The sequence below is a fragment of the Schistocerca cancellata genome, chromosome 4 (genome assembly GCF_023864275.1).
Source record: "Schistocerca cancellata isolate TAMUIC-IGC-003103 chromosome 4, iqSchCanc2.1, whole genome shotgun sequence".
NCBI lineage: Eukaryota > Metazoa > Arthropoda > Insecta > Orthoptera > Acrididae > Schistocerca > Schistocerca cancellata.
In genome coordinates this window covers 259679851-259751939 of record NC_064629.1, presented here as the reverse complement: position 1 = coordinate 259751939, position 72089 = coordinate 259679851, and positions in this window count along the sequence as shown.

Sequence of the window (72089 nt, the reverse complement as noted above, 5' to 3'; positions counted from 1 at the left end):
AACTAACGCGCGACAACGAGAACCAAAACGCTAAATCAGAGCGGAATAATTTTCTGTTATTTCATACTCGATTTCTTTGCTTTCTTTTGCGGAAGGTTGACTTTCATTTATCCCAGACAATATTAAACTGTGGTGGTGTTAGAATGGTGAAGGGCTTAGTAATATTCTTAAGAATGTTCTAATTCAGTTTAATCATAAGATGAGGATGTTACTTGATGAGTCAAGTGTTGAAAACAGATTTCTTATCATTATTAGGTTAAATGCTTTCTGTCATTTTTTTCTGGTCTTTCAATAGGACCTGGTTTAAAAAATAAAAAGTATATTTAACTGAATAAAATTAATGGAATATAAACGGTAATAAAGAGGGAAAGTCATATGGGAAGTGATATTCGACGAATTTGGATTTAATGGTTCTCCACCAGAAGTAGGCGTTTATTTACTGTTTTGTGGTTTTAGAGACCATTACTTACCTCATTCACCTGATGTTCAAGGTCTACCACGGGGGCATACTGAGAAGTGATGCCTCCAAATTTTTTATGTGGAAACTCTTAATGCTTTTTAAAGTAAACAAACGTTATTAACACCCTACATCTTTATTCTTCATCTTTGAAGCTTTCTGTGGTTACAGGGATCCTAATTATAGCGTGCAATATGGCAGTGTGTAACGTAAATATATCGATTGATGAGAAACAGCGGGCTGTAATCCATTTCGAATTCAAAGCGTTCGTCCACACATGAAGCAGACTCCCCTTCAACATGACAACGCCACACCACAAACAAGCGCTGAGACATAAACGACACTCCGAAGCAATGGGTTCACTGTCATCGATTACCCTCCGTACAGCCTCGACTTAGCCTCAACCGATTTTCATCAATTCTAAAACTTAAAGAGTACCTTTGAGGGCTTCCGTTTCATAGTGACGAAGCGGTGCAAGTAGCGGTGAGTTTGAGGCTCTGTCTACAAAATGAAACATTCTGAAGTGTCAGTATCAAGAAACTGGTCTCTTTTTGGGAGACATGTGTTCGTCGCCAGGGTTACAACGCTGAGAAATAAATATGTTGACAAGAACAATAAAGATTGAGAAAATTTTTGTTTCATTTAAAGAGCTTTACGAGTTTTCACGTACAAATTCGAAGGCATATTACTATTCAGCACGCCATTATAAATTTTTAGTTAGTGTCGACTGACACTCTAATATTATATTTTAACTAACTCCTTTAGTTATCTTAGATTATAATTTAATGAACGAATTTGCTGAAGCTCATCCAGTTACAGTTGGTATATATCTGTGATTTGGTCCACAAATTTCTGAACATTGACCAAAAAATAATCGTGCTCGATTTATTGTAAATGTCCCTTGAGTTAACAGTCCAGGTGCAGCATCATTTTTAACTCCTAGTGCACGTACTGTTCATGAGTGCAGAACATCTCATGCTTTAGTTAGTACTTGAACTCCTATATTTATCTGTAAAATAGTTTGATTATCTACATATAATAGTTGAAATTCATCAACATCTAGATCAATTTCTGGTGTTACGTATCGAATTCAGTACCTCTAAAATCTTAATATTCATTGCTTCAGTACTATTGCTGTTGAATTGCTCTAATTGTAATTATTTCAGCTACTGAAATATCAAGATGATAAAGTAGTCGTAGTGATATTAATTTAACAAAAATTTTAAGACGCTTTAATAACTTGGTGTTTCGGTAGATGCAATAAGTACAGCTACAACAATTGGACAAGAATTGCATTTAACTCATGAATATATTTAGCAAACTTTCCGATGGAAACTGACTGCAGTAATTCGCTTCCAATTCAGTTTAATGTTTACCGATTAATTGAAAACTTTTTGAATGCAACCAAATTTTAAAGTTAACTACAATTCTTAAGTGTGCTCATTCAAGAGTACCTTGTTTTCGGTCAAGATATAGTCATCCTAAAAGGACTAAAATCAAGCATATTATAGATACTGTTCAGATTATAATATCTGAAGCTTTTATAATTCGTCGCCAGAGTAATCAATCAAATAACTACACGTTGTAAAATTAATGCCATTTCCTCGTTAAATTTATAGGATAACGGCAACTAATAAATTAAAACGTATCAGTCGTTAAATCTTCCTCTCCTTATTTTCTTTTATTTTGTTATTGATACAGTGGTTGCACGTAGCATAACAGTTATTGGAACAAAAAATGTAATAAAAATTTTTGTAGTCAAGACTATTGTTGTTTTTCTTGATACATTTTGATCTTATGTCACTATACTATTTACATTAGAAAACATTACTCTACCTAATCAATACACTGAAATACACTAGAACAATCATACCACTTCTACATAATGTCAGTATCATGTAGCAGCTTCAAATACAAAGTGCTGATTTCATGAGAACTCATTTATTGAGTGCCGAAGTAAGCATTTACATAGGAAAATTTTTCCCATAGTATCGTGAAGTCGATGGAATCTCTGTGGCAACGAAGAACGTGTATTCATAAACTGCGTCAGAATGTCACATATCACTCCAACGGCACATGCCCCACACCATTACAGAGCCTCCACCAGCTTGAACAGTTCCCTGCTCCCATGCGGCGTCCATGGATTCATGAGGTTGTCTCCATACCCGTACACGTCCATCCTCTCGATACAATTTGAAACGAGGGTCGTCCGACCAGGCAACATATTTCTAGTCAACAACAGATCAATGTCGGTATTGTCGGGCCCATGCGAGGCGTGAAGCTTTGTGTTCTGCCGTCATCAAGGGTGCACGAGTGGGCCTTAGGCTCCGAAAGCGCATATCGATGATGTTTTGTTGAATAATTCGCAATCTGACACTTGTTGATGGCTCAAAATTGAAATTTGCAACAACCTGCGGAAGGGTTGCATTTCTGTCACGTTGAATGATTCTCTTCAGTCGTCGTTGGTCCCGTTCTTGCAGGATCTTTTTCTTGCCGCAGCGTTATCGGAGATTTTATGTTTTACCGGGTTCCTGATATTCACGGTAAATTCGTGAAATGGTCGTACGGTAAAATCCCCACTTAATCGCTACTTCGGACCTCGGAGATGTAGCGCCCCATTGCTTTTGCGCCGACTGTAACACCACGCTCAAACTCACTTAAATCTTGATTACCTGCCATTGTACCAGTAGCAAACGATCTAACAACTGCACCAGATACTTGTTGTCTTATACAAATGTGTTTACATATCTCTCTATTTGAATACTAATGTCTATAGCAGTTTCTTCGGCGCTTCGGTGTACTTGTAGAATTGTGAAGTTAGTCATAGTAGTACTGTAAATGCTTCAATATGACTAGATTCCACATGTCTATGAGATACTTGTTTGTGTTCCTGTTACTTCTGATTCAACGACAATAGTTGTACTGAGAAATAGAATTTGTGCAGGGTTGAAAGGTCGATTTTCTATTGGTGGTCACAGCATTCCTAATTCAGTAGTCGGTGTTTATTTTCTACTAAAGAAGACTCAGAAAAATGGTACACAGAACAATATTGCGAATGCTATAAATAGAATTATTTCTCGTCGTAATCCAATTGAAACAAATCCTGTACGTAATCCTTGGTATGTCCTTTCTCGATCTACTTATCGACATCATTGAATTGTTTTATGTCATTCCAAATCCATGTGTATAAAGGTTACTAACTCTGGACACAGCTTTTCCGACGTTTTAAAATAGAATCCATAATGGCGCCGTCTTCAGAAAATGGTTTCAAATCGGTAGCTATTTAGTAAAGAATTTATCAGCTGAAACAGCATAAATTCTTCCTAGATGAACTGCACAATGCAGACAGTGAGTGCCTTTTATCAAAACGTATCCGTTACGGAAGTTCACCGAAATAAAATTGGAATTGCGACTGAGGCGGAAATAAAATTATTTCATGCTGTTGTCGTCAGATCAGAGAAATCAGATATTTTTAAATTATGTCGTAGCTTGGTTCGCTCGACAGGCTGTGATTTAGGTCAGGCAGTAATGCCTTCCCTTCTCATCGATATATCAGTGTATCTGTCACATACTCTTGTGTGATTTAGTGCTCTATGGTACTGTAAATTTTATGTACTGGTATAGTTTAGTGTTTTACGGCAAACAATGTATTTCTCGAAATCATCACAATCGGCAACATTTAACATTAGAAACACTTGACGATGAAAGCCTTCTACAAGAGCCGTTCGCCATTTCGCGGTGCACTTAACAGCTCGGGTGGGCGGGCGAGGTTCATCTCGTCTGTCGCTCTGTGCATGTCGGACGGTCCCATCTCCCGATCAGCGTCGCTGAAAGGTCCCGGTCACCATGTTGCTTTGGAACACCGACTCCACAACAGTCCACCGTCAGTAAGGAATTACTGTTCTCCGGAAAATATTTGTTTACCTAACTGGAAGTAACAACGCGAGAGTCGCGAACGTCATACTGGTAAATGATTGGCTCACCTCCGTTCAATACGACTACAAGAAATAAATTCGGGGACAGATTTAGAACACTTTTTATACCCGTGTGATTGTGACATATAGTTAGGTGAAATGAGGAAATGAAAACTGAAAATTAAATTTTTATTTTCTACCGACGTTAAGGTGAGTGCAGAGCTATAAAATGGGATAAGAAAAGGATGAGGACAGTAATCGGCAATATAGTTTTCGAAGGAACTGTCTTTGAAATATCATTTGTAGGTTTAGGGAAACTGCGTAAAGTCTGAATCTTAGTGATTGCACCGGAATTCGAACGTCGTGCTTCCCGAATGCAAACCCATTGCCTAGAGCACTGGGTCATATCGTTCAGCTATAATCACGTACTGCAACCACGTAGAGGCCTTGTAATATTATCAGGCCTCGGTTTAAATACTTAATCACTACGTAGTTAACGAGTACGCATTGACGTTCTGCATACAGCCAGAAAGAAAGAAAACACTCCAGTTGTGAAGGAACTAAGGCAGGGCTTCACAACATACGTGCTCGCTGAGCAAGCTGTGAGCAGCAAGGCGCGAGCACGGAGCAGCGCGAGCACGCTACCCCCACTACCGGATCAGAGCTGAGAGTGGGGAGAGTCACGTGGAGCACACAACAGCTGCCGCCAGTCAATGTGAATCCCCGGCCACCTGCAGGGATATCACTCACGAATTATTACTGCGATAATTGAAACAAATAAAGGAGATTGTACACGTGCCACATAATTTTATTAGCTTAGTGTATGCCTCTACATTCGTATTAATTTGTGAACTATTACACAATAAAAGGTGTCACTGAAGTGTGAGATTCTCGGTTATCTTGTACTTTTTGCCCTTTACAATTGCGTCTATGTTCGGAGTAATTGTTCTTGTGCATCGTAGGCGCAGCGTGCAGTTCATATTTTGATCAGACAATGCGTTTCTCAGGCGCGTCTTGTTACATTTCATTGGAGAGAACAGTTGTTCACAAACATACGTGGAACCGAACATTGATATTATTGTAGCCGCCAGTTCGTGCAAACGAGGAAATCTATCCTAAGGAAAGTGTCTGTAGAATTCCAAAATGTTTTTCTTGTTCTGAAATTTGTCTCTGTATTCTCTGTCACACTGCAGGTCAATAATTTCTAGTTGCAGCTCAGGACGAATCTCTTCAATATTCGCTGAATATGGAGAAGAGAACAGATCAAAATCACTGTCTAGTGCTGTCAGATCTTGAAAGCGTTGATCAAATTCTTCCTTAAGGGCAACTAAACTATGGGAATAACGTTCACAGTCTTTGTGAACATCTTACATGGATGATAATTTAGGAAAATAAGCTAGATTTCCTGTTTACAGCTGACTCACCCAAAGTGTCAATTTCATTTTAAAAGCTCATATTCGATCTATGAAATGAGTAATTAGCAGATCTTTACCTTGTAGTGGAATGTTCAAAGCATTTAGATGGCTAGTTAAATCTGCTAAGAATGCGAGATCACATTTCCATGAAGGCTCTTTCAGTTCAGGAACACACATGTTATTTATTTCCATGAACATATTTATCTCATCTAATAGGCAAAAAAATCGATTTAATAATGCGCCACGACTAAGCCAGCGGACCTCGCTGTAATAAGGCAGGCTGCCACACTGGCTTTCTACATCCTCAAGAAAGCTTTTAAACTGCCTGTGTTGTAGCCCATGCTTCCTTATATAATTGGTTGTACGAACAACAACACTCATTACATTTTTAGAGTGATACTCTTTGCACATAAGTTTTCCTGGTGGATCACACAGTAAACGCCCAATATATCATTCGGCACGGTCAGTTTTTGCATTTTCTCCTTCAACAGCGCAACGAAACCTGATTATTTCCCTGTCATCGCTGGTGCACCGTCTGTAGACACTGAAACTAAAGAATTCCACGACAATCCTATATTTTCAACACTTTCTTCGATACTACTTAAAATATCACCTCCGGTTGTAATGTTCTTCATGGCTACTACATCGAGGAGCTCCTCCCTCACCTGAAAATCTCTTTTAACACCTCTAATAAATATGGCAAGCTGCGCTGTTCCAGTGATATCAACACTTTCGTCCAGAGCTATAGAATAAGCCATAAAATCTTTACAGATATTTGCAAGCTTGCTCTGGACGTCGTCTGCCATGTTCTGTATGCGACGCATAATGGTCATGTTAGATAATGGCACAATCCGAAACTGTTCAACTTGAGATGGACACAAATGTTCCGCTGCAACTACCAAACATTCTTTTATTAAATCGCCATCAGTGAAGGGGGGCAGGGATTTTGCTAAAAGCAAAGCAATTTTGTAACTCACTCTGAGAGCTGCCTCAGTTTATTTTTCTTCGTCGTCCAGATCTTCTTCGGATAGCTTTCTTTTAAGTTTAATAACTTCCTGTGCACGATCTGGTCCATCACATTTACCACTTCCGTAGTCTTTCGCGTGGTACGACATATAATGTCGCTGCAAATTAAATTTCCTAAAAGATTTCAGCGTTTTGTGACATACTAAACATTTTGCAACACCATCTTTTTCTGTAAACAGATACAATTCCTCCCAACTGCGAAAGCATGGTTGGGGTTTCACAACGGCGACTTGACATGATTCTTAACCAGCGAAGTGACTGTTAGAGCTGATCGTAGTACTTAAAACGTTACACAGTCGTCGCGATTTCAATAGGCAAGCTGCGGCCCTATTCAAACGTGCGCGCGCATTTCCCCTCCCTCCCCGCCCTCCCTACTCCGCGACCTTGCACCTGCTCGCGAGCACGTGCCTGAGCAGACGCGAGTACTCGCGCTCAAAACCGGCCAGTTGTTAAGGCCTGAACTAAGGTAACGGGACTGATTTTTGAAGGTTTATTTCAGATATTTTTTCCTCCTAAAATTCTACTCATACATTGTTAGTTGTTGTTGCCTACACTTCGAAGACTGGTTAGATGCAGTCCTTCATGATAATCGATCCTCTGCAAGTCTCTGCAGCCTTGCATAATTACTGCAACCTACACCTCCCTGAATCTGCCTTCTATTGCAACCCTTAGCCTCTCACTGCTCTTCTGTTTCTTGAAACCTCGGGGTATGCCTTATAAGTCTATCCCTACTTTTAGTCAGGTTGTGCCATAAATATATTTTCACAACGAGACGACTTAGTACTGGTACAATTCAATAGTTATCCGATCTACCCACATATTTTTAGAATTCTTCTGCTTCTCATATTTCGTCTGCTATGAAAGGTCACAGAGGTTCTTGAAAGGTTTAATTCCTTTCAAGAAGAGATTTTCCCCATTTTTCCTATTTAACAGTTCACTAGCAGCATTTGTCTGCCTGTGAGACCCTAGTACACGTGAAAGGAAAATTTTTATTCTGAATATGGTGGCAGAAGTAGATAAATTCTTCTCGGTATGACAAACAATTTAGTTAGTACTCACAGGCATGTCTCTTATCTACTGCCATCACTGGAAGCATTCCGTGTATGATACAACGCAGTTCTTTACGAGGAAATTTGCATACAATGTGGACTATAATGTTAGGAGCGTTTCTGCAACGTTACAGAGTGAAGGCGGCAGGTCTAGCGTAAGGTCACGTGGAGCGCCGTTATTACAGCATCCTTTGGCGTGATTACTGGCGAGCCATCACCTGACGTGCGCCGCTCGCCTTTCCTGTCAAGAAACTACAGCTTGCCCTAACCTTAACCTTATGGGAAAAAGAGGAAGACAGTACCGTCATCTGTTAATGAATTTTGTAAGAGCGAAATGGTGTTCATTCTTCAAAGTCACAGGTCATTCAAGACAGAACAAGTGAAGTAGATGTGCGCAAGCTTCAGAAGCGCTGTAAGTCTCAAAAAGGAGTGCACCAGTAAGACAGCAATATGGCACTCTCAACACATATTTATTTGCATTAATTGTAAATGGAAAACACTTGGCTGCCCGTAAGATCTTACTGTACGACGATGGAGCTCTGTGTCGGTTTAGTGAACACACTGATGTATCTTCTGCGTACCTGATTGAAAGAAAAGCAACTACTCCATAACACGACATGTCACCCATTCTCAATTCTACTGCTGCAACATTCAAAATCTCTTAGTTCATAAAACCTTACTAGGTGATACAAGGGATGGACAAAAATCTGGAAACACAGCGATAAACGTATTGTTGACATAAATACAGATGCTAGCCAAACCTGCACAATGCGATAATGTATCTGACCACGAACGGCACGAATGTGCCTCACACGATGCAAGTTTCAGTAGTTGTCAGAACTGTGTTCTGTGCAGTCGTGGATGCTTTATGTCAGAGCTAAGAGAGCCGGCCGATGTGGCCGAGCGGTTCTGGGCGCTTAAGTCTGGAACCGCGCGACCGCTACGGTCGCAGGTTCGAATCCTGCCTCGGGCATGGATGTGTGTGATGGCCTTAGGTTAGTTAGGTTTAAGTAGTTCTAAGTTCTAGGGGCTGATGACCTCAGATGTTAAGTTCCATAGTGCTCAAAGCCATTTTTTGAGCTAAGTGAATTCGAACGTGTGCACGTTGTTTGTGCTCGTATTAAGTCGGTAAGCTCGGGAGCCGAAGAGTTTGCTGATTCAAGAGGATCCGAACCGAAGATTTATTCCGCACACAAGGAAAAACAGAAAAGCATCACCCACTAAGTCACAAATCGGACGAAAGTATTCGTTGACTCATCTTGACGGTCGGTTTTCGGAGAAGATTATGACGAAAGAAAGAGGATGACAGCTGCAAAAGTAGTTGCAGAATTGCGCGAACCCTGTAAGCATCAAAACAACAAATGGTTCAAATGGCTCTGAGCACTATGCGACTTAACTTCTGAGGTCATCAGTTGCCTAGAACTTAGAACTAATTAAACCTAACTAACATAAGGGCATCACACACATCCATGCCCGAGGCAGGATTCGAATCTGCGACCGTAGCGGTCGCTCGGTTCCAGACTGTAGCGCCTAGAACGCATGGCCACTTCTGGCCGGCATCAAAACAACACAAACGGAGCGCGATAGGCAGGGAATTCAGGGAATTTCGGGGCAAGCTGAAACTGTAGAACCTTTCATGAGTGTTGCAAATACCTGTGCATGGGAAATGTGGCGCCGAAACAATATAACCTGGATTATGGAGGGTTGGAAGAAAGTTGCCTGGCTCGATGTGTCTCGTTTCAAGCTGCTTCCTACTTCTCGCCGAGTTTACGTCCCAAACGTGAAGCATGGCAGGACTTCGGTACTGATTTAGTCAGCCACATCGAAGAAGTCCGTGAACCCCATGGTTACTTAGTATTCCACCCGAAGATAATATGACCATTAAGGCTGATCAGCTCAATCCCATGGTACATGTTTCTTCTCCCAATAGTGATGCTGTGTTTCAACGTGACAGGGCCCCAGTTCACACAGCTCGCATCGCCTTGGACTGGTTCTGTGAGCACGAGGATGTATTTTGGCATGATCTCTGCCCACCACAGTCACCGGATCTCAATATTACTGAACTCTTGTTGTCTACTTTATATATAAGTGTGCGTCATCGCTTTTCACCTCCATCATCATAATCTGGACATGCCACTATTGTGTGGTAGGAACGGTAATAATTTCCATTGAAAACCGTACATAACTTGTATTTATTCATTATGATTCGAGTGGAAGCTGTTTGGAACGCCCACGGCATTCCTACACTTTATTAGACATGGTACTGTATTGTGCTTTTGGTGTTTCCATATTTCTGTGCAGTCCTTGTAGTCCAGTTGTCAGCTGCTTGTTATGAGAAACGAAATGCATTACCAGTACTTCAGAGCAGGGCATATTGACAGTTGTGCGATACAGAAATAAGCAGCCCAAGAACTGGGTAGAAATTAAGGCTACTGAAAGTGACGAAAGTATCAGTCCCTGACGGAATTCTTATAGGATAATGCACTGGATGTGCTGAGGATTTAGCCTCTATCCATATTTATCGAGAATTTATCCATTTGTACCGCAAGACAGGAAAAAAAAATCAGATCTCTCTGGTTTATAAAAAGGACAAAAAGAATGGATGAATAGGTATATAGAACAATACTACTAACGTTCCTCTGTTGCAGTATCATACGGTCCACTCGACTCTCGAACATTATAAACTTCGTGGAGGGAAGTCAGCACTGATACAAAAAAGCCAATTCGTGTGAAATTGGCCTGCTTAACCCACAAACGATATATTTCAGGTATCGGTGCTAGTGAATGGGTAGATTTCTTCTTTGTATATTTCCGAAAAGCGTTAGACATTGTGTCACCTCGTTGTGTAATAGCGAAGTAACGATCATAAGGAGTATCTTCATAAATATGTAGTTGGCTCCAACAAATAAAGTAAATGTTCTACATAAACGTAAGTAACATCGGATGTAGGAAGTATGCCTATTCCTTCTCCTGGATGACAGCTTTCTTTAATTGTGGATAAATGCTAGATAGCGCCAATAAAAAGAGATTGCTCGATATTATGGCACCATAAGGTTCGTGGTAAACCTCAGGAGCCCTTCGCATTAATTAGATATTTAGAGGTAATACTACGACACGATATGAAATGGAATGGATTTACGAAATCAGTAGTAGGGAAGGTATATGGACAACTTATATTTGCTATTAGAATGTATCTAAACATTCAAACGCTATTGTGACCAGTTGAAGAATTGTTGTTGTTGTGGTCTTCAGTCCTGAGACTGGTTTGATGCAACTCTCCATGCTACTCTATCCTGTGCAAGCTTCTTCATCTCCCAGTACCTACTGCAACCTACATCCTTCTGAATCTGCTTAGTGTATTCTTCTCTTGGTCTCCCCCTACGATTTTTACCCTCCACGCTGCCCTCCAATACTAAATTGGTGATCCCTTGATGCCTCAGAACATGTCCTACCAACCGATCCCTTCTTCTGGTCAAGTTGTGCCACAAACTTCTCTTCTCCCCAATCCTATTCAATACTTTCTCACCGAGCGGGGTGGCGCAGTGGTTAGACACTGGACTCGCATTCGGGAGGACGACGGTTCAATCCCGCGTTCGGCCATCCTGATTTGGGTTTTCCGTGATTTCCCTAAATCACTCCAGGCAAATGCCGGGATGGTTCCTCTGAAAGGGCACGGCCGACTTCCTTCCCAATCCTTCCCTAATCCGATGAGACCGATGACCACGCTGTCTGGTCTCCTTCCCCAAACCAACCAACCAACCAATACTTTCTCATTAGTTATGTGATCTACCCATCTAATCTTCAGCATTCTTCTGTAGCACCACATTTCGAAAACTTCTATTCTCTTCTTGTCCAAACTATTTGTCGTCCATGTTTCACTTCCATACATGGCTACACTCCATACAAATACTTTCAGAAATGACTTCCTGACACTTAAATCTATACTCGATGTTAACAAATTTCTCTTCTTCAGAAACGCTTTCCTTGCCATTGCCAGTCTACATTTTATATCCTCTCTACTTCGACCATCATCAGTTATTTTGCTCCCCAAATAGCAAAACTCCTTTACTACTTTAAGTGTCTCATTTCCTAATCTAATACCCTCAACATCACCCGACTTAATTCGACTACATTCCATTATTCTCGTTTTGTTTTTGTTGATGTTCATCTTATATCCTCCCTTCAAGACACCATCCATTCCGTTCAACTGCTCTTCCAAGTCCTTTGCTGTCTCTGAAAGAATTACAATGTCATCGGCGAACCTCAAAATTTTTATTTCTTCTTTGAAGAATACTGTTCCAAAAATTGAAGCAATTGTTGAGTAGGCATACAGCAGGCGACAAGCGAATCATCGTTAGACCATTAATAGTTCAGAACAGCCCATTTGAAAGTGTAACAGAGACAGTCTTGCACGTTGATTTAAATTGTAAACATGTCAGCATATAAACTTTGAGGTGGTGCAACTGGTAAAGGTGATGTGACAATCTCAGAACTTCAAATTTTATCTGTTGATTATCACGGTCACGTAACTGAGCAATTAGGTGAATGTCGTCAGCAAACGTCTTTGGCACGTGCTGGAAAACTCATACAAATGATGTAGCTGAAGATAACGTATTCCTGACATTGTCAGAAAGCGGACGATTTGCAATGTATGATGACTGAAGAAAACTTGACAACACAAGAGCGTTAAAAGACATTCATTTTATTGAACGACCGGTTTCACCAGAATGCTGTCATCATTGGATCGTATGCTTTAAAATACTACAAAATATTGTGCACCTGTGTTGCAAGTCATTTCACATTGCATATACACTTTCCACTGTCGTGAAGGTCGCTGCAGATTGGCATGTCAAATGTAAAATTACTATGTACGACCATAAACACAAATGTACTGGCCGATTACAAATTTTCATGTTCACTGCCAACCTCGTGGGAAGAATGGTTGTTTGTAACCGTTTGTATTAGCTTTAATTTATCACTTTTTTCGTCATGGTCATTTAGCGAAATGTTACGTGCGAGGAAGTAATATATTGCCTTAGTCTTATTCCAATATACACTCTTAAAATTTCTATAGTAAACCTCTCCGTGATGCACAACTCTCTTGTAGCGATTGTCATTACATTTAGTTGAGCAACTCTGAAACGGTTTCATGCTTACTGAAAGCTCTTTGTTGAATTTTCGAGATCTCCTCTACTATATAAGCTGCCAAGGGTCCTAGACAGATGTGTAATTCTCAAGAATCGTCCAAACAAGTATATCGTAAGCGACTTCTTTCGTTGACTGTATTACATTTCATAAAGATTCTTCCAATATCTGTCTTCCCTACAGTTAGTTTTATAGCGTCATTCTGCTTCAGGTTGACCCTGACGGCTGTTACTACCAGGTGTTTTACGGCTGGTGCTGTTTCCGATGACTTACCACCAACAGTGTAATCGATGACTAATGCATCTTTTCATCTATTTATATGCAGTAGATTACGTCATTTGATATCCAAGGGTTACACCAATCATTATTCGTCCGCACGTCTTCCTGCATTTTGTTGCAGTCTTCTAATGTTACAGCTTCCCAATACACAACAGCAACGTTTTTGAAGGGCCTTATGGAGCTTCTGACATTATTCACAAGATTATTAATAAATATTGTAAACAATGCTGACCCTACAACACACCCTTGGGGATTCCCAAAATTACCTTTGCATCTGTGGATTTCGTCCCGTTAAGCACAACGATTGAGTTCTGTCTGGTAGAAGGTCCTGGATCGAGTTACAAATCTGAAGAGATACTTGGTGACCTCATATTTGGTTCGACAAACGACAGTACCAGAAGTCAGACTAAAAAGCATCGATCTGCGCTCTGGAATTCATGCAAGGACAGAGCGAGATGTGTTTCTCAAGATCTCTGCCTGCGGAATACATGTCAATGTTTACAGACAAAATTTTCGTTTCAGTTTTCTATCGGGGTGATACTGTGTGTCAGACTGGGAATTGAACCATAGATACGGAAGTAACGTTGTGAATGCAGATCGTGAGTCGTGCTGAATAGTTCAGTCTGCTGACCAATATCACTAAGGACAGAGGTTTCGTATTTGAGTCTCGGTCCGGCACACAGTTTTAATCTGCTGGGAAGTTTCAAAGCAGCACATACTCTGCTACAGTGTGTAACGTTCTTTAAAAAAAAATCCTTGTGAATGCCTGAACTGAGAATGCATACATAACTATAGTTATCGTTTAGCGTATTGTAACCACAGGTGGTGTGCTTACTCTGTATTAAGGTTAGCAAAAACTTTATGTGAACTGATTGAGCAATGCAACTCCCAATACCAATAAAGAAATACAGTCACTGCAAAATACATTCAGCCTCTTAGGCACTGAATCCTCTGTCCTTGTTCAAAACTGATAACTTTGGTCACTGTGCACATAACAAATAAATTGTCTTACCTCAAAAGCAGCAACGGTGGAAGACGATATATTCTGGTCTCTCATGAAAGAAAAATAAAATATGCCAGCTACAGGCTCAGCAGTATGCAATGCTGGCCATAACACTTTGAAATATACATAAATTCTTTTGGCTGAAAAACGAAAACATTTCAGAAAAATTCAATGTCTTTGGAAAACATATGACCTGTACAGGGAGACGGTACTGATTTAGGTGAATTACTAACGCTGACATTTTCAGTAGTGAAACTGTATTTGAAGTTAAGTTTGGCTTTCCAAAACATCTGACAATTGAAATTACATTACTCAGAAAAATTACATCCTTTTCATTAATTGATTCACAAACAATAAGATTTATACAGCAAATATTATCTAACTTCCCTAAAAAAAAGTATAAAGACAAATCATCAAATTACATATACCTGTGTTAACAAATCTTAGAAACATTACAAAAGGGGAATTTGTAACAAGCCTTAACATCAAATCTGTATGCAAATTATCCGTCAACTCATCTACACTAACATGCTGGCAAAATGAAAGTCATAAACATTTAACATCTTTACCTTGCCTGAGAGCAGACTTCTGCTTCCACATTCATTCCGGTAACAATGCATGCATTCGTAATTCCTAGATTATAATCTAACACCTGATGGCTTCACAGAGCACACCACAGAAACTGCCTACTCCATCCTCTTTCGCCTACAGGCAGCTACCCACAAGTGTGCACCAAGTGTTCTCTTACTCCAACTCAACAGTCTCAGACTAAAGCAGTATCTTTGGCTCTGCGGTCGTGCACAGTCGGCGATACGCTTTATATATACCATCAGAGAAATACGTCGTTTATAATATAATAGTTTCAGTATTTTAAACATAGCTGCACAACAGCAATGGTTCCACGTAATAAAATTATAAACAGCCGACCAGTTGCAATGGATAAAGGATTCTTTACCTAGGTTTCGACAAATATAAATTTGTCTTCTTGAGCCGGTGGCAATTTTACATTAGTAAGGACTAATGTACCATCGCCGTTTTTGCAAATGTCGGCATAGATACATTTGTCAAAAAATAAAATATAGCCCTAGAATTACGGTTTGTCACGTAAATATAAATTAGTACATGGATGTAAAATTGCCACCTTCTGAAGAAGACAAATTTATATTTTCTCGAAACCTAGGTAAAGAATTCTTTATCCATTGCAACTGGTTGACTGCTTATAATTTTTTATAATAGTTTCATTTTACTTCATATAAGTATTATTATAATATTCGGGTGCCAAATACAAGTGTATCCGAGTAGATCCTTTTACAACCCTATAATGGGGTGTATCAAATTTGGCACTTATTTCGAAGTACCTTGTACAACAAATGTGTCGTAAATTTATCTCATTACTGATAAGTAGAAATCTTGAGTAGTATAGAACCATTACAGTGTAGTAATAGGGACCATTATGAAGTAATATGTCATGATTATACAAAGAAATCTAACTGCATAAAATCATTGAACTTGAAAGGATTGATAGTGCTCAGGTGCACTAATATGAATCATAATCTGGTTATATTATGAGTAAATTGTCTCGTAATCAAGGTTAATGACAAATAAATCATGTATAGCAAAATAAGTACACAATCCTAATCGTCTAGATAATCGTATAGGATTGGGCAAGGGAAAGGGAGAGTCATGGCTGTAGCCTATGAGCTTGTTGAAGTGACTGCCACATAAAGCCCATTTCTTTTTGTTTTGTGCAGGTTCAACAAATGAGTAGTGACCAATGTGGATTGCATTCAGTGTACCAAGACATCTGAACTCCGTATTATTTGGTTCAGTCATGTGCAGAGATACAATAGGTACTTGGAAACAAGTTACCAACAACCATAGTTTGTGATTATCATAATATCAGTAAAGTGATGACCTGCATCATCACTGTTCTTCATACTGGAGATTCTTCTGAGATCCAAAAGACATATACAGTCACTTATGTTGTAGTATGAATACCACTAATAAATATCTCCAGTACAAAGAGCAAAGGTAGGAGACCAGATAATGGAAGGTATGACAAGGTAGCAAAGGTAAGGTAGAGGAACATGACCATTTCTACCTGTGTCAACATCGAGTAATCTATCTGATCAGAAAAGTTCAGTATCCTAACGAAATTACCAACTGTATGTCGCAAGAATACTTTACATCAGAGGAAATAGGCAAAATTGAAAGTGAATTCTGAATAAGATAACATCAATAACTCTGGCATCAGGCTGCCAATTAGACATAGAATAACCTAACACGACAGAGAACATCACTGGTTCATAATATTACCCTGTGGCTCTCAGTGGCCTTGTATATGCAATATTGTTACATAATTACTTAAGAAAACTATCAGTAAAATCAAGAACTGGATGACTCCAGGTGGCCTTGTACTTGAAATACATTCAGATCTTAATATCTAAAACAACTGAATAGAAAATATCAGAGGCTCGAAGTGGCTTTGCTACATACATAAATGCTGAACTGAATAGCTATAAAATTATTAAGGCCCCAAGTGGCCCAGTATATGAAATAAATGCTGACCTTCATCGCTAAAAATGTGACAGAAACCATCTTTGTGGCTGAAAGTGGTCTAGTTTTTCATATCATAAACATCACAGGTTAGAAAGTATCATAAAATATCATTTACCTACAACTTTATGTGGCACTCAGAGGCCTATGCATAGTTCACAATCAGAACATGTAACTCGATATGGCTTTTACAAGAACAATGTGCATAAATAGGAGTATTATATAAAAATATGGCTCCATATGGGCTGTGTGAGTATATATTAGAAAAATAGCATCATAAAATCAAATTATGGCACTGTATGAGTAAAGACACAAAATTTATAGATTGTATAACACCCTCGTGTCTTCATAAATTTCAAACTATTAAATGACCTATACCTCCAACAATGCACATATCTACAGGGAAGGATATGAGAGTGATTGATAAGGGCAGTGCACTATACCCGTAAAGAAAATGATAAACAGTCAATGACCATTAGTCTTGAGTCAAGAACTGATATTGCCAAAATAAGGAAGAAATGTGATTATAGTATATGCAAGCGAAAAGACAGGAGTCCTAAGTCTAATATAGCTTACTGACTAGATAAATGTAACCTATCACAGTAAATCATGAGATAAATATGCAAAGATGAGTGTGAATTGCAGAAATTGTGGAACTTCCAAATGTGATTATTAACCTGGAAAAAAGCAGTCATGAATGCTAACGTAAGAAGGCAGTATCATATGCAATCTCATAAGGAATGGTGTAAATTTTTGTAGGTGCAAAGCTTATGTGACAGTCTCACACAAACACCTCCAGTAATGTAGCACAAGGTAAGAAAGATTTTCTTAGAAAGGACACAACTTACACAAAATGCCCTTTATCATTATACAATGTCATTATAGAAAAATCATCGATATATCAATATAACCCTAATAATTCAATTGCAGCTGAGGGCATGAACACTCATTAAACATCAGCATTCCATCATTATTTTTAAAAAAAAAGGGTGCAGTTTAGAGTATGAACACTCGTTAAATATTGGAACAATACTCTTACACCTAACACAAAATCCAGAGAGAAAATATCCTTAGTCCTAAATCTCTATAGACAATCTGCCTAATTTACCTAGAACACTAACATAACAATGTTTTTAAAGGTGTACTAGGAAACAGTGTGAGAAGTGTCAGTGGTGTTTGGTATTCCATATGAGTAGCTTATGTCATGCTTTCTATGTAATGCATTTCCTGCACACCTTTACAGGTGGCACATTTCACACTATCATGTGCTTCAATTTATGAGCAAAATGGCTCCTCTGGATACAATGAGAGTTCGGTACATTGGTTTTGCAAAACATACAAAATGGATGAGTATGTGCAATGGACATGAGTTACAGGGTACATTGCTTTCTTAAATTTGTATAGGTGAAAGTAAGTAGACTCGTGAAATCATCAAGTACAAGAGATATATAGCAAAATAGAACAATACAAAGAGTGACTAACCTAACGAAGAAGTAATAATAATTCATCAGACAATAGCATAAATTTCAGTAGTAATAGTACCTTGCTTGGGGAGTGCAATAATGGCAAAGTGGAGTAGCATAGCATCATAAAAAATAGCGCATTACATGGTATCAGCAAAGGCAAAAATAGCGTCAGAAAGAAATGAACATAAGATTTACAGAGGCTATGTGCAAAAGGCACAAATTCTTATTATGAAAAAATCTTTGAGTTACACTTTGCAGCGGTCAGACCACCCAAGGCATGTGATCCGCTGGACACATGTCAAAATAAATGGTGTCCATTTCAGCTGTTGTTTTCATGCACATGCGTATGAAAACAGAAAAATGTGCAATGCCTAAACTTACGGTAAGAGAACCAACCTGTAAGATTTTCCTTAGTGGGCACGTCGCCACCAAATAAAATGCTGAATAATCAAGGAAGCGTGAAAACAAGGTAAAAATAGAATTTTTATGAGCATGGGAAATGTGTCAAGTAAATGGTCTGGTGAGTTTTACAGGTATGTAAACCCGCATGTAGGACCAAAATAAGTGTAAGTTGAGATTTACTGGTAATGCAAATAACAGTTTCTGCAAGACAAAAGCCAAGTATCATAGTTGCTGAAAAGTAGCAAAAAAAATTTATAGAAAGCAGAAATGTGTTAAAGAATTTAAAAATAGTATTAGTGTGGTGTATTCAGAATGCAAGACGTCGAACTGAAGAAATAATTTATGTCGTTAAAATTAGTGCATATCAGTAATGTAATGAAGTAGCTAGTTACATAGAAATTTCGTAGAATAAATGCTGTAAAATTTTCTTCTCAAATTCTTGCTGCTGAATTAAGCGTGCGTATAATTTCATTCATAATCGCAGCCGAATTCTTGGCGCTAAAACTTACCTTATTGGCATTTCAGTAATTTCTCATTATTGCTATACGATGGAAATTGAAATGCAGTTCATATCGTTCAGGTATTGCATAGCTGCAAAAGACGTAAAAAAATTGACACATTCAGTGTGTCAGGGTCAAAATCGTATGTAACGTTGCAGTTCGTGAAAGTGAAATCGCATAAAAGGTAATTGATGTGATGGTAGAATCGGCTGTATTTTATTTGCATAGCGCATTATAATTAATCCATCTCTGTTGTTGGCTTGGCAAAATATTTCTGAGATGAATGTAGACGTGATTAGTTTTTGAAATAGATGTTTTCAAATAAATGTGCTTGTCTGTTTGGTGTTGGTGATACTGAATCCTGGTTATTTTATTGTGGACTGATTTGCCGCTGATGACTTGGTGATTAATTTCATAGGATCTGTCGACTGCTGTTTAATCAGATTGGCATCACGAGTCACAGAAAGTAACTTTGACATCAGTGGGTTCGATATATGTGGAGAAGAGTTTTATTTTGGTCGGCGTGGCGCTACATTGCTTTGAAGTAAACTGTGGCGTGGCGTTGTGCGGCCCGAAGGTACTGTTGATAGCGCCGCTGCTAGTTTCAAGGACGGCATGGCACTTACCTGCTGCAGATATCACACTTCGTCTGTCCGTGGCCTCTGACGTGGGAAACTTAGCATTGTTAGCAGATTTGGTAGGCACAGTTGGTTCATCAATGTTTTCCGAGATCATCAAACTGCTTTTCCTGACGGTGGCGTAGGAGGAAAAACTGACAATTTCATGCTGCTTAACAGAGGTCATGATTAATTCCTCAGTAAAAGTTTGCTCTATATTGCCCATGGGTTTTTTAATAGGATGTCAGATTTGCGACGTGGCACCGTCTGTAACGGGCTCTACGGAATCATTTTCAATGGTCTTAATATCTGTATCTGCCTATTTGAAACGGTTATCAGTCGTTTCTGGGCACGATTTAGGCTCGTCACGTAAGCTGGAAAATGGTTCATTGAACTGAGTAGTCTGTTCATTTATCTGAGTGTTGATATCATCTTGTTTTTTTATTATATCAATTTTATTAAAGCGTTCATTGAACTGAGTATTCTGTTTAATCATAATTCTAGAGGGTTTTCAAAAACGGACTAAGGACTTTGCGCTACTGTGTCGACTGACACACTATCGGCATTCTGATTGACTGTGCGAAAAGTAGGTAAATCAATGACCTCATTCGGTAAAAAATCAAGTTTACAATTGTGCACGTCAGCCACGTACAGATCAGCGACGTCCGCAATACCAGAATCTACCGTCTGATTACTAGTCAAAATAGTGGGTGAAGTTATAGGCTCAGCAATTTGTTCAATATTTTGAGAATCGGTATGTACATTGTCTGTGGTGTACTGCAAATTAGGCACCGCAGAACTGTCACTATTTTGTCATTGCTACATTCAATACTGTTATCATTAACCGATAAATCATAATAACACTGCGCCGCATAGTAAATCAAATACCGAGTACAAAGCCAAAGACAAAAAATGTTCAACAATCAAATCAATGGAAAACAAGGCGGAGCATAAGAATGCCGAAGAACTGTGAAAAATTTTTGTACAAGTTAGTAAATTGTGTTGTGGCAAAAAAATCTAACTATCATTATCGCTACAGAGGGTTTGACTGAAAAGAATTTGTATATATGACTATTTTAATATTAAAAATTTCACAAAACGAAGGACTGGCAGAGCTGTAGCCAAGTGTAGCGTTCTTTAAATAATTTGCCTTGACATACTCAAGTGAGTTCCTGTGCATATAACAAATAAAATTATCTTACATATAAAGCACTAACGGTGGAACGCGATGTATTCTGGTCTCTCACGAAAAAAATACCATAAAATAAAATATGCTAGCTACAGGCTCAACGGTGTGCAATACTGACCGTAGTACTTTGAAATGTACATGAAATTCTTTTGGCTGATGAATGAAAACATTTAAGAAAAATTCAGTGTCTTTGGAAAACATATGACCTGGGCAGGGAACCGGTACTGGTTTGGGTCAATTACTAACATTGATCATTTCAGTAGTGAAATTGTATTCGAAGTTAAGTTTGGCTTCCAAAACATCTGACAGCTGAAATTACATCCTTTTTATTTATTGACTCACAAACAATGAGTTTTATACGGCAAGCATTATCTAATCTCACTAAAAAAAAAAAGCACGAAGAGACATATCAAAATACGTATACCTGTGTTAAGCAATCTTAGAATCATTACAAAAGGGAAACATCTAACTAGCCTTTACATCAAATCTGTTTACATACATTCTGGGGATACTGAACTATGGCAAATTATCAGCCAACTCATCTACACTAACGTGCTGGCAAAACGAAAGTAATAAATATTTAACATCTTTATCGTGCCTGCGAGAAGACTTCTTGTTCCTCATTCATTTCTCGAACAATGCATGCACTCATAATTTCTACATTATAATCTAACACTTTATGGCTCCACAGAGCAAACCACAGTAACTGGCTACTCCATCCTCTTTCGCTTACAGACAGCTACTCACTACTGTGCGCTAAGCGCTCTCATACTCCAGCACTACAATCTCAAAACTGAAGCCATATCTTTGGCTCTGCGGTCACGCACAGTTATCTATCCGCTTTATATAGCCCGTCAGAGAAATACGTAGTTTATAATATAATAGTTTCATTTTAGTTCATATTAGTATTATTATCATATTTGGGTGCCAAATACACGTGTACCCCAGTAGACTCCTTTCAAGTTTGACAATCTTTGCTAAAGATTTTGGTTCTTTGAAATTGTTATAACGTGTCAATATAGAACATGTTCCATACAACACACTTTCATCGATATAGGACTGCAATTATGTGCATCTGTCCGATAACCTTTCTTAAAATCGGGAATCATCTGTGCTTTTTGCGCAATAGCTCCAGCATCATAAAATCTCTGCTAGAAGGCGAACATTTTTTCGTGTAATTTATTTGAATTTCACGGGCTTGCTATTGTGCGATTTAAGCTGATTTTTCACACCGTGATTACTTATCTCAATATCTGCCACTTTGACACCCGTGCGGTGACTGAAAGGAGAAACCATATTACCATCCCCTTCTCTAAAATAATTTCAAATATTGAACCCAGCATTTTGTCTTTCCTTCTGTGGCATCCACATGTTTATTTGGAGGGGGATCGGCGGTCTAAGAAAAATTGTCATTGAATACTGAAACGTACAAAACGTTGAAATCAAGTTGCAATCCAGTTTTGGAGATCATTATGGTGGGAAGTGAGGATCACACCAACACAGGGTATAAACGAGAACTGTTTACAACGTATTACAGCGGTGTAGGTCAATTCGAGACGAACAAATTATATTGGACACTTGTGGCCTGTCAAGCTGGGAAACAGCCTCAAATTGGCCTACAAAAGCCACCTAAGCCGCAGAATATGTGCGAAATTTTGGGCGAAAGTCATCATTGAGCATTAAAAATTCCTTGTTCTTGAAATTTCAAAAATAAAACTTGATTTTCGTGTTTTTTTAATATTTTGAATTTTAACAATATGACATTAACAATGAAATTGTGGCCTTCAATCAGTCAAACTGTGCCACAGATTTATTTTCTCACAAATTATAATCACTACCTCTCTATTAGTTATGCGATCTACAATCTTCAGCATTCTTATTCTTCAAAAGCTTCTATTCTCTTCGAGTGTGAACAATTTATCGTCACATTTAACTTCAGAACAAAGCAACAGCACACAAAAACACCTTTACAAAAGGCTTCCTAACATTTAAAGTTATATGCAGTTTTAACAAACTTCTTTTTTTCAGACCCGCTTTTCGTGTCCTGCCAGTCTGGATTTTTCTCTCTACATCGGCCATCATCACATATTTTGTTGTCCAATAGCAAAACACATCTAACTACAGGTTATTCAGTTTAACTACATTCCATTACTCTTGTTTTACTTTTATTGATGTTCATCTTACTATCTTTTTCCAATGCACTATCCAGTCCGTTGTTCTTCCAAGACCAGTACTGTCTCTGATAGAATTACATCTGTAATTTAGCAAATTATTACAAGTTGTCATCTTGCACTGAAAGCGTACCTTACCGCTGAGCCGGGACGAGAGCAGACTGTAGTTCTCACGCTGGAACAGCTGACGCTGACAACCGGGTCGAGCGAGCCGTGTACTCGCATAACTCTGCGAGTCTGCGTGCATTACGTTACACATACTCTCTCTGAATCTGAAGAAGTACTATTAAATATTAATCGATCTTTTACATACTTAGTATACCACATACTATGAATAACGCAACCGCACTGTTTAAATTTCAGATCAGTGACTTCAATATTTTCGGAGATATAAATTATTACCTTAAACACTTAAAAACGGTGCTGGCATTGTGAAACCAAGTTATAAGTGTAACGTATTCATCTGTAGTATGAACTGAAACTGCAACAAAGAGAATAGGTTCATATAATCTGATTTTTTGGTATTTTCTTTAGTTTCATTATCACAAATGAATGAAATATTTCTGACTTACTTAAAAGTACTTTGGAAACTTATTATTTCATCGTGTTTTGGTTATGTGAGTGTTTTGGAGGGACTGAGAGAGTGACTGGAGGACATATGTAAAGTGAGACTGTGATATTTTTTGTCAAAAACAGTGTAAATGTATGGGTGAGAAAGTTGTTGTACAACAGGGGAATTTGCGACTTATGCTCGAGTGAGCTTGACTTCGTAAATGCCACAAAAAGGGGCGTTGAGTATAAAATTTATCAGTAATTTATTTCGTGGAAGGGAATCGTATTTTGGATTCATTAAATTTTATTTAGTTTCGGAATTACGAGGTTTCTAGTCAGAATTACTCGTGGTAATCTGATTGGTTGTCAGAAACACCGCGAGAAAAGAAGTTCTCTAGATGAACCTGATTTGCTACTTAACATACTAGCCAGTAGAGGTCAGCAACTCCCGCGCGTTTGAGCAACGGCTTTGTGCTTCTCATCTATGAGTCGAGAGAGTTGCTGGGGAGCCGTCACCCAAACACCTGTGTTAAAGCGAGCTGATCAAATTTGTACCATAATGAAGAAATCCGCACGTATGGTACATTTTCGTGTCGACGAAAAGCTACAATAGCATCAATAGTATTGAGTATTTTGTGAAAGTTTGAGCTTTGTGAGTGGTTTGTTTTACAAGATATTCGCGTGTGAATATTTCATGTCGTACGTAAACTGCGCGTGGCGTGTTTCGTGCAGATTACGAGACATTATGACGAGCACTTCTTTACAAGAAGCATATTGAACGGCTGAATGTGTTAACTCTCAAGTAGTCGTGGGTCAGTGACTATTTAGGACGTTCAAAATATCGTGTCGGACTAAATATCTTCTCCCTGATTTCTAGTGTGGAATTGTAACAGAGATAGTAACATTACATAACTGATGTCAGGGTATTAAATACGGACTTGGTAACTATTATCTGTGTTTTTAATGGGAATAAACCAACTTACAGGAAATTGTAGACATTTTTTCAAACGAATCATGCAATAATCCCGAACACTCGATAGTTCAAAATATGTGTGTGAAATCTTATGGGACTTAGCTGCTAAGGTCATCAGTCCCTAAGCTAAAACACTACTTAACCTAAATTATTCTTAGGACAGACACATACACACAGACACAGACACCCATGCCCGAGGGAGGACTCGAACCTCTGCCCGGACCATCTCGATAGTTTAACTAACTTACAGCTACTGCCCATGGACTGGATTTATGTGGCCTTTGCGTCAACGCTTCTTTTATCGGCTAAACTAGTAGCTAGCATCGCAGAGTGAAGGGGCAGATAACCTGAAACCTAGTCAGGAAGGTGACCTGATAGTTTAAAGCAGGGCTTCCCAACCTTTTCAGCTGGCGGACCCCTTCTTCAGTCGAAAATCCATGGCGGACCCCTAGTCAGTCAAGAGCACAGTAACTTTAAATTACGGAGCGAAACCCATGGGAACAGAAAGCTTCTTAATGCAAGTGCTATGTTCCCAATAACCCCCCCCCCCCTCCCCGCCCCGAAGTATCAATAGCCTTGGTTTAGAGATGAATGAAAACAACTTGAAATTAACGATCCAATTTGAATTCCCACTGTATCCAGACACTTACTAGTGGATTTACTTCCTTTGTTCAACACACTATAGCCTGATTAAAATTACTTCGTAATTTCAATTTCACACGATGGAGCTGCCTTCCTCCAAGAGCAATCAACGTCACGTCCAAACTGTTCGCTGTTGACAAGCTGCCGCTTATGGTCTGTTCACTTCCACTGTTTGGCTACTGTTGTGTAAGGAGCATGCACATTTCGTAACAGTCGTGTGTGTGTGTGTGTGTGTGTGTGTGTGTGTGTGTGTGGTTGTTTCTTGAAATCCGAAGAAAAATGTTCAAATTTACATGTAAAATCTTCCTTTGGTCGACCTCCCTCCTCATTCATTTCAACTGGAAACTTCCCTTATTGTGATCCTGACTACAGCCACCGATTAATGTTAGAAGTAATAAACTGGTCAAAAATCGACTTATGAAATAGTTAGTGCAGTGACAAAGCAAGTTTAACATTTAATGATGCCTGGGGCCGCATACGTGCCAGCGAGCGCTGTGATTGGTCGACAAAGCTCGCTCCGCGCATGCGTAAAAGGTTTCAGCGCATCTAGCGCCGTGAGCCGGCGCACAAACGACCCCCGTATTGTTGCGAAACAGTCGATCAAAGAAGCCGCATTCTCCGGCACTAAACTGTGTATACGTTTTCACTTAGGAACCGCAAAGGCTGCTTGGGGATACGACCTGAACTAAAGGTACACATGTTTTTCACGCGAAAAAAATAGTGATGAATTTGATTTTCACATTTTTATTCAATAATTTTACTCATTATTTTCCACGATTTGGTGAAAGATGGCCGCGGATCCCCTATAAAGAGCCGGCCGACCCCTAAGGGGTCCGCGGAGCACACGTTGGGAAGCCATGGTTTAAAGGGTAGTGAGAGACCAACCCGCCCACCGCACAGCGTCATCGGCAAATCTTCAAGATTCTATTTCTGTTACATGAATATTGATTCAATTTGCAAATGTCTCCTTGGTTTCCTTTTACAGATTGCTCAATGTACATACCAAATAACATCTGGGATAGACTGAAACCTTGTCTCTCCACTTTCTCAACTGCTGCTTCCCTTTCATGTCCTTCGATTCTTATAATCGCAGTATGATTTCCTTAAATGTTGTAGGTAACCTTTTGATTCCTATTACCTTCAAACTGTCAAGGGGTGGATGGAACGTACTGCATATCTCGTGGAGAAACGTGATGTGACCGGTAGAAGTGTATGGGGATTTGTGTGTCATAATGTTATGCAGTTAATACATGGGAGTCCTACTAGATCTAAAATCTGTCATTTGCACTGCATTTGCACAGGAAATATTGAAACTAGAAAAAAGTGTAACTGAGATGAATCAGGACGTGCCTAGGACTTACACCTTTAACGTCGAGCTAGACACTGTTAGCGGAAGCTGCAAAAAAATACCCAACGCTTTACGATAGAAATAAATGACAGACATGTTCCTCTTGCAAAGATACTGAACAATTGACTACCACTAATACAGAAATTTTGAAGGATATTTTATGGAGAGACGAATGGACAGAGTGTAAACACAGCCCAAAAACCAGAATACTGAGGGCGTGCTGAAAAGTAATGCTTCCGACTATTTTATGTGAAAACTATGAAAGGTTTCCAAATGAAATCAATGTTATTAACATTCTACATTTTTATTCTTCATGTCTATATATTTATTTCTCATCATAGTCACCCTGGCGATGAATACATTTCTCCCATCGAGAGACCAATGTGTTGATACTTTTTGACGTTGTTGACTGAGTCACAGCCTCACTTCTGCTTGCACCGCTTCATCACTATCAGAGTGAAGTACACGAAGACGTTTTCTCAGTTTTGGAAACAGATGAAAATCGGATGGGGCCAAGTCTGGAATGTGTGGAGAATGATCTATGACAGTGAACCCATGGCGTCGGGTTGTCCCAGAAGTAGCAGCGCTTGCGTGTAGTTTCTCGCTGTCATGCTGAAGGAGAGTGTGCTCCATGTGTCGATGTTTTCTGCCGTTAGAAACCGGATTACAGCAAGTTGTCTCTGGTGCACCGACACGCCGGCATGTTACATGCTATCTCTAACGGCAGACGGCTGAAAATATGTAGACATGAAGAGTAAATATGTAAACTGTTAATAACGTTTGTTTTACTAAAAAGCCTTTAGAGTTTTTCAGCACGCCCTCGTATCTACAAGCTTCATAGATTCAATGGAAATGTTACCTAATTTCCTAAGTACGCGATCATATCGTAATTTCGAGTACCTGTATGACGAAATATCTTCAGCAGCCGACGTTTTCTACTTTGCAATGAATAATTCACCAGAGCACAGCAATTAGTAACAACCTACATTTCTGATAACGTCTCAGAGTATTTCGAGATATAATGACAGCTCCAAAACCACAGGTAGGTTGCGCCCTCCTGTGTCTGTAGGTTGACAGGAATTGATTTCGCTTAGCTACTAGTTATTTTTCAGAAGTCTCAGGTATTATTACGACTTCACGTCACTTCAGAAACACAAAGTCAGGAACATTTTGATTTTAACAGATCGTAGAAGCTTTTTTAAAGATGATACCAGCACCTCTCAAGAAAACTAATCCACAGGTATTGGATATTATGAAAACAACGAAGGAAAAGGAAAGTCTTGGAGAGAAGATAACATTTGCGTAGGTCAAAGGACGCGCTAATATTAAGCTTAATCAAGCTTTCGATGACTTCGCGAAGATCGCCACTCAAATCAGCACATTTAGAAACATCTTATTACCGCTATCACACCTGAAAGCTACGTTACATAGAAGAGCAAGACACCAATGGGACGACGAATGTCAATCAACGATGCGCGGTAGTGGGAAATATTATGGAACAGTACAGCCAAAAATTCCCTTGAATCACTGATTCTACTCAATTAACGCAAATGAAGTATTTATAATTTCCATAATTCGCATGCGGTTTAATTATGGACCAGTAGTGGCTCCTGAGTGTGCATTCTGGGTGTTCAGAAATTCTTAGATTCAGATAAATTTGAGAGTGTGAACTCAGTAGCTTCTGCTTAATAACAGTTATTGCTTTATCAACAAGTTTATACAACTATAGCCACTGCCACTAACGAAAGAAAGAACTGTTTTTGTGGAATTCTGCTGTTTCGAACATAATTACGTACAAATGGCTCTGAGCACTATGGGACTTAACTTCTGAGGTCATCAGTCCCCTAGAACTGAGAACTACTTAAACCTATCTAACCTAAGCACATCACATACATCCATGCCCGAGGCAGGATTCTTCGAACCTGCGACCGTAGCGGTCGCGCGGTTCCAGACTGTAGCGCCTAGAACCGCTCGGCCACATCGGCTGGCTAAATAGGTACAATTTAGAGCAATAACGGAATGGAAATGCCGTGTGGCTAGGGCCTCCCGTCGGGTGGACCGTTCGCCTGGTCCAAGTCGCTCGAGTTGACGCCACTTTGGCGACTTGCGTATCGATGGGGATGAAATGCTGATGATAAGGACAATACAATACCCAGTCCCTGAGCGGAGAAAATCTCCGACCCAGCCGGGAATCGAACCCGGGAACAACGAAATTATGCGTAAGCTTTCACAACTCTCCATTTTTCATTTCTGTGTATGTGGAAGTTTTTGTGGTTTTCCATTTTTTTCGGTCAAATGTACAAGATCCATAACATGTATTTGTTCATAATTTACTTCCGGGCGGAAAATCAGATATTATTACGCTGAATTCATCCAACAACTAATGCTAACTGTATACTTCCTTCTTAAATGTTCGCTTGTAGTCGTGCTTATTTTATTTCGTCACTCTCTCAATTAAAGGCTCTGTTCTAGGAGGCCCTAGTTCCTTTGCGGCTAACTTTTCCTGTAATTTACTTGTCTGTTCCAAGAATGAGATGGTCATTCTGCAGCGGAGTGTGTGCCGATATGAAACTTCATCGCAGATTAAAGCTGTGTGTCGGACCGAGACTCGAACACGGGATCATCGTCGTTCCTGGGCAATTGCTCTACAGACTAAGAAACCGAAGAACGACTCAGGATCCGTCCTCACAGCTTTACTTTTCTGTTAGCATTTAAAATAATTCAACATAGTTCGTGTTTGCACTGTACACGAAAGCCGATTCCCGCACAGTAAACAACCAACTCCAAACACTAAGTGCCATTTGTGGAAGTGATCAAACTCAAGTAGTAATGTCTACCAACATGGTCACTTTACTAGAATACAAATGAAGCGCTGAGATCCAGAAGGGCTTAAAGAACACAGCCGTCGATCCCAAATTTTAAGGTGAATATCAGAGAAACCATTGATACAGCTTTTCATAAATTTTCATACACACATTGTGGACCTACAGCACAGATAAACCGAACTCACCATAATATCAACAGATTTCAGAAGCATAAATAAATACTACACTCTCAACAGAGGACGGCGATGTGACTTAGGCCCTTATGATTCTCAGCGCCTCAAATCGATTGCTGTATGATAAAATTTATAACTTAATATACTCAATCAGAAACCCACAAAATGGGTTTACTTTCAATGCAACTTTAACATATACTGAAGTCCGATCTAATTTTATTACAGTATATAGTGAGCGAATTAGCATATCTGAGAAGTGCGGTATCATCTAGCAGGATTTACGCCGAGCGAACGGGGACAAAAGTCTGCCGCAGTGTGCTGCCACCCGCTGGCACTGATGTAAGCTTCCAGTTGAGTGGCAAGGGTGCACATCGTGAACCGTGCAAGTTGTTTATCAAATCCGCATGTATTTGTCCCATAAGAAAATTACGTCACGCGGGTTGCGCCTGTGCCAAAGCTCCTTAAAACGTGCACAACTGTTGGTGTGCTAGCGGCCCATATTCCAAGTTTCACAGAGTCTGGAGGAACAGTAGCGCGGTAGATTTAAGTGCCGTATCTTTCAGATTGCAGTATCTGTGTTACGTTTAACACTATTCAAAGAAAAATAACCAATTATTCAGTAAAGTGTCGAACGTTAGGGCATTCACATGCTCATGTGCTCTTACACAGCAGCCGCCACTGTTATGGACTATTCCATAGCCATCTTCATCGAATACGCGGTCGACATAACTGTTATCGTAAATTTGATGAAGTAACAGCAGAAGATATCAATGACATTTTGTTCGCATATAAGGTATAGGCAAACCAGCAAATTGATTTGTAGAACAGCTAATCACACTTCATCAACGATGACCAACTAATGTAGCAGCTCTAATTCATTATAATAATATTCTCATTTTGAAGCTAAAGCTGAATTTTTAAAATTAATATAGCTTTACCTGAAACATCCTAGAAAATTGTAAAGACACTGAGTGATGCCTATATGGTTTTCAGCTACAACGAAAGAACAAAAAAAGAATTATATTCCGATAAACACTGTTAAAAAATGTTCAAATGGCTCTGAGCACTATGTGACTTAACGTCTGAGGTCATCAGTCCCCTAGAACTTAGAACTACTTAACCCTAACTAACCTACGGACACCACACACATCCATGCCCGAGGCAGGATTCGAACCTGCGATCGTAGCGGTCAACATTGTTAAAAGCCTTCTCTAAACCTATAAACGCTATAAACGTAAGTTTGCGTTTCTACAGGGTCATAAGAAACAATATTGATGGTTAGAGCAGAGAGTTTTTCGAAGCCCCTCCTGCCCTCTGACCCCCCCCTTCCCCCCTACCACCAACCTGCCCCTAATGGCGCCCCTGCTTAAAGGGCGCTGATAACCAGTGCACTTCTCCGAGGGTGTGGCGGTGTGGTCCCCAGTAGTGGGGATGTTCGCGCCTCAGGTGAGAAGAGACCGGCACGTCTCCGCTAAAACCCCGCGGCGGGCTCCAGGCACGTCTTCATTAGCACCAGCCGCCGCTACCAAATGAGCGCGCCATTGTGCCCCACTTCTACACCGCCCCCCCATTGTTCCGAATTTCGACCTCTTGCTTTCTTCTTAATTTGAGATTAATGAAACACAACTGAACTCACTCATACCATACACTAATCTCTGAATACCAGTGTTTGGTCATCTGAAATTACACAAACGCATACATTCAGTCGTGTATGTAATAGTTATATGCTTCTATTCACTGGTAAAGCATTGAAAAAAAAGCTGATTATACAATTCAACAATGAAGAAAGTTTTTTGGAAGTAGACTACTCTCGTGGTTTTTAGCCTGATGAATTCTAATATGATAACAAAGACCCCGTATCACCCACCATTGCATTACAATCAACAATCAACATCAAAGAAAGATGTTTTCACGATTTCAAATATGTTCTATGTGAACTCGAACGAACCTCGCCTGCAAAATTATTCAGGGACATTTTCTGAATATTTTACTATCTTGGACTGGGGATCTCTGGTGGCTCGTACCAAAGTATTCGGATTACATTTGAATTCTCAGCCCTATTCGTCTTTGTATTGCACAGAAAATCTGCGCAACAGTCCAAATGTCGACTTTCTGTGCTGTGTATATTCCTTGGATACAAGGCTGAGCTATTCGCTCATGGTACTTGTTGCTGATAACAGTAATGCTCACTAAACTCTTCGCCCTTTTCAGTATCTCTCCGTTCTCTCTCGTGTTTGTATTTACAGCAATGTTAGTTGTACGTTAACAGTGACACACAGTAGTATGGATAGCATTACGGATGAAGAGCTGACCGATATGTGCTTCGTGTATGAGTTCACCAAATGCAGTCGAAAAGGAGTACAACGACGTTTATGCTGAAATTTTCCCACAGCGATGACATCCACATCACAGTAAATTTGCATCTGAAACTTGTTGCAGTCTCTGCGTTTTGTACGCTTTGATGATTGCATGTTACTGTCATTCTGCATTTGGCTTTTTTTTTCCTTTTCTTTTTGTAAAATTCTATGGGACCAAACTGCTGAGTTAATCACACACATGCCCGAGGGAGGAGTCGAACCTCCAACGGAGGTAACCGCGTGAACCTTGACAGGATGCCCTAGAACACATGGCTACACCGAGCGGCCATTTCACTATTGACTGGGTATATTTACAAAACAAATTTCGCTAGCAAACTGAGTAAATACTAATCGCATTATTAATCTGTAACCAGCCGCAAGTGGCAACAGCTCCCTTAAAACCAAAATGCTAACAAAATATCTCAGAAAAAACTCTGAAATTTCATCGGTGGCGTTCGCATTACCCTTTTTATTTCATGTATACTGATACTCACACACTTTTATGGGAATTGGGTAGCAGGACCAGGCATCAACATTACTCGAAAGTAAACTTTCCGACAAGAAAACCTTAGATGACTGGAGGGTAAAGAGTTTTGCGCAAGTAACTTGCAGTACCGAAAAAAAACTTTAATCACTTCTATGCATTTAATTGGGTGTAATCAAACCATTTGTCGAAAACCTGCTGAAAGGTGGTGAATGTTTCAAATACCACCGCTAGAAATTTTCTCATCTACCACAAGTGAAAGTGAAAGGAGGTATATTTCTCGGAAGTGACACTTATAAAATTATGTTCGGTTTCTTCTTTGAACCAAAGATCACTATGAGTGAGATGTAGCCTTGTTGCTGAGTTTACAGGTAGCAGAATGGATTTACATTACCTTTCTGTTGCAGGCATTATGTTGAAAAGTTCAAGAATTTAGTCTGACGAGCACCAAGGTTCAATTTTTGAACAGTCACCTCCATCTTTTCTTCGAAAATCTGGGTAATATCAGTGAGGAGCAACGTGAGCACCGTCATCAAGAGATCAAAGCGATGGGAACACAGTATCCGTGTAGCTGGAATAGCAGGGCTATGGGAGACCTCGTATTGTTGATCACAGACAACAGACAACCCCTCAGAGAAAAATCTATGTTAAGCGCTTGAAGGAGAGGTGGGTAAGGAAATATACGCCAATGGTTGCATAATTACTACATAATTAATATGTGGTTTCTTATATATACTGCATTAAACACTTTGCTCCTGCTCAAAAATATTAATTATTTTAATTACAGTTACTACACTACGTGATCAAAAGCATCCTGACACCTCCAAAAACATACTATTTTCATATGTGCGCACTTTGCTGCGACATGCTGCCAGGTGCTCCATATCAGCGACCTCAGTTGTCATTAGACATCAAATGATGGGGTGCCACTTGTGTCATACGTCTGTACGTGAAATTTCCACAATCTTAAACATACCAAGGTCCACTGTTTCCGATGTGATAGTGAAATGGAATAGTGAAGGAACACGTATAGCAGAAAAGCGTACAGGCCGACCACGTCTGATGACTGACAGAGACCGCCGACAGTTGAAGAGGGTCATAATGTGTAAAAGGCAGACATCTATCCAGACCATCACATAGGCATTCCAAACAGCATCGCGATTAAAAAAATGACTCTGAGCACTATGGGACTTATGGTCATCAGTCCCCTAGAACTTAGAACTACTTAAACCTAACTAACCTAAGGACATCACACAACACCCAGTCATCACGAGGTAGGGAAAATCCCTGACCCCACAGGGAATCGAATCCGGGAACCCCATCGGGATTCATTGCAAGTACTATGACATATAGGTGGGTGATGAGAAAACTTGGATTTCATGGTCGAGTAGCAGCTCATAAGCCATACATGAAGGGACACGTACAGCACAAAAGCGTATAGGCCGACATCTTATGTTGACTGACAGAGACCGTCAACAGTTGAAGAGGGTCGTAATGTGTAATAGGCAGACATCTAACCAGTTAATCACACAGGAACTCCAGACTGCATCAGGATTCACTGCAAGTACTATAACAATTAGGCGGGAGGTGGGAAAACGGATTTCATGGTCGAGCGGCTGCTCATAAGCCACACATCACGCCAGTAAATGCAAAACGACGCATCGCTTGGTGTAAGGAGCGTAAACATTGGGGGATTGAACAATGTAAAAACGTTGTGTGGACTGACGAATCACGGTGCACAATGTGGCGATCCGATGGCAGGGTGTGGGTATGGGGAATGTCCGGTGTACGTCATCTGCCAGCGTGTGTAGTGCCACCAGTAAAATTCAGAGGCGGTGGTGTTATGGTGTGGTCGTGTTTTTCATAGAGGGGGCTTGCAGCACTTGTTTTGCGTGGCACAATCACGGCACAGGCCTACATTGATTTTCAAGCACCTTCTCGTTTCCCACTGTTGAAGAGCAATTCGGGTATGGCGAATGAATCTTTCAACACGATGGAGCACATATTCCGCCGGCGGCGGAGTGGATACACGACAATAACATCCCCGTAATGGACTGGTCTCCACAGAGTCCTGAGTTGAATCCTATAGAACACCTCTGGGATGTTTTGGAATGCCGACTTCGTGCCAGGCCTCACCGACCGAAATCGATACCCCTCCTCAGTGCAGCACCCCGTGAAGAATGGACTGCTATTCCCCATGAAACCTTCCAGCACTTGACTGAACGTATGCCTGCGAGAATGGAAACTGTCATCAAGGCTAAGGCTAGGCACAAATTGAGACGCTTATAGCACGTGTGACGTGACACGACACTACAGCGTGACACGCACGTGCTGCACGAGTCGCGCGGGTCCGGCGCCATATTGCGACGAGTACTCCATACTTCGCACGCTCCGACTGGCGACGCTGTGCGCTGACAGAACCGAAGCGCGCGCAATCTGGTACCTTTCTCAAACGATTTTACAGAAGCTGTTCACTGAAAATATTTGATTTTTGCCGTACTTGTAGCGTTATATGTCAGCTTCGTGGCGAAGTGCCCATTATCTCGCTAATGCCCATTCTTATTGTGATGTACACATTTTAGTAAGACACTACGCAAAACTCAAAAAATTTGGAACGAAAATTAGGGGTCGCTATGATTTTACGTTTGGTGCGTATTACAACATAAGTTGCTGCGTATGAAATTTGGCTAACATGTTGAATTTTTCTTTAGACTTGCGAGGATGTCTCTATCTGCCTCCGATCTCGTGAAAATGGATCCCATGTAGCGCGCTCACTTCCGATCTCGTGCCCGCGAGAATGAAATACTCACAACATCTCTCACATCTCCTAAACTGCTCGACACATCGAAACGAAAGTTTGGCGATTGATAGCACACAAGGAATAGAGTGTTTTGCCAGTTCTTAAACAGACACAAACTTTCTTATCTATGGCGATATATCAGTACTTATACTTCCCTTTTTATTTATTTCACTCCAGTGATTGTAATTTTTTAAGAGTTATCGACAGCTGGAAAACAACAGCTTCCTAGTATGAAAATAAACATAGAATTTCTTCTCTTATGTTACTGCAAACTGACACTATGAGGTTTTTCGTAAGCTATTGAGCTCCGTGATTGCCAATTACTTGTTTAGAGAGGCCCTGCGTTTCGGAATTCTGTCGCTATAGCTGCTGTGGGATGAGGTTGGCAAATTACACTGTGACAAAGGAAGTACAATTAAACCAGTCACCTAGAGAAATGTACCCGTTACCCTCAAACGGTGACGCTTCATCGAATGAGAAAAGTTTAACAACTCACACAAAAGTAGATAGCCAATTCTGTTGGAATTTTGGTGGAATCCCCGTAACCCTTCGTATTTTTAACACTAAGCGACTAGAACGGAAACTTACAAAAGGATTTTATTCCTTCTCTTGATCTGAGCAATATTAAAATAATGACGAGTATTCCTTCAGGCGGAATGATAGGCACATGCCAGACACTGGTTACTCACCTACGGTTTGCCAAACTGACAATGTGTGACCGCGAATAAAATAGTTGTTATTGAGAAAAATAAACAATTGATTTGTCGCACAACACAATGGTCAGCGTATTGTCAGCAACTGCGGATAATGCGCTTGACAGGAATGCACAAGCTAGCCATGTGTGCCTTGTGAGCGGGAGTTCGGAAATCATTGTATGAAAGTAGATCTGCTTTTGTCAGCAGTACATTTCAACAAATTACATATATCTTATCATGACACCCTTTTAGGATATTCCTACTTTCGTGATAATACCGACCATTTTCTTCATTGTGTAGCCTGTTGTATAATTAGTTTATTAATGCTGATACTGTGCATGGAACAATTGAAATGCTTTTTCTCATCACGGCGAACCAATTAAAACATTGTTATTTGTGACTGCTTTTCGACTGTTTCTAGCTTGCAGTGGAAATGTGATGTTCACATGCAGGCTGGTACAGTGTGTCGTATTACATTACTACAGCCATAACCAAGAAATCGCAGTGAGACATACACTTCACATCTTGGACGTTTTTACCAGTAGTACAAAGGGATCACACCTGTGGAGATTATCCCTTTCTAAATTTTTGTAACAGGTCGAATAGATACGCCAGCATACTAGGAAGCGAGAAGATAATCTTACTTATATGTCAGCTTCGTGGCAAAGTGCCCATCATCTCGCTAATGCCCATTCTTATTGTGATGTACACATTTTAGTAAGATGCTATGCAAAACGCAAAAAGTTTGCAACGAAAATTAGAGGTCGCAATGATTTTGCGTTTGGTGCGTATTACGCCATATGTTGCTGGGTATGAAATTTAGCTAACATGTTGAATTTTTCTTTAGACTTAGGAGGACGTCTCTATCTGCCTCCGATCTCGAGAAAATGGAACCTATGTAGCGCGCTCGCTTCCGAACTCACGCCCGCGGGAATGAAATACTCGCAATATCTCCTAAACCGCACGAGGTATCGAAATGCAAGTTTGGCGAATGATAGCAGACAAGGAGGAGAGTATTTTGCCATTTCGTAAACACAAGGAACTTTCTTATTTATGGCGATATAACAGTACTTATACTTCCTGTTTTATTTTTTTCACTCCAGTGACTGCAATTATTTAAGAATTATCGACTGCTAGCGAAGCAAGAGTTTCCTAGAATTAAAATAAACATGAAATTTCTTCTCTTATGTTACTGCAAACCGACACTATGACGTTTCTCATAAGCTATTGAGCTCTGTGTTTGCTAATTACTTGTTTAAAGAGGCACTCCGTTTCAGAATTCTGTCGCAATGGCTGCTGTGAGATGAGTTTGGTAAATTACAGTGTGACAAAGGAAATACAATTAAACCTGTCACCAAGAGAAATGTGGCCGTTACTCACAAACGGTGATGCTTCTTCGACTGAGAAAAGGTTAACCACTAACACAAAAATAGATTGCCAATTCTGTTGGAATTTTGGTGGAATCCCCGTAACCCACTGTATTTTTAACACTGAGCTACTGGATTAGAAACTTACCAAAGGATTTTATTCCTTCTCCTGATCTGACCAGTATTAAACTAAGGACGAGTGTTCCTTCAGGCGGAATGATAGGCGCATACAAGATACTGGTTACTCACCTACGGCTTGCCAAACTGACAATGTGTGATCGCGAATAAAATAGTTGTTATTAAGAAAAATAAACAATTGATCTGTCACACAACACAATGGTCAGTGTATTGTCTGCAGCGGAGGATAATGTGCGCAACAAGAACGCAGGGGCTAGCCAAATGTGCCTTTTGAGCTGGAGTTCGAAAAACATTGTCATGAAAGTAGATCTGCCTTTGGCAGCAGTACATTTCAACAAATTAAATACATCTAATCATAACACTGTTTTGGAATATTCCTACTTTCGTAATAATACCGACCATTTTCTTCATTTGTGTAGCCTGTTGTATAATTATTTTATTAATGCTGATAACGTGCATGCAACAATTGAAATGCTTCTTCTCCTCATGGTGAACCAATTGAAACATTGTTATTTGTGACTGCTTTTCGACTGTTTCTAGCTTGTAGTGAAAATGTGATATTGACATGCGTGTAGTGCAGTGTGTCGTATTACATTACTACATACATATCCAAGTTGTCACAGTGAGACTTCTATACTCCAGATCTTGGACGCTTTTCACCAGGAGGCTTCTTAATCACATGATTTTATAGCATTCCTTGCTGGCTTATTTACTACCCTCTGTCCCTTCTTGCGACCTGAAAACATTGAGGAGGCATATGTAACAATTCCAGCGGCCAATGGCTCACCAGCTACTGAAGTATGCATTTTTCTTGACAGAAGAAATACAAAAGAAAACAATAGTCTACAGATATAAATAACAGAAAAGTATAATGTACTAACGAAGAAAGCTGGTGTTGTGACTTGGCAAGACAGCCAAGCCACTATGATTGGTAGCCGAAAGGCACGCGTTAAGCTCACGCAGTTTGGCGTGAGGTCTGGAACAGGACAATGTAATTAATATGGCCAATAAGGTACGTTGCTGCTGGAATACTTAACTTTTATCCATAACTGGTGTACATCGGTCTGACGGTACAGGCATCACAAGATAAATAGCAAATGATAATGGCGCCTTGCTAGGTCGTAGCAAATGACGTAGCTGAAGGCTATGCTAACTATCGTCTCGGCAAATGAGAGCGTAATTTGTCAGTGAACCATCTCTAGCAAAGTCGGCTGTGCAACTGGGGCGAGTGCTAGGAAGTGTCTCTAGACCTGCAGTGTGGCGGCGCTCGGTCTGCCATCACTGACAGTGGCGACACGCGGGTCCGACGTCTACTAACGGACCGCGGCCGATTTAAAGGCTACCACCTAGCAAGTGTGGTGTCTGGCGGTGACACCACAGCTGGAGCGTTTAATTGTCGTAAAACGAAACATTACCCAAAGGCAATAAAATTTAGTGTGTAGTTACAAAAATGCGGACTGCGCTGCGTCGCGCTACACTCGCTATACGCGTCTCAATTTGCGCCTAGCCTAAGGGTGGGCCAACACCATATTGAATTCCAGCATTACCGATGGAAGGTGCCACGAACTTGTGAGTAACTCTTAGCCAGGTGCCCGGATAATTTTGGCCTCGTACTGTATGTTTTGTTAAGTCTCTAGTTTATATTGAAACAACGTTATGTCAGAACTGTACATGATAGACGAAAACCAAGATCAGACAAGGATTCAGCACACAAAATACCATGAGATAAAGCTTTTACGGACAAAAGCCATCAAAAATTTTTTTTGAAGAAATAGAGTTTAACGTTACATCAATGACTAGATTTGTAGAGGCAAAACGCGAACTCCTGTTGCCCAAGCATGAGACAGTAAACTGATCATGGCATTTTAAAAACTCCCTTCCCGACATTAGGCTGGGCAATACATATACACTCCTGGAAATGGAAAAAAGAACACATTGACACCGGTGTGTCAGACCCACCATACTTGCTCCGGACACTGCGAGAGGGCTGTACAAGCAATGATCACACGCACGGCACAGCGGACACACCAGGAACCGCGGTGTTGGCCGTCGAATGGCGCTAGCTGCGCAGCATTTGTGCACCGCCGCCGTCAGTGTCAGCCAGTTTGCCGTGGCATACGGAGCTCCATCGCAGTCTTTAACACTGGTAGCATGCCGCGACAGCGTGGACGTGAACCGTATGTGCAGTTGACGGACTTTGAGCGAGGGCGTATAGTGGGCATGCGGGAGGCCGGGTGGACGTACCGCCGAATTGCTCAACACGTGGGGCGTGAGGTCTCCACAGTACATCGATGTTGTCGCCAGTGGTCGGCGGAAGGTGCACGTGCCCGTCGACCTGGGACCGGACCGCAGCGACGCACGGATGCACGCCAAGACCGTAGGATCGTGCAGCCCGCCTCCAGTGGTGTCGCGACAGACGTGAATGGAGGGACGAATGGAGACGTGTCGTCTTCAGCGATGAGAGTCGCTTCTGCCTTGGTGCCAATAATGGTCGTATGTGTGTTTGGCGCGGTGCAGGTGAGCGCCACAATCAGGACTGCATACGACCGAGGCACACAGGGCCAACACCCGGCATCATGATGTGGGGAGCGATCTCCTACACTGGCCGTACACCACTGGTGATCGTCGAGGGGACACTGAATAGTGCACGGTACATCCAAACCGTCATCGAACCCATCGTTGTACCATCCCTAGACCGGCAAGGGAACTTGCTGTTCCAACAGGACAATGCACGTCCGCATGTATCCTGTGCCACCCAACGTGCTCTAGAAGGTGTAAGTCAACTACCCTGGCCAGCAAGATCTCCGGATCTGTCCCCCATTGAGCATGTTTGGGACTGGATGAAGCGTCGTCTCACGCGGTCTGCACGTCCAGCACGAACGCTGGTCCAACTGAGGCGCCAGGTGGAAATGGCATGGCAAGCCGTTCCACAGGACTACATCCAGCATCTCTACGATCGTCTCCATGGGAGAATAGCAGCCTGCATTGCTGCGAAAGGTGGATATGCACTGTACTATTGCCGACATTGTGCATGCTCTGTTGCCTGTGTCTATGTGCCTGTAGTTCTGTCAGTGTGATCATGTGATGTATCTGACCCCAGGAATGTGTCAATAAAGTTTCCCCTTCCTGGGACAATGAATTCACGGTGTTCTTATTTCAATTTCCAGGAGTGTATATGTATATATTGTTCTAGCCTAATGTCGGGCTCCAGCCAAATGTCGGGAAAGGTGTTTTTAAAAGGCCATGGCCAGTTTACTGTCTTATGCTTGGACAACGAGAGTTTGTGCTTTGCCTCTACTAACCTAGTCGTTGATGTAACGTCAAACTATATTTCTTAAAAAAAATTTTATGACTTTTGTCCGTAAAAGCTTTATCTCATGGTATTTTGTGTGCTGAATCCTTACCTGACCTTGGTTTTCGTCTATCATGTACAGTTCTGTCATAATATTTTTTCAATATAGACAAGAGACTTAACAAAACGTACACTACGTTATCAAAAGTATCCGGACACCTGGCTGAAATGACTTACAAGTTCGTGACGCCCTCCATCGGTAATGCTGGAATTCGATACGGTGAGCCGGCCGCGGTGGTCTAGCGGTTCTGGCGCTGCAGTCTGGAACCGCGGAACTGCTACGGTCGCAGGTTCGAATCCTGCCTCGGGCATGGGTGTGTGTGATGTCCTTAGGTTAGTTAGGTTTAAGTAGTTCTAAGTTCTAGGGGACTTATGACCTAAGATGTTGAGTCCCATAGTGCTCAGAGCCATTTGAGCCATTTTTCAATATGGTGTTGGTCCAACCTTAGCCTTGATGACAGCTTCCATCCTCGCAGGCATACGTTCATCAGGCGCTGGAAGGTTTCTTGGGGAATGGCAGTCCATTCTTCAGGAAGTGTTGCACTGAGGATAGGTATCGATGTTGGTCGGTGGAGGCCTGGCACGAAGCCGGCGTTCCAAAGCATCCCACAGGTGTTCTTAGGATTCAGGTCAGAACTCTGTGTAGGCCAGTTCAATTCAGGGAAGTTACTGTCGTGTAACCACTCCGCCACACGCGGTGCATGATGAACAGGTTGTAGATCGTGTGAAAGATGCAGTCGCCATACCCGAATTGCTCTTCAACAGTGGGAAGCGAGAAGGTGCTTAAAAATCAATGTAGGCCTGTGCTGTGATTTTGCCACTCTAAAACAACAAGGGGTACAACCCCCTCCATGAAAAACACGACCATAACACCACCGCCGCCGAATTTTACTGTTGTCACTACACACGCTGGCAGATGACGTTCACTGGACATTAGCCATACCCACACCTCGCCAACGGATCGCCACATTATGTACCGTGATCCGTCACTCCGCACAATGTTTTTCCACTGTTCAATCGTCCAACGTTTACGCTCCTTACGCCAAGCGAGGCGTCGTTTGTTGTTTACCGTCGTGATGTGTAGCTGATGAACAGCATCTCGACCATTAAATCCAAGTTTTCTCACCTCCCACCTAACTGTTGGAGTACTTGCAATGGACCCTGATGCAGTTTGGAATTCCCGTGTGATGGTCTGGATAGATGTCTGCCTTTTACACATTACAGACCTCTTCAAGTATTGGCGGTCTCTGCAGTCAACAGACGAGGTCGGCCTGTACGCTTTTGTGCTATACGTGTCCCTTCACTATTCCATTTCACTATCATATTGGAAACAGTAAACCTAGGGATGTTTAAGATTGTGGAAATCTCACGTACAGAGACGTATGATTCACGGGACACCCCATCAACTGACCACCTGACCACGTTCGAAGTCCGTGAGTTCCGCGGAGCGCCCCATTCTGCTCTCTCGCAATGTCTAATGACTACTGAGGTCGCTGATATGGAGTACGTGGCAGTAGGTGGCAGCACAATGCACTTAATATATATATATATGAATGACGCTGCTCTCAGATACGAATTGAGTGTCACCTCACCTATTTTGGTTTACGGAAGTGTGACACAGAAATGTTGAAAACTCTAAATTGGCAAGGTTTTCCGCAAGTCATTTAGGGATATTCGGCATAATTTATCCATAAGAGCGTCAGTATGATGTTAAATTAGCAGCCGCGCGGATTTAGCCGAGCGGTCAAAGGCGCTGCAGTCATGGACTGTGCGGCTGATCCCGGCGGAGGTTCGAGTCCTCCTTCGGGCATGGATGTATGTGTTTGTCCTTAGGATAATTTAGGTTAAGTAGTGTGTAAGCTTAGGGACTGATGACTTTAGCAGTTAAGTCCCATAAGATTTCACACTAATTTGAACATTTTTAAATTAGCAACTACTCAAGCAAGACGTATAACCAGTTATCCTTCCTATTAGCCACCTGACAAAGATCCAGTAATTGCACTCAACGCTCAAGACATTCCACATAACGTGGAACGTTTAATATTTAATCAGTTGACCAGAATATCAGGAACGAGTTTTTGGCAAGTGACAGAAGCTCTGAAAGTGTCCAGTATGTTTCTCTGTAGTTATTTTCATGTACCGTAATGTTAGAACATATTACTTTTAATACTCGATACGTGTTTTGAAACTGTTATAGGAACGGAATAGTGACACTACGTTCTTCAGTTTTAGGGGTAATTTTTTCATAAAGATAGTCGCGGAATATTCGACATGTTAGGTTAAAGCTATTATCTGACGCATTTTTACTGGCCATAACGGTATGAGTACCCAATGGTTTCATCCTCGTTCCTCAGTAAATGCTGAAATATTCTCTAAAGAAAAGAAGGAGAGTTATTTCATAGTTTCTCTTGTTTTCAGAGCTGTCGTATGCCGTATGAAAGTGGGGGTAGAGATCTTGGAAAAATAGAAAGGACGCTGCTTGCAGTATCAACGAACTGTCTGGTGTGGCATATTGGTCGGCGACTATTCCTCGAGTTTGTGAGTGTACTCACGAAACGCGTTCAGTCAATGGTGCTCATCCGTAAAGTACGTATGACAAATGTGAATCCACACATGTCTGCATTTATTCATTTTCCTGCTCAAAACGTTGCTCTATGTCTCTTTCTCCGAGTCTCCACTGCTGGTTTCAGGTTCCAGGAAAATGCTCGTTGCCGGCCGGAGTGGCCGTGCGGTTCTAGGGGCTACAGTCTGGAGCCGAGCGACCGCTACGGTCGCAGGTTCGAATCCTGCCTCGGGCATGGATGTGTGTGATGTCCTTAGGTTAGTTAGGTTTAATTAGTTCTAAGTTCTAGGCGACTGATGACCTCAGAAGTTAAGTCGCATAGTGCTCAGAGCCATTTGAACCATTTGAAAATGCTCGTTCAATTTCACTGCGGTGTTCAATTTTGATTATGCTTTTCAGAGTGCGCTGACACAGCTGAAGATCTAAAACGATTCTCTTATTTTATGCCACGAAAATATTTCCTTAGTAACGCGAGTAGCGTCGTTCACATGTGGCGAGGTATTGTATGAATCATAAGCAAAAAGTGTCATATTAGTAGTAAATTATTGTGCAAGTTCCTGTCCTATCACCCGCTGGTAGCTGTGTTTGATGATTCAAGAAATATCCATTACATATTTTATGCAGCAGTAATATCTAATGGATTATTTAATTACTGTCGTATCCAGTAAGGTTGTTTCCCGGCTCGCTATAAAAATAAAGAGAGATAAAAGAATACAGTGCTCATCTTGCTATCGTCTGCGTTTGTGAGTAGGCATACTCTATTTATTTGTTACCACGCACAGGAAATTTCAAATACATGGTTGCAAATGCTTACGGGTGGATTGCCCTTACCTATTGAGTGGCTGTAGTAATTTTAATGGATATTTTAATTAATATTTGACGCAAGTAAATCATCACTCAGTAGGTCCATTATTGAGGAATGCATCTGACAACTAAATCAAACTATGATATCAATTAACTCAGTTTATTACAGGTAAGTAAACAAATTTTACAAGAAACAAATTTAAGAATTACTGAGATCAATAAACTAATGCTTTGTCAATCTTGGATAAAGGATCTTCATGAAAACTTCACCTTCCTGCAGAGTTTACAACATGTCCAGTTTGGTGGCCATGTATGGGGGTACCTCCAATGAACGTCTCCATCCGAATATTTCTGTGACTCAGAAATACCCCTCAGTTGGAATACTGTAAAATTAAACGCAACGGAATAAACACGAATGACAAAAGTATTTGGCTCAGAGCAGTGGAACTAAAGTTGACATGATGTATTCTACACCATGATTACTTCTATTATTCCCAACTTAGATTAATAAAATTAATAAAAGCGACTAAATAGATGCTGTCTAATTGAATTCGAGATAACGACATATTTATTTCCTAAAGACATGAATGACGTGGTACATGAATCAACATAGCACGTCGATTACATTCATGCTCCTGTTTAATAAAATGAAGTGTGTACTGATGTACAGTTGACGAAGTTGAAAAGAGGGTGGAGACTTGACTCCAACTGTGACTTTAAGTATGGGTAAAGCGATCTGACTGTAACTAATTCGTTTGACGGTGATTGTCGTCTGCTAATCGGAAAACTACCACAATATGCTTAAATCGGACAGCAACTGATGCCGCTTTAAGAGCACGCTGCAGTTGATGAAATTCAGCTTAAAGATTCCTAATGCCGATGCTGCACAACGCTTACTGTAGACGTGTAGATGTCTCGAATGTGGTTCCCAGTGCGCCTCTGTGTTGGTTTGAACGGTGGACCTCCGTCTCCTTCTCTAGTCCACATCCACCTAAACACTCTGAGTCTGAATCAATCTCTCCTCATTCGTGGTCACAATTTGAATCTACTCTCTTACACTCCTCTCTCCTTCATGACCGCAGTACGAATCTGCCCCTTCACACTCCACTCAAGTCTGCAAAGTACTTCACTTCGAGCATGTACCAAAAGCGTGAAAGTCACCAACTGAAAACACTAGTGTTCTCGTATGCCAGTCCCATATATCACTGCGTACCCTAGTCTCCCTCCAGGAGACAGGCAAAATCCGTTCCTCCAATCCTAATACATCTCATGGCATCGAAGAGCCGTCCATCGGTACGCTTTCTGACCTCACAGCTGGAATTCCAATCAAAGCACTGTTATTTCCCCCACGTAGGAAGCAGCGCGGCTTCGGTGCCTATGTGACCCCGAAAAAACGGAACAGCTACCCAGGTGACGTAGTGTCGGACGTCCTACTGTGCGGCCGGTTTTGGCTGCTGAGGCGAAATTTTTTCACAAGCCTAGCAGATATTGATCTCTGCAGGAAGATACACAGGAAACATCATGAGGACACTTGCAGAATCGGAGACCTGCACTCTTCCGTGGCAGAGAACAGTTGCTCGGGGGCTGATCTCTCACTAGTCAGCGAAAGCAGTTGTAAAATGTTCTGCTGCTGGTCCATCGGACAATGCACCAAATATCGCTACAAGTTCTCTACTGCCTATGGCTAGTGGACACCATGCGGCTCAGGCCATGTCATTCACTTATCCTTCCACTGCGTTAAAGTGCCAGCCCAAGCCTCGCTTGGCTCGGCCGATACAGCTTCTTCCGCGCCTCTCCTGCTTCTCCAAAGTGGCACCAATAAAGAGGCCCACCAGCAGCTGTGACAGTCAGACATAACATGCCCTCAATTACACCACCTCTAATTTTTTCGTGCAACTAGCTGTCATTGAATTTACCGTGACAACCACCATCAACCCTCTTTGAAAAGCACTATTATTGACAAAGTCTTCCTAAGCTAATGAAAGTTCCTTAATTGTATGTATCTGCCTGACTAAATACATAAAGTGGAAGGAAGACGAGTCCAAATGACAATCCGTCTTTCAGGTTTGCTTCATTGTTGCGGCTGTCTATCACGTTACTTAGAATCGGCAGGTGGTGGCGCAAGTGGCTGCAGAATCTGTCACGGGCTCAGTACCAACAGCTCTTCTTTGCCTGCATCTAAGTTCATCTCCACTAGATGAGGTCTGGAAGTGAAGTCTATAAGTGCAGAAGCCGAAATCTGGAAGAGAAGTGGCTATCAGCATAGGGTTTCTGACAAGGAAAACTTTGAGGTCTGTGTTTTTTGACATTGACAGATTTTGATTGGTTGAATACTAATTCCTGTCTGTGCCGATCAGTAAGATGTTGTCTTACAATATGCTGGCCTCACTTCCTTACTCGCATTCCAGGTGGCTAATCAGTTAACATTCTTGTTAGCCTTGGGCCTGCAAAATGTGTACGATTTGCTCTCTCTCTGCCTACCTTCGTGCACTGACCAATACGGCTGGCGCTCGTTCACAATGGCTTCTCATTTAGATATACATGCCGTCTGACATAGCAAATCGTAATCTAAGTCGTTAAGTATTGCCATCACTGGTACTAATTCATATTTCATTATTTGATGGAGAATAATGTACTCCAAGTTGATTTAACTCTTTCTTACAGATCGAACACAAGTTAGGGCGCAGTTTGGAAAAATTTATCACGCAACATTACGCATGCAGTTTAGTGTAGGAAATCAAAATCCATTTAGTTTTGTGTTGTCAGCTGCTAGTACTAATTCATGTTCCATTATCAGGTGGAGATTAATTTATTCCGATTTAATCTGGTTCCTACTTCCAGGTTTCGCACAAGCTACATGACAGTCTGGTGAAAACGTATCAGTTGCACTTTTCGTGTAATAGCATATGGTAAGTAATATATTATCATTCCCCAGATAAACATAAAGGGTGTTCCAAAATGATTTATCCGATGTAACGAAACTATATCCTCTTCATGGATGAAGGCAGGGCCTTTGTTAGGTTTTAACTGACTCATCAGGTTAGACAGTTTTATTTTCAAAATAACCATCTCATTTTAACTGGCTAACTTTTAGATGTATTCACATAAACTTTTCGAGTACTTTCTGCACTAACGTTTAGGATCAAATATTTCATATACGTCCCACACACATCCTGACGATTGGGCGAACTCGTTCCGTACTTTTCTTAGACTGTGTGGCGTTACTGCATTCACTGGAGTGGCTTTACAGAGTCATACTTTTCTCAAAGTTGTTGCGTAGAGGGAAACATACGCAGAGTCACAGCTACTGGAATAAACGGTAGGTATCACCATGCCATGGGCTTTCTGACCAAGGGCTTTGCGACCTGTGACGTCAGCCTGGTGTTTCCGAACACAAATATTTTATCCGTGGGTTTTCCGATCATGAAAGCGAGCCGCAAGGAGCAGGCCCTGCCAACCGTTTTGTGGTAGTATTATTCCTTCTCAGTTCGTCCAAGCTTAGGACTGGGTATACACATAATGCCGAAGCATGCATAAATGTTAATATTTTATTTCTTTAATTTTTACTTTCTCTAACATTGCTGCTGCATTTGATTAAACTTCTTGTCCTATATTACGAATTTTAATTTCTCACAACATTTCTTGTAAGAAACCAAACTACTTTAAACATATTTTTAAATCTTCTGCTTTGTTTATATTCTTATAAAGCCTTTTCATCTTTTGTCGAGATCTGCTTATCTTTTTCTTCGCTCTCGAGGAGGCAGGCCAATGGGATATTTTAAATTTAAAATATAGCATTTACTGCTTCCTCCTTCAGATCGTTTGCCAGAAATTATAATTTCGAATGTCCAAGAAAATTAGACTGTGTACTTCGTAGAGGGCCTATCCACTGATCCTTAGAATTACACCTGAAACGTCCACTGGTTCTTCTGGACTCAAAAAAAGTGATTTTGAAGTTGCGATGATCCTCAGTTCTCAGCTCCACGTCTGCCACGAAACACTAGCAACAGTTCCATTCACCTCGCAATGAAAGTACTGCAGGCTGCAGCTCAGACATCGAGCTACGGAAATAGCACACCCTCCGCTGTCCACTGGCGCTGACGTCAGTTCTTCTGACACCACAGTGGAGGGACTGGCTGGCCGAGGGTAGTGCCCTAGTAGAACTGGTGGATGAGAAAACACTTCATTTCTTTTAATTTCAACATTCCTCCATCGTCAATGAGAGGCGTACAAGCCATACCCCGGTGTAGTCAGCTGTTGACGGTCAGCAGGTGCCTGGCCCCCACCCCAGATGCCGGTATTTGCGCCAGCGTCCAGTGATGCTGACGTCAGACGTTAGATGTGAGCCGGCGACGTCAGTAGGTCAAATCGATTAAGTCTGCGGCGCGCTCCTTCTTTTTGGTGCGTCGGAACTCTGATGTTGAACACCCATGCTCAGCTAACCTAGTTTTGACTCTTCTACTCAGCGGTGACGAGAGATGACTGCCATACATGGAGCACGACCCGCTGCCTCCTAGCAGGAGTCTCGCGGCTACCGGCGTTGACGGCAGACAGTGCATGAGGATGCTGCCCCGTCCCGGTCTTGAACCCATCACTGCCACTGGCAGCGCCCAGCCGTCTCGTCGACTAGCATAGCCTTCGCGCCGTAGTAATACTACTGGGCTCCCACTGCCTCTGTCTCTAGATTACCAGTTATTTATGCTGTCCCGGGGCGCATTTGTTGCACTATTGCCCCACTCCCGGTCGCGTAGGTCATAACATATATCAAGCACTGGTGTGATGATACCGTTCTGCCAATTTTGGTTATCACTGCTGCACGTTGCAGGTTTCACGGAGATAGCCAGCACATCTCAAAACCCTTTTGCGGTCATGTTGCTGTAAGTTATATGTCGCCACATTGTGCTTACAGACCAGCGGAAGCTAACGCAATGCTCCACGGCAACTTCTTACAAATTTCACGGAAGTGTAGGTAGCGGCGCTACACGCAGTTAAATGGGCGTGTGCTCCATGTGATCAATCTCTAGGACAGTAACACGTATTTGCACGAATTCTGGATTCTTTGTGAAGAATGTAAGAATGGATAGTAACCATGAAGATTATCTCCTGTGTGTCAGCTGACAGAGGGCTATTGAAGAATAGAAAGACTCTGTCTCAACAAACATTTCTTTATGGACATACACGTCTAGTAAAAATTTTGTAATTTTGAACAATACTACTTCTGTAAGACTGAGTGTAACGGTCCAGTTCCTGGGAACGCCCGTCACCTGTCGGTGGTCGCAGTTTTGGACACCACTGGCTATTTGCCGATATATGGGGCACCTGGGCTATTCTTGAGCCTAGAATTAATGTGCCGACCGTCGCTTAAGCCATCTAAATGGTGGTGGATTGGCCCGACCGTGCTGTTTACAAGAGCAAGAGATATTCACAGGTTTTCTGTTGTTTCCTAATACCTGTTGGGAAAGAAACTTCTCAGGGAATTGGCAGGAAGCAGGACCTTAAAGCAAGGGCTGGGAAGATAGAATGTGAGTAGAGGACTTTGTAGGGTACAGTTGAAATTTTAAGTGTTGCGGAGTGAATGGTACTCTGAAATCAGTATGGTTGTTTTCTGGTTTTTTTGAGAAAGAGAGCAACTTAATCAGAGAGCATTTGCTAGGTGGACAGACGTCTTATATTAGGATATTAGACAGCAACTATCTGGGAGTAGTGTTTTATAATGCGAGGAACTTGGAGAGGTTCTATAGAAAACAACAAATTTTTATTTGTTCCAGTGGAAAGTGTGGTGTTTTTGCCAGGTCCCTCTCTCTTTTAACTTTGCTATGTTATCCTGTTTTGTGTGTGGAGCAGATGAAGAAGTACTGTAAACATGTTTGAGACGGTGTAATGACTGTTTTCGATACTCGTTTTCCTGTCTAGTGTTCAGGTTTGGGAGTCTTTTGAAAGTAGCTGGATTGTTACAGGGCACAGATTAGCAATATAGAAGAAGTGAAGAACTGGCCATTTTAAACATGTCTTGCGGGTAAAAGCATGTTGGAGATCCTTATTTAGAATGACACGATACAGGGTGTTCCAGGCAGAATGGTCAATATTCAGGTACATGATAGGAAGCAAATAGTCTAGTAAATGTCGGCTCCAAAATGCATACCTACAGAGCTATGGGCACTTCTTCATCCTCGATACTGTGAAACAAGTAGCTTCTACTGAAAACTCTTTGGGTGTCATATTTTGAGGGATGGTAATATGGACCAAAATAAGAAGGAAGGTGCAGTAAACATAGGCTCTAAAGTGCCCACGTTAAGAGTTACGAATACTTGTTCTTCTTCGTTATTGTGGGACACCTCTTTTCTGCTGCACATGTGCTCATAGCTTTTAAGATATGCGCTTTAGAGCCCATAATTATTTGCCATTTTTGATATCAGTGGTCGTTCCTGCAATATCTCTGAATATCTTGGGGCACCCAAATGTGTAGCAGGACACAGAAATAACCTGCACCCTCCCAAAAACGCTTCAGAGGGTGTCTACCTATCAATACGTTGTATAATTTGTCTGGCTCACAGCACGACACTAAAAGTGCGTGGAAAGGGGCCGATGCCGCGAAAGGGTCTTCGCCAGACGCTACAGAAGCTCCGAGATGACACACGAGAAGAAGCGTTTCATATGGGCCACAATTTTTAATCATCCTGTGCGAAGTGCAGTTATATTTTAGTAAATTTTCTAAAGAAATAAATGAATGCGCCAGACAATCAAATGAGTCTTACGTGTGTTTGGGAACCGAATCCCAGTTGCCCAAGGAGAAAAAAACCGGAAGGCGCCAGTAGAGCTCGATGGTTGGTATAAAGCGATGGAGAAGCGCGATTACTCCGGCTCGGGTGAGCGCACTGCCCATTCATGTGACCTAATCGTGCGCGGTAATTTCAATGTATACTTAGATGCTTAACTCTTATGTAATGGATTTTAGTAGCTGCCGCGGGCGCCCCGGGCGTGAGTTGTAGCTTTCGATGTAATATCAGAGCGGACTGTGGCCTCAACACATTGTTTGGCACCGTTTAATTTGTTTGGATAAGCTTCATAACAGGTTTCTCCAGTTATCTTAATCAGTAAATTGGTGTAACTGGAGCCATTACCGTAGGCTGTTTCACGCACGTGTATATACAAACTGCAGAACAGCTCGCGGTGTACTGCTTACGTAAGGGCGGTGGGTAATTCTCGGAATCCCGTCATGGCTTCTGGTCTAGAAGCGTGGCCGGCGCCTGTCTGCACGTGGCCACGTGCAGAGGTGACGAATCAGTCCACATACACTACCACCAAGAAAGACAACATTAATAGTGGTCACCTGTCAGACGACAGTGACCGAGCGAGGTGGCGCACTGGCTAGCACATTGGACTCGCATTCGGGAGGACCACGGTTCAGTCCCGCGTCCGACCATCCTGATTTAGGTTCTCCGTGATTTCCCTAAATCGCTCCAGCCGGCCGGAGTGGCCGTGCGGTTCTAGGCGCTACAGTCTGGAACCGAGCGACCGCTGCTTTCGCAGGTTCGAATCCTGCCCCGGGCATGGATGTTTGTGATGTCCTTGGGTTAGTTAGGTTTAAGTAGTTCTCTAAGTTCTAGGGGCTGATGACCTCAGATGTTAAGTCCCATAGTGCTCAGAGCCATTTGAACCATTTGAACCTAAATCGCTCCAGGCAAATGCCGGGATGGTTCCTTTGAAAGGGCACGGCTGACTTCCTTCCCCGTCCTTCCCTAATCCGATGAGACCGATGACCTCGCTGTCTGGTCTTGTCCCCCAAACAACCCAACTCAGAGGGCAGTGACGCACGCGAAGACGGACCAACATGGAAGACGGACTAACTGTTTGATACTAACACAGGTTACGTAATATACTAGAACTGCTAATTCAAAACGTAGGTGGATCCTACATCCGTAGGCATGGATCAATAATGACCACCTAATTATGCAAGACACAACATACTCATACATAAATACGTGGTACAGATCTAAAGAACCTAGTTTAATAAAACTATAAATAGGATCATAATTAATCGTGAATATTGATGGTCACGTGTATGTCATCAAACATGTACATTACGGGCAAATATTACATTTTAAGGCAGGCCGCAGTGGCCGAGCGGTTCTAGGCGCTTCAGTCCGGAACCGCGTGACTGCTACGGTCGCAGGTTCGAATCCTGCCTCGGGCATGGATGTGTGTGCTGTCCTTAGGTTAGTTAGGTTTAAGTAGTTCTAAGTTATAGGTGACTGATGACCTCAGATGTGAAGTCCCAGAGTGCTCAGAGCCATTTGAACCATTTTTACATATTAAGACAAATACATAAATAGAGTACAACATACGCTTCTGCTTAGAACAGATGAAAAACAGAACCTAACCAACATTTAGGTCCATACAATCCGTGGGTGGGAGGTATTGCTGAGGTCCTTGTTCTTGGATTGCGAGTAGTATTAGATCGGGTGGTTGCTGACCAGGACTCAGAAGCTCATTTTCGTTCTAAGGTACTCCCAGCTGGACAGCATCGTTCAAGGCATACCATAAATCTAAACTCTTTCCTATAATCATATTTTCCTATCTTCGTAATATATAAATTGTTAATTTCAAGAATTTCCGTTTGCAAATTAGTTTTAAGGTTGCAAGTACCCAGCATGATAAAAAAGGAGAAGCAGCTAGAAGAGAAGGAGGGACAGGAATGATATTTCACAGGTTGTGAAGGTATGTGATGATGTTTCAGTGATTACAAAATCAAATCAATTTTACAAGGAACTTTGCAGCATTAGACCACTTACCAACATGAGGCTGCACCCAATATGGCCTGGATGTATCCACTAAGTATCTACCATAAAGCCGTTGTATTCTCCCCTGAGGCAAGATGGTCGACAGATGCTGTAACGTTCTTTACTGGATACTGGTACCGTAACAGAGTTGGTGTCCGACATAATCGCATATACGCTTTGTCGGGGACTTATCTGGGGATCTTTCTGGCCACGTAAGTGGTACAACATCAAGGCAGACAGTCCACATGGACACGTGTAATGCGTGGACGAGCATTGCCCATTTGAAAAATGGCACTACGATTCTGTGGCGTGAGAGGTAACATATTAGGGCGTAGGATGTCTGTGACGTACCGTTGTGCTGTCAGAGTTCCCTCAATCCCTACCAGCCATTACTTGAAATCATACCCGATGACTCCCCACACCATGACGCCAGGAGTAACGCTGCTGTTTATCTCTAAAAGATTAAAAAACTGCTTTAAAGGTGATCATCATACTCACCAAATATGGTCATCCAGGCTAGTGCACTGCCAAGGATCATCTCTGAACACAGATCTGACGCCATTCATCAGCAATCCACACATCCCGGGCACGGCACCATTCGGAACGGAGCCGTTTTATATTGCGGTATTAACGACATCCTACGCGTGGTGCGGAAATTCCCTAATCTTGTTGCTGTTAGAATCTGAAAAAATGATGCGAGGTAACACAGAAAGTTGCAGGGACTTCATTACATGCCACGTGCAGCTGTGAACTGAGTACGATGTGCTTGGTGCACAATACGGCGATCGTCCCTTGTGGGGACCGATGGCCCTAGTAGTCTGGTCCCTTCAATCCCACAAACCAACTAATCATCGTCCCTTGTAGTGGTCTGAAGTGGTCGCCCGGAACTTTTACGAGTATCCCTGCCCTCACATTCAATTGCAGTCCGACAGTGGGCTACTGTCTCATCTGAGTGCCTCACAAATCAGGATATTGCGTGATTCGATCAGCCTGCCAAATCGGGACACAAAATAAGGCCTCTTTACAACTCTGTGAGGTGCTAATAAAGTCACCACACACGAGTGCGCGGCATCTTCGAGTCCTTCTCAGTAATCCCATAACAGCAGTAAACAAAAACAAACTAAGGCACTCTGGTGGTCGTTCTACCTGTCACTGAGAATCGTTGCCCAGATTATTTACGTATTCCACCGATGGTTTGTATGAGTACGAAGTTACATTGACATCCAACCATGTCTTCTGCGTACTTTGCTTTTTTGTTATGCAGTGTATGTAAAGCAGCAACTTAATTGAAACTTAGTTAAAATACGCACCTAAACAAAAAGTTTGGAATATCATATATTTTAATACAATGACTTCTTCTACTGCAGCCATTGAGTTTTGTGCAATACCTTATTAACAAAATGGCTCTGAGCACTGTGGGACTTAACATCTATGGTCATCAGTCCTCTAGAACTTAGAACTACTTAAACCTAGCTAACCTAAGGACAGCACACAACACCCAGTCATCACGAGGCAGAGAAAATCCCTGACCCCGCCGGGAATCGAACCCGGGAACCCGGGCACGGGAAGCGAGAACGCTACCGCACGACCACGAGCTGCGGACCCTTATTAACAAAATAAACGTAATTCTACCCAAACATTCTTCAAAACAAAGTAGGCTTTCTCCTAAGTGTACATCTTGAAAATAAAAACAGTGAAAAACTTTACCTGTTGATGATGGTTATCAGTATTTAGTAGTGAGTATGTCCTCCCTGCCCCCATATGAGTTGTTCCAGTCTGCGAGACATTCTCTGGATGAGGTCATCAAGTTTATCTTCAGATATGGGGTCCCACTCATCAATGCCAGCTTCAGTAACATCTTGAAGACTGTCAGGGGGATTCGGACGTTGTGCAGTGGCCTCCTTCAACAGGTCCCATGCATGCCCAATTGCATTCATGCCTGGGCCTGTGCTGGCCAATGCATTCGGTTGATGTTGCATCACAGAAGATACCGAGAAACTGCTAGTGCATGGTGCGGTCTTCTATTGTGATCGACTAGGATCAAGTTGTCACCGACTTCACGTCTGTAGTGCCTCACATTCGTTTTTAGGACATCTTGGAGGTATCGGGGACCATTCAAATTTGCCGCAGATGAGAATTACAGGAGTCCGCCGTCCCATCATTATAGCCGCCCAGAAAATTATACTTCCGCCTGCAAAGGGACTGACTTCCTGAACGTACCGGCATTCCTGGTGTCGTCTAGCGCTTCTCCAAACCCCAACACGTCCAGTGGCTCTGAGCACTATGGGACTTAAAGCACGACCAGTGTATGGTCGTAAAACCATCCTGGTCTCGTCAATAAACGTGACATTACTCCATTCGGCAATGGTCCAACGCTGATGTGCAGGAGCTCAGGTCCTTCGACTGCGTCGGTTCCGTTGGTTCAGTGTAAAACTTCTCATTAGTTTCCTGGAATGAATAACGCCCTGATGCAATCCTCTACGTTCTGGTTGGTCAAATGTACGGACCCCTGTTGCTCGGCAGAAGTCATTTCCAATATTTCTGGAAGTTGATGTTGGGCTCCTGCGAGCCGATAGTGGGAAGAAACGTTCCTGCATTGGTGTTGTCATACGAGGACTACCATTACGAGGCCTACCGTTCACATTTCCCGTGTCTCTGTACGGAACTCTACATATTAGACACTCCACTTTGAGTGACGTATAGGAGGAGGAGGAGGATATTAGTGTTTAACGTCCCGTCGACAACGAGGTCATTAGAGACGGAGCGCAAGCTCGGGTGAGGGAAGGATGGGGAAGGAAATCGGCCGTGCCCTTTCAAAGGAACCATCCCGGCATTTGCCTGAAGCGATTTAGGAAAATCACGGAAAACCTAAATCAGGATGGCCGGAGACGGGATTGAACCGTCGTCCTCCCGAATGCGAGTCCAGTGTGCTAACCACTGCGCCACCTCGCTCGGTGAGTGACGTATAACCGATCTCCAACATCTTGCTGTGTAGGACCTGCTGATACTAAAGCCACTGTCTTGACTGTCAAAGTGTTGTATGCTTCTGCGTGCCTTGTTACTGCAGTGCTGAATAGAAACTGAATGAAGCTGTTGTTGATACTGGACTACTCGCGGTATGCCGCTGCAGCAGCGCTATGTTTACATGACTGGTAAACGGATACAATGCATGCTAGTAGTAAACGCCGAGTAGTATATGGGCTCTAACTGGATAAGGCGTGAAGTACCTAGGTCAATGACACATCTAGTATCTAATACTACATTTTACGATAGTACTCCTAACTTTTGTCGTGAATTGTTCTAAGAAACCAGTTAAGCTTCATTTTATGTAGATGTAAAATTGAAAATTGTGTAAATATGACCCTTCTTCATCACTAGGTGGTAGTTCAAATGTAAATGATAACAAATAAAATGAAGCAAAAAATGTTTAAACGTGGCCTCTGAGCCTGCCTAAGAAGCCAGTATTTCTGGCCCTACATAGAATGCACGGAGGTTGAGAAGGAACTCCGATACACGGGCCTCAAATGATTAACTTATTATTGTGGCATCCGATTAACAGGGTCTGGTTTCTGTCACAACACAGTTACACAAGGTGTTTAAGAAAACGTTTCCCATATTGTTACTGCTCAAAACAAGATAAAAATTCGGAAAGAATTTTTTTTAAGATATAGGTAAATCCGTCCAATAATAGCCCTCTCCCTGTTAGCCCTACAGAAGGTTGTGACGTTTCGGTCATAAACAACACGTTCCCCTCAGATCATTTTTATTGAATTTTATTGCAATGAGCCAAGTCCCCTTGTGGTGAAGCAAGCGAGCAACGTAACAGTCGCGCACAGGAATAGCTACCGCTGCCTATGTAACGGCAGGCAGCAGTGGCTGGGTTAGTAGATATACATTGAGATAAGCATGCGCTGGTCGTAACATATACAGTAGCCTCAGCCACTGAACAGCCGACGACATGCATATAACCGTATTTAGGACACGTTCACAATTTAGAAACGGAAAACGCAGGGTAAGTCTCAATAATAATAAAAAGATGCAACGGTGCCACAGAAATTCGGAACAAACACAATTTAGTTTTAATAACTGGGGATTACACTGTGAACCGATCACCAACGAGAATTTACGGGGATGCAGATAGTTTAGTTCTAAATTATAGCGATATAAATCTTAGTGCAGTGGAGTGGTGGCCTCCAGAGGTAGCGGACATAGACGTAATGTAGTTGAGTTGGGATCTCCACAAACAGAGAAGGTGTAACTTGAGTGGTTCAAATTTAAGTAGCCCTGTCGACGAGGGCATGCTAAAAAGCAACGCCTCTGGAATTTTTGTGTGGAAATTCTTTTTAAAGAAGACAAATGTTATTAGCATTCTGCATATTTAATCTTCAAGTCATATATAGCAAGTAATGCTTCAACCGATAGTGAGAACAGAAATAAAAATTGAGAGGCATTATTTTTCAGCAAGTCCTCGTAATATTGTTGTTGCTGTTGTGGTCTTCAGTCCAGAGATTGGTTTGATGCAGCTCTCCATGCTACTCTATCCTGTGCAAGCTTCTTCGTCTCCCAGTGCCTACTGCAACCGACATCCTTCTGAATCTGTTTAGTGTATTCATCTCTTGGTCTCCCTCTATGATTTTTACCATCAACGCTGCCCTCCAATACTAAATTGGCGCCGCGCGGGAATAGCCGAGCGGTCTTGGGCGCTACAGTCATGGACTGTGTGGCTGGTCCCGGCGGAGGTCCGAGTCCTCCCTCGGGCATGGGTGTGTTTGTTTGTCCTTAGGATAATTTAGGTTAAGTAGTGTGTGAGCTTAGGGACTGATGGCCTTAGCAGTTAAGTCCCACAAGATTTCACATACACACTAAATTGGCGATCCCTTGAAGCCTCAGAACATGTCCTACCAACCGATCCCTTCTTATAGTCAAGTTGTGCCACAGTTTTTCTCTTCTCCCTAATTATATTCAATACCTCCTCATTAGTTATGTGATCTACCCATCTAATCTTCAGCATTTTTCTGTAGCACCACATTTCGAAAGCTTCTATTCCCTTCTTATCCAACTGTTTACCGTCCATGTTTCACTTCCATACATGGTTACACTCCATACAAATACTTTCAGAAATGACTTCCTGACACTTAAATCTGTACTCGATGTTAACAAATTTCTCTTCTTTAGAAACGCATTCCTTGCCATTGCCAGTCTACATTTTATGTCCTCTCTACTTCGACCATCATCAGTTGTTTTGCTCCCCAAATAGCAAAACTCTTTTATTACATTAAGTGTCTCATTTCCTAATCTAATTCCCTCAGCATCACCCGATTTAATACGACTACATTCCATTATCCTCGTTTTGCTTTGGTTGATGTTCATCTTATACCCTCCTTTCAAGACACTGTCCATTCCGTTCAACTGCTCTTCCAAGTCCTTTGCTGTCTCTGACAGAATTACAATGTCATCGGCGAACCTCAAAGTTTTTATTTCTTCTCCATGGGTTTTAATTCCTACTCCGAATTTTTCTTTTGTTTCCTTTACTGCTCAATGTACATATTGAATAACATCGGGGATAGGTTACAACCCTGTCTCACTCCCTTCCCAACCACTGCTTCTCTTTCATGCCCCTCGACTCTTATACCGAGCGAGGTGGCGCAGTGGTTAGGCACTGGACTCGCATTCGGGAGGACGACGGTTTAATCCCGCGTCCGGCCATCCTGATTTAGGTTCTCCGTGATTTCCCTAAATCACTCCAGGCAAATGCCGGGATGGTTCCTTTGAAAGGGCACGGCCGACTTCCTTCCCCGTCCTTCCCCAATCCGATGAGACCGATGACCTCGCTGTCTGGTCTCCTTCCCCAAAATAACCAACCAACCAACCAACCGACTCTTATAACTGCCACCTGTTTTCTGTACAAATTGTAAATAGCTTTTCGCTCCCTTTATTTTACGCCTGTCACCTTCCGAATTAGAAAGAGAGTATTCCAGTCAACATTGTCAAAAGCTTTCTCCAAGTCTACAAATGCTAGAAACGTTGGTTTGCCTTTCCTTTATCTATCTTCTAAGATAAGTCGTAGGGTCAGTATTGCCCCACGTGTTCCAACATTTCTACGGAATCCAAACTGATCTTCCCCGAGATCGGATTCTACAAGTTTTCCCATTCGTCTGTAAAGAATTCGCATTAGTATTTTGCAACCATGACTTATTAAATTGATAGTTCCGTAATTTTCACGTCTGTCAACGCCTGCTTTCTTTGGGATTGGAATTATTATATTCTTATTATTCGTAATATGTGTGCTAGTAATGGCAGGCGAAGGATATTATACATCATTTTGGTGACGTAATTATGCAGATTGTATGTATCCCGTGACTTTTCGTCAACTGCCCTTTGGATAAATAAAAATGTGATATATTAAAACAGTGCTCTGCACTAAGAGTGATAGAAAACGTGCGTGTTCAACGGAAGTCATTCTCGTACGTAGATTGAAAGTCACAACAGGGCACAACACCTTGAGATACATGCTGTATGGTAGGTGACAAGAAACTCAGCAACAGTGCAACTTCAGGGGGAATTGTCGACAGGTAAGAGAAATAATGTAGGTTGCCCTATTGTTGCAGATATTGATCGGTGGAGAGTAACTAAGTAAGTTTCATCATACAGTGTGTTATGGAATGATAGTAGCAGCGATCAGTGTTCACAGGTACTAGGAACTATACATGTGGCATCCAGTAAACAGAGACCCAGTCGTAACAGTCGTGTTACAAGGGCCACAATAAAGTTACTACTTATTGTTTCAAGAAACATCAGCCTAGATCTAGGGGTGAGGAAGAGGGGAGAGGGACTGCTGAATCTGCACAGGCTACAGTTTCAGAGGTTCGCCAAGTTAATATGTTTGAAGAAAAAACACTTATTTCCCCAAACCAGTAGCGGGGCAACCTTCATTCTGAGATAATTTGGTAGTGCGGGTTGTATACGTTCAGGGACATGCATATATCCAGGTTCAAGCATATATTCAGGGGCAAATTTGACTGATTTATGACCTCATACCCTGAGTTAACCTATTGTTATATCAACTGATTTATAACCCCATAGTGATAATCTGTCATTCTGAGAAATCCCCCCAAACCTCTTTCTCCACCTCCACCTACCCCATCCCAGTGGAAAACCCTCTCGCCTATACAAGCACACCTTTGGTATCAAATAAATTGACTAAGTAATTAAATCGATAAATTAATTAACTCCCCTCTGGAAATCCCATTAATCATAACATGCCTATGAGGGTATGTTTTGCATGCTGGTTTGTGCAGTTCTCGAACTATTGTCTCCATACTCACTCGATTATACCTCTCTCTGTAAGCTCTGAAATTATTGAGACAACATCTTTAGAATGAGCAGTATAGCCTGCAGCAGCTGATGCCACGCTCAGTCGTAGTTGATCTGTTATTTCATCGGAGTGGTCATAGTATACATACCGATGCGGGTGATTGCTGACTCTTTTATTTTGAATATCAGTACCATCACCACTGCTATACCACTGCTATACCACTGCATCGTTGAGCTCCACTGGTACTTCCGATAATGCGGTTTCAGGTATTTTAAGTAATTCTTGTGTTTTGAACATTGATAATTCGATTGGAAAGTGGAGCATCAAAGTTCAGGTGATGGTAAACAGTCTTCATCGATGGTCTTACCCCAGCAGGAAGATGACGTAGTGACTTATTGCAGTCGAACAGCACAGACAAAACTATGGGACTATAGGATCCAGGTACATGGTCGGACCACAAAAAAATTACAAGTCAACAAAGGCTGTTATTCAGCAAACAAGCTGTATTACTAATTGATAAATATTCATATAACGTAGAGTTGAGGTCCATTGAATGCTACGATAGGGATTTGACACATCACATGTGTTTCGGAATAACGTCACTTAAGGGAACTATTCAAAGATACTAGCTTGTTTATTCGGAATTTAAAAATGCAATTTACTCTACTGAATGCATGCTGTACGTCGCACTTTCACCTCAGTCTTGGGTACCGAGGGTCTCGTTCATTGGAAAAAGGCTCCAGAAAGATAATTATACGAGAAGGATCACAAACACATAAAGAATCTTTTATCAAATGGAAAACCTGTCAGCAGCTAATGAAATCGTGTCAGCACATCGAGTGCGACACAGTGAGATTGATTCACTCTGAGAAAGGAAAACGGAAACATATTCTACACGTAGTAATCGACGCTGTCACGTACTTGTCAGGATATGTCTTTCTGTTCGAGGTTCTAAAGAAACACTGAGTGATTTCACATCAACCTAGTCAAGGAAGTTCTCTTAATTTGTTAACTCTGTTCGCCAAAAAGGGTTCTACTGTCAAGTACCAGTTAGACCACGTAAAAATAGGACAGGTATCCTATTTGTCGAAGACAATAGAAAATGAAGTCGTCGATATAATGGCAAAAAATTTCTAAATACCATTATCAGTGAGATCGATGGGACTAACTATCGCACCATCATGTTTAACAGCACTCGAGATATATCTCACGCAGAACAAATAAACCAGGTGATTCATCATATAAAAATAACAGAAACTGAATGTGAGATAAAGGAAGGCTTTATTGATATCATAAAAGCTGACGGAAACATTGGAGAACATATAACACAGCGAATTCTAGAAAAACTAGAATCTGATAATTTGGATATGTATAAATGTCGTGGACAATCTTATGACAACGGATCTAATATGGCCGGCAAATATAAAAGAGTACAATTCAGAGTTATAAAAACTGACTATCTGGCAGAGTTTGTTCCACGTCTAGCACTCTCTTCAGATCTTGTGGGCGTGCGTTCACCGTCATCATGAGCAGAAGCAGCTTGTACAAAAGCTTTATTCTTTCTTTGTTGGTTTCATCACGCCGTGGAAAATAATGGAAAAATGTACAAAAAACCAGCTTAAGAGGAAGTAGTGAAACAAGATGGTCGACTAAACACCTAGCTGTTACAGCTCTGTTCAATAATTTACCAGATGTTGTCAAAACTCTGGAAGGAATTAAACAATTCTCTCTTGCCACGGAATCTGAGAATGAATTTGGTCGTATACTACATTCGGTGATGATTTTTATATTTATCCTCAACAATTTGGGCTACTATTCTTCGACAAATTAGTAGAGGGAACATCGAAATGCAGAAAGAGGGCATTATCATTTCGGTCTCTGTGGCGCTAATGTAAGGTCTTGTTAAGATCTTGCAAGAAATGAGAGAAAAAAAGGAGGTTAGGATCAGAGAAGCTGCATCTCTATCAAAAAAGACGGATGCAGAGGCAGTCCTCAAAATCCGACGAACTTCCAGAAAGAAAGGGCAAGACGACTATGTCTGCAACGTCGAATGAACTAGACCCGATTGAGTTATTTCCCAAAGATATAAAAATAGTATTTCACAGAGTTTTAACACAAACTGAAACAAGGGTGGAGAGCGCAGAGAGTCTAAATGAAATTTTCGCCTTCCTCAGTAGCTAAGCCTTTTTAAAGATGTCGACTGAGGATCTGCAGAAAAATGGAGCCGATCTAGCACGAAAATATTCGAAAGACTTGAATGCCATTGATTAATGCTAGGAACTCGCCGTATTCAAAATGCTAGTAACCGAAATTAATGAAAAACCAAGTGTATTTGACCCGTTGCAGCATCTGTGAAAGCATGACTTGTAAGAAATTTTTTCTAATGTTAGTATAGCTTGAAGGATATACTGCACATTACCGACGACATCTGCAAACAATGAGAGAAGCCTTGGCAAACTGAAAACAATTAAAAGGTATCTGTGGTCAACAGTGATTCAGGAACGTCTTTCTGACATCACGATCCTGATGAGCTAATACATTCTTTCGCAGGAAGGAAAGGAAACCTTGTAAAGCTGTAGAGAGATTAAAGAGAGAGCAAAACGCTGGGATATAACGTGTGAAGAAATGTGTACTGCCTTGCTTCTCTGTTGTCTTTACTTCTTGTATGTTTCCTACATTTAATTTATGTCACTCAAAAGAGGAAGCTATTAGCTAATTGCTATTTAAGTGTGCAAAGTTATTGAAAAGTTATTATTTTCCCGGTCAGAAAAAATCCCACCCATTATGTAATTATGAGGTTTTTTAAAATAATTTCTTTCAAACGCTGGAGGAGAGGGGGCGCAACTACCAAGTTTCTGCCCCGGTGCGGGAAAATCGTAGATCCAGGGCTGGCGAAACCACCTACCTTCCCTCAGATTTTTTCACGTTGAAATGTACTTGATTATTCAGCATTTTCATTTCCTCCCGTTATACCGTCTTTCTAGGAGATCGATATATCTATCTCTACTATACTCTATGCGAGACTGCTTTAATCAGATTCGATTAATCGATACAAGTCCTGTAGCAACCTGTTTACATAATCAGTGTGACAGTTTAAGTCTTTGAAATCAGTTTTCGCTTTCGAGCAATGAGAGCCATTCGTAGTTTGCTGCCATTACGGTGATGTTCGTTTGGAGAGTATTCGGCATTATTCTATTTCCGCTGTCGAACAATGTTTTGTGAGATCGCCGAGTCCAGCTGGTGATGTGTTCTGATGATAAGAGGAAGACTGACTTTGTCTGATGGAGGTTCATGCTGTTGTTTAGATACTACAGTGCGTAAAGAATCAGGTGAGACCATTACAAATTATCTCATATGGTGATTCATTTTCGTGGGGAAATTAGTTTGGCACTGCTTAATGGACATCATTCCACAAGTAGGCATCAGGACAGGTGCTTGCTCACAGTGAAATAGCAGCTTACAGGTTGCTTTTGCGAATGTAATTATATGCTGTTAATAGAAAGTTACATTATTTCATTTCAGTTCGTGATATTGTTAGTTTCAAGATGTTACCCTCTCCTGAAGTATAAGGACCAAGTTTTCACTGAGTAGGAATTAGTAGTTGCGAATACGATGTTGCTTCTGCTTGAAAGTCCAAATCTTGCAGCCTGCGGGGCTGTAATGTTATTTTCTTGTGTGTAATGAAAATACAATATTGTTAATTCACTTCTCTCGATTTCACTGAGTGTGCTACATTGCTGACCAGCCATCCTGTTATTTAAGTGAAATAACTGCACGACTCACGTACACACTGTGTTTGTGGACGTTACTGTGTGTGCATGTGCTCATGTATGCGTAAGTGGCCAAGGCAGCTACCATTCGACAGTGTCGGGCCGTGTAAGTACTGCATATGGCCGGAGATTGGTATTCATGCACCTAGAAAATTCTCCTGCTGGTCTCATGTTACGCGTCCGCCAGGCGGAAGCTTGATGAAGTCCCCACATTGCAATGTTTTTCTCAAAGGAGAAGAGAAAGGGAGCTAGACTAAATAGTAACTACTCGATGAAGTTAATGTATACGGAACTGAGGCGTGTGATTGTCCATTAGTAGATTCATTAATAACAGGTAAGACAGAAAAAAAATTTCTTGACAATGGCCACAACTAACAAGGAATTTATTTGCGCTCGAAAAAACATATTTACACCACAGTCCCATGAGGGATCATTTGGGTCCCGTATTGCACTTGTGATATTCGTGTTTCTGCAAGACCCCTACAGACGTTCATCAGAGGCCGCTGAATATGCCATGCCGATTTCGACCTTTGACTGCCGCTACGCCAGTCGAGGCAAGTAGATACGGTGTAGTGTGAATTTTGTGAAGTTTCTTCTGTAGCGAAGCATCAGATGGATCGACGATTGGTAATTAATCCTGATAATGCATTGTGGCTCCTTGAGACGAAGTCACGACGAACTCATTTTTGTGAAGATGGTACTGGTGTACAAGATTAATCATTCGCATGGTATCTATTATAGCTAAAAAAATATTACCACTGGTTAGAAACGGATACTACTGTAACACTGACACATATTTATGATGCACATATTTATGATACTAGTGGTGATAATGACGAACACTTCACAGCAAGCAGTAGCGATACGGCAAGTTCGATATGGGGTTATGGAAGCAGTGAAAGTGATTTTCCAACCTTCTTCCTGATAAGAAGCTTAAAGTCGAAAACGTGATCACGGTTTTGATGACAACACACTAGCGAACACATGCGATGATTATCACGTCAGAGGTCTCAACGCAAATTGACAATCACCTGAGAAAATACCCTAAACTGAAGGCTAAAAGATATATTAAAAGCGTACTGGACTATGTAACAAAGAAAGGAGAAGACAATACAGTTTTAAAAGGAAATCGTAAGCAGCAACTCAGTGTCATCACGCAGCGTGTAATGGCGAAGTTTAATGAAGCGCAAGAATGCCGTTCTTCCTTTCGTTATTGGCATTTACAACACTGGGCATTGGAGGTAGCCATAAATCTCGATATACAAACTTTATAACGTCGCTGGGATTTATTACTAATTTGAAAAAAAAAGGGTTCGAGATAGCATCACGCAAATAACTAAGCTCCAGGCACGAGAAGGTAAGTTTATGATGAGAGAATACGTGAAAATAGGTCCCGTGGAATTGTGATCAAAGTCAGTTCATCTATGAGCTTTCTTCTGAAAGAACTCTATCCATGAAAATGGAGAGAAACGCTGTCTAGACGTTCCAAACAGTTAATAGTACAACACACAGCTACACGGTCGACGTTGCTGTATCAACGGACGGCCGAAATCTGTATGTTCTTCCAAGAAAAAATTGAAAGTTTGGACTCCCTGCGTCAAAGGGAATAGTCGATTGCCCACTATCGGCTGATCAATATGATATTGTAGTGCATGCGTATCCGAAGAGACAGGCACTGCGGTGACTACAAGTGTTATGAAATGTTTTCACAGTTGCGAATATGAACAACCTTGAGCTGGATAATGGAATGAGTATGTTGAAAATATGCGCCATATTGGGACTTACGCTGCTAAAGGTTGTCCATATTCACAACAGTGATTACACTTAGTGTATTTCGTAGCAGCTGTAGTCACCACAGCGTCTGTTCTTTCGGACATGCATGCACTGCAATACTGTATTTATCCGCCGGTGACTGCCAAACGACTTTCAATTAAAATGTCTCCACTATATGGGAGTATACATAACGAATGTACGAGTGCAGGTTGTAGATACGTGGACGACGACATATGGAAGTTTAGGTCTGGTGTTGAGGTGTGCTGGGATAGCTTAAGTTGTTAAGGCAGCCACGCATGACAAGCGGAAAATCCAGATTCGAGTCCCGTCCGGCACAAATTTTCAATGTCGTCATTCCACTACACAGCTGAAGGTTGTCCATATTCACAACTGTAAATACACTCCTGGAAATTGAAATAAGAACACCGTGAATTCATTGTCCCAGGAAGGGGAAACTTTATTGACACATTCCTGGGGTCAGATACATCACATGATCACACTGACAGAACCACAGGCACATAGACACAGGCAACAGAGCATGCACAATGTCGGCACTAGTACAGTGTATATCCACCTTTCGCAGCAATGCAGGCTGCTATTCTCCCATGGAGACGATCGTAGAGATGCTGGATGTAGTCCTGTGGAACGGCTTGCCATGCCATTTCCACCTGGCGCCTCAGTTGGACCAGCGTTCGTGCTGGACGTGCAGACCGCGTGAGACGACGCTTCATCCAGTCCCAAACATGCTCAATGGGGGACAGATCCGGAGATCTTGCTGGCCAGGGTAGTTGACTTACACCTTCTAGAGCACGTTGGGTGGCACGGGATACATGCGGACGTGCATTGTCCTGTTGGAACAGCAAGTTCCCTTGCCGGTCTAGGAATGGTAGAACGATGGGTTCGATGATGGTTTGGATGTACCGTGCACTATTCAGTGTCCCCTCGACGATCACCAGTGGTGTACGGCCAGTGTAGGAGATCGCTCCCCACACCATGATGCCGGGTGTCGGCCCTGTGTGCCTCGGTCGTATGCAGTCCTGATTGTGGTGCTCACCTGCACGGCGCCAAACACGCATACGACCATCATTGGCACCAAGGCAGAAGCGACTCTCATCGCTGAAGACGACACGTCTCCATTCGTCCCTCCATTCACGCCTGTCGCGACACCACTGGAGGCGGGCTGCACGATGTTGGGGCGTGAGCGGAAGACGGCCTAACGGTGTGCGGGACCGTAGCCCAGCTTCATGGAGACGGTTGCGAATGGTCCTCGCCGATACCCCAGGAGCAACAGTGTCCCTAATTTGCTGGGAAGTGGCGGTGCGGTCCCCTACGGCACTGCGTAGGATCCTACGGTCTTGGCGTGCATCCGTGCGTCGCTGTGATCCGGTCCCAGGTCGACGGGCACGTGCACCTTCCGCCGACCACTGGCGACAACATCGATGTACTGTGGAGACCTCACGCCCCAGGTGTTGAGCAATTTGGCGGTACGTCCACCCGGCCTCCCGCATGCCCACTATACGCCCTCGCTCAAAGTCCGTCAACTGCACATACGGTTCACGTCCACGCTGTCGCGGCGTGCTACCAGTGTTAAAGACTGCGATGGAGCTCCGTATGCCACGGCAAACTGGCTGACACTGACGGCGGCGGTGCACAAATGCTGCGCAGCTAGCGCCATTCGATGGCCAACACCGCGGTTCCTGGTGTGTCCGCTGTGCCGTGCGTGTGATCATTGCTTGTACAGCCCTCTCGCAGTGTCCGGAGCAAGTATGGTGGGTCTGACACACCGGTGTCAATGTGTTCTTTTTTCCATTTCCAGGAGTGTATATTTAATGCATTTCTAGGGACTTAGCTGAACTGACACCCTTTTAATTTTTGTGATTCTTCGTGTAACCGAAATTTAATGGCCGCGCGGACTGGCCGCGCAGTTTGAGGCGCCGTGTCAAGGATTGCGCGGCCACTCCTGCGGAGATTCGAGTCCTCCCTCAGGCATGGGTGTGTGTATTGTCATTAGCATAAGTTAGTTTACGTTAGTTTAAGTAGTGTCGATGACCTCAGAAGTTTGAACACTCTTTTGAAATTAAATGGATTTCATTTTGTTCATTTGGAGACAATTGCATTGCGACTTTTCGCACCATATGGACATTAGGTTAATCATGCCTCTGGGGGATGGTACGCCACCTTCGTAGAAGCGAGGGTGGGTGTCTGCTCCATCGCAGTGAACACTGTGCCAGCCTCACCACCGCCTTCGGAGAATATGAGCACACCACACTACCTGCGTAACTTCAAACGCTCAGATGCTGAGGCGCCACTCAGCTACCGTGGGAGCGTAGGTTTGTTTTCGATCCAAAAATTTGGTTTATCCATTGAGTTTGTCACCCCTCCAGCACATGATGTGAATAGGCTCACCGATAACAGTAACAGTGCTTCTGTCCAATGCCAACCTTGAGATGGCTAAATGTGTGCCATGTACTCAAAGAGAGTGAATTTGCTGTCCTTTCCCCAATTTTTGTAAATGCACATTCCTCATTTGTCACATGATCAATAACATGGAGTCGCGCCTCCATCTGGAATTTTTGAGAGCTTGGTGAGTGTGGACGGGGGGAGGGGGGCGGGAGTAACTTTCTGGGCTCTTCATGAACGAACGGTGGAGGATGTTGGAGACCTTTGGGGACTGCACATGGGACGAGTTTTGAGATGATTTCCATCTGGGGCTGCTTCATGCACTTTGCTTATTTGGAGGAGATGTGAGTTTTCACAGAATGTGGTAGTGCGATCCGTGATCTGAGCAGCTCGCTTGCCATATGTTTGAGTCTGCAGCCTGACTTGCTGACTTAATACCAATTTGTATGTGCTATCTTTAGTTTTGCATCAGTGAGCTGTACAGATGAGCTCCTCTTGGTGTTTCAGTCCCCACGCAGTCTTCCTTTCATTTGGAATCTTCCACAGTGTTAGTGTCAATTTCTATTGATGTAATTCATCATCCAATAAAGCTTGTTATTTGCTAACTATTTCAAAATCCTTAACTTGTTCTACAACTTCATATGGCTAGGCTATCCGCAAAACAAATAACTAAATGAATATAAGTTGATATACAGTCATGTTGTACTTTTCTGAGTCAGCATTGTCCTTTGAATACAGTGGCAAGATTAGACAAAAGTATGTTGATGTTTCAAATTCTGCGAAAGTAAGATGATTGCCTCCACTTTACTCCAAATTAATATGATGCCCTTTCATAGCGACCCAGATCCAAGATCCCCTTTTCTAGTAACAGGGACTACTTTCGATCTACAGATGCTGCAACCTGACATGAGCAGTGATGGAGGTCGTGGTTGTGACGCTGAGAAGGGGTGAGAAAGTGTAAACTTGCAGGGACTTTTTTCAGGTCAGTCAGTAGAGGAGGCTTGGGAAGGGTGAACAAATAAGATTGTAAGTATCTGTATGGGATAAAATGCAGGTGTGCTTCACTGATGGCACATCCACAGAACATCCACCAAAAGTGTCCTGGAGTCTGGCTACAGTCAGGCAGATGCAAGTAACGGCTCTGCTACTACTCCTACTTCCGGACTTGCACGACACAGATCCTCAGTCAGCCATCAGCCCATATGTTTTGCGAGTGGATGCTGCCTACTGCAGCACCCGTGTCCTACTCCAGAGGTTACGACGCTACCTGCTCCAGTGCAATTATTTTAAATAAATCATTAAAGTAGTAAAAAATAATGATTCTGCCATTTTAACTGAGCTGCTTCCGCCATATTAAATATTCAAATGATTCAAATGGCTCTGAGCACTATGCGACTTAACTTCTGAGGTCATGAATCGCCTAGAACTTAGAAATAATTAAACCTAACTAACCTAAGGACATCACATACACCCATGCCCGAGGCAGGATTCGAACCTGCGACCGTAGCGGTCGCTCAGCTCCAGACTGTAGCGCCTAGAACCGCACGGCCACTCCAGCTGGCTTAAATATTCAAGTGCTTCAATTGCGCTGTGTATAATACAGTCGTAAATACGCAAACGTCGATTTAGTCATTTTAAATGACTTATTTCTGTTATATTTAATTACTTTAAAGTAGCAGAAGAAGGCTAGATCGACCAAAAACATGACACTGCTGCATGGGGGGACGAGGAGGAGGTGGGAAAAGTGAGGAGGAGTGAGAAGAGCGGAACGGGAAGTTGAAGGGGAGGAGTGGGCATGGGGAGAAGAGGCAAGAAGGTGACCATAAAGAGGGAAGAGGAGGGGAGGTAGAACCATGAGGAGTGACCACGACTGTTAAAGGAGGACAAACCGTTAAAATTAAATTTTTTTTCTGATTTGTTTTTGCGCGGTTCGACCTACAATCATCTTGTTCTATGTTGCCGGAAGATACTGCTACGGTAATTTAACATTCACATTTTATTGCTTCACATAAATACTGTCTCATCCAACCATATAGACAAAGAGAGAACCTGACAATGCTCCGCAAATTTTAAGTATGTGTAGGTACTAGATGTATATACTAAACTCCTTTCCCTTCTCTCTCTGTCCATCTCCTCCTCCGTCGTCTCTTTGTCCATCTCCTCCTCCTTTCCCCCTCTCTACGCATCACCTCTTTCCCCTCTCTCTGTCCAACTCCTCTTCTCCCATATCTATGTGCGTTTTCTCTCTCCCACCCCCCCACCCCCCCATCTAACTCTGTCCATCTCCTGTTTCTCCCTCCCTTTGTATCCTTGAGTCTTATTGATTCATATTGTAAACGAAACTTTGACTGGGAACTGAAGTTGCTTAAAGTGAAGGTATAAGTCGGTTTGGGTTATTGGTGTATAGAGCATGAGACAGACGTTTTCAGTTGCTGGATCTGTGAGTATTGTAGCATCAGTGATAGTATTTCGCATTGTTTTACTCTCGGAATGGAAGCGTTACAAAGTTTCGGATATTCAGATTCCGTAACAATATTCTAAGCATAAGCCAATAACTCGTAAATACAGCTTTCATGTTTTTATCTAAAACCGGCGGCGAGGAAGAAAATGAAACAGCACATTGTTGTGTATACAGTTTTTATGTGAAGGATGATTGGGAGTCTGGGTTTAACTTTCCGTCGACATCGAGGTCATTAGAGACGGCCGGCCGGTGTGGCCAAGCGGTTAAAGGCGCTACAGTCTGGAACCGCGTGACCGCTACGGTCGCAGGTTCGAATCCTGCCTCGGGCATGGATGTGTGTGATGTCCTTAGGTTAGTTAGGTTTAAGTAGTTCTAAGTTCTAGGGGACTGATGACCTTAGAAGTTAAGTCCCATAGTGCTCAGAGCCATTTGAACCATTAGAGACGGAGCACGAGCTCGGATCGTATGAAGGATGGCTAAGGAAATCGACCGTAGTCTTTCAAAGGAACCATCCCAGCATTTGCCTGCAGCGATTTAGGAAAATCATGGAAAACCTAAAACTAGACGGCCGGGCGCTGATTTGAATCGTCGTTCTCCCGAAAACGAGTCCCGTGTGCTAACCGCTGCGCCACTTCGCTAGGTAATTTTTATTTTAAATTGTAGAGAAGGAGAAAGAATACATATGAGAGAAGCCATTTGTCTCATGGTTTACACGTACTGCTACCACAGCTGGAACCGACTACTAGAAATAAATGGAAACTGCGTATTTGACAGCACAGCACACCGTTTTCTTTCTTGCAGACGATTTTAACAGGAAACCTGTACTTAGTCAGTTGCAAAAATTTATAGCCTAAATCCATCTGAAAGTTTGTTAGTATATCCTCTAAATATTTTAGCCACATCGCTCAACTATTTTTCGAGATTTTTGATAGCAACGTCTCCCCGTTTTATATATATACCGTCCAAACAGGCCTTGAAGGCCGACCAGCCGCCCTGTCGTCCTTATGCGTTACCAAACGGGTATCGGAGCGGAGTGTGGTCAGCACGCAGCTCTCCTGGCCGTTGTCAGTTTTCGTGACCGGTGCAGTTACTTCTCAATCACGTAGCTCCTCGATTGGCCTCACAAGGGCTAAGTGCCCCTCGCTTGCCAACAGCACTCAGCAGACCCGGACGGTGACCCATCGAAGCGTTAGCCAAGCCTTACAGCGCTTAAATTAGGTGATCTTTTGGGAAACGGTGTTACCATTGCGGCAAGGCCTTTGACTTATATATAGCCAATGACTGTCTGAATGTTCATTATAGTGTCATGTAAAAATCTCATGTAAATT